A 72089-nucleotide genomic window follows, 5' to 3' on the forward strand; every position below is an offset into this window, starting at 1 on the left:
AGCACCAAAAGGCAACAAAGCAAGACAATATTTTAAAGCCAACGTCCAAACCATTTTTCAATTCTGCTTGATTTATCGGATGAGCTCGAAATGATAAAACCCAACTGGCAACTCTGTCCTTGTCAACCTAAAATATATGCAAACCAAAATCAATAAGTACTTCAAAAGGGGGTTTTAGTACCATCTAATTAAGTAGTTCAATGTATGATCAAATTGCCTTAAGAAAGAAGATTCTTTTACTTCCTAAACAACTACAAAAAATGATCAAGCCAAATATTATAAGAAAATTAAAAGAAATTATCTAATATTATTAGTACTTCTAAGAAGATATAAGAAGCTAATACGCTATTGCAAAAATTTTCTTAAACGAAAGATTAAAATTATTAGTACTTTGTAATCAATTCAAGTCTAGCTATTTTAACTTAAAATTCACATTTCTGCTAAATTCGTAACCTAAAATTCTGAAAATAACAAAAAAGGGGAAACCAAACAATTAAAAGGTTACGCGATCTAAGGCTTTGAGAAGGTGAAGGCCAGAGATAGTGAAGAATGCAAGAGTGAGGCGATTGATCTCCTGCGATTGGTAGTGATAGGGCATCAAATCGTACAACATTCCAAAGAACGCAACGTGCCGATCTCTTTCGAAGTAGGACAGCGGAGATGACGGCGACGGCGCTCCATCTTCGTCTTCTTCTACTCCGACATCGAAATCCAGTGGGTCCCTCGTCGCCATTCTGTTCCCGCTTTTGCGAATTTTCCTTCCAAAATTTCTGGGGTTTCCCCCCGGGAGTTCTGATTTGGGAACTCGATCCGTTTGCTTGAAGATAACTTTTTTTCTTTTGCTGAGATAATAAATTGAAGGGTCAAATTTTAGTTTTGCTCCCTTTATTGTACTCAATATTAATATATATTCCTTATACTTTAATTCCACAAAATTTTAGTCCAAACTGTGTTTAAGTATTCCGGTTAACGTGTGAATTTGTTTATGTACTTTTTAAGTTTCTTAACTTTGATTTTTAATTGGGTAAATCATTTTTTGTTACTAATATTAATCTTTTAACTTTATTATGTAACTTCCTATTTTGTTCTTTCTAGTAACTCAATTGTTAAATCTCGGGTAAATTATGTGTTTAGCACTTAAACTATCAATTTTGATCTAATTTTAAACTTAAGCTTTCAATTTTTTTTCAAAACCATACCTAAAATTTAGTTTTTATTTCATTTTAGTACCTTAGTTTTTATTTCATTTTAGTACCTCATTCAAAATGTAACATTAAGTTTTGAAAAATTGAAAGTTTAGGTACTAAAATGGGCCAAAACTCATAGTTTAAGTACTAAATGTGTTCGGCTCTTTAACGGCATGTGCTAAAATGAAACGAAAACTAAACATTAGGTATAATTTTAAAAAATTAAAAATTTAAATACTAAAACGGACCAAAATTAATAATTTAGTTATCAAATGTGTTATTTTCCCTTATATCTTTGATGTCTAATTTTTTTTGTTAATTTTATGAAAATCTAGTGTACTTTTTTTATTCAAACTTTCTTTGATTCATTAATGTTAACATTCACATATAAATAGAGATGAATTTATAAAATTTTAAGAGAATATAAATTTATAAAATTTGAAGAGTGAAAACATATTTCCAATCGAAAATATAAAAATGTATCTAAAATATATAATAATTTGAAACTTTTTAAAGGGGTGATAGCTCCTACCTACTTCCCCACGATCCATCCCTAGATACAGAGTATATTCTTTTAAATTTAAGTGGTAAAAAGATCGAGAAAGACCCGAGATACGATATATCTCAATTATATGTTGATCGAATCTAAAAAAAAGGTTAGTTTCAATCCACTATCTAACAATCAAATATATTTAGCTTCCTAACATACACACAAATATGACCCTATATTTGGTATGATCCTATTTATTCTATCAACGTGCATATTAAGGGGTTGTTTGTTTACTTCAGAATGATTAAGTGTTGAATGATTCAAATGCTGAATGATTCAGAGGCTCTGTATGAATTAGCTCTGAATGTGACATGATGTTTGATAATGGCTCTGAATCATCAGAATGTACTTTGATGCTGAATCATTCAGCACTGTTTTGCTGAATCAATCAGCACTGAATCATTCAGAGGTGCGAAACAAACGTGTTGAATGTTGAACGGTTCAGCATTCAACGCTGAATGGTTTCATTCAGAGCCAAACAAACAGACATCCCCTAAGTATTCAAAGCAGGAGTACGTAGAATATCGTTACTCGATATGCCTCGACGAACCATTGGAGGGCTGTAATTATCGTAGTGCAAGTAAGACAAAAACAACTTAAAATTTTATGCTAGACAAGAACTTATAAAACTAAAAAAATAAAAAAAATTATAAATAAAAAATATGAAAAATATACTTATATTATATAAAAATTTAAAATTTTTAAGAGTCACGTTTAGTTGAGAGTGAGTACATGTTCATCTTGAAATCTAAAAAATTTTCGATTGATTTTTTTTATTTTTCTGATAATGTCCGCTCTATTAAAATATTTTGTATTATTAGATTATGTAGGTCTATCCTAAAAATATTTTCGTTTATGATCTAAAATGGTTGATGCCCAACGTGCTCTTTGTAGAATGGATGGTTTATACGTTTATTATCTAAATATATGTTTTTATATCGAGTCGAGTGGGTCGAATCAAATTTTTACTCTAAAAATTTGGGTAGGGTCGAAGTTGGGTGGAGAGCAAGGGATAGTCGCCCCTGAAAATTTAAAATTATAATATATTTTAGATTTTTACTATGTATTTCCTATTAAAAATTTGTTTTCACCTCTGAAATTTTAGTTTACCCCTAACATAAAATCTTACACCCATCTATGGTGGAGAGTATATATTTTTCGAGTTAAACTGGATTGATTGAAAGATATATATTTTTTGAATCAAATTTAAATAAAAAAAATATATTTTTCGGATCAGATCGAGTTTACCACCTCGATGAGCCTTGACTTTCTGCATGGATGGATACAAGTTTCAGGTGTCCCTTACAATGTTGGAACTTTACTACTTTTAAAAGGATTTCAGACATATGGGGCGAGTCCAATAGGATTTGGGCACAACTCAGACTCGTCTATGGGCAAGAACAATTGAATATCCGATGAATATGGCCCATTCTCGACTCAATTTATGATTATAAAATAATACATATTCGAAAAACTCTCAAACAATGAACGTTCAAACATCCCTATAAACGATGCGTTCGAATTTAAGATTTCTAAGGAATACAATCATTTTTTTTAGCTACTAAGGTCGATTAGTTTGTGATTTGCTGAATATTATGATTTATGCTTTAAATTTTCGTTCTCTCGTTCACAGAAAAACCTTTGGCTCTTGATGGTGGCACCATGGACAATATGGCTAGCTCGTAATGATGAAGTCCTCGACAACAAAGTCATGACGATGGAGGCTTTGGTATGTCCATACCAAATTAAGATCGATGATGTGGGCCAAAACGAGGCAAGGGTATCTTCAAATCGAGGGAAATCTATGGTGGTCACATCCATCAAAATGCCAACCGTCGAAAGCTCCATCGAGAGATGACCACTTCAGTTGTGGTCCTCCCCTAGCTGGATGGTTCAAATTTAATGTTGACGGCACAACCAAGGACAGCGACGCCGGATGCGGTGGAGCTACATATGAAGAGCAAATCCATCCAATTACATGTTTATTCTGTGACACGTCTGTCGCAACCGTCTTTCGGTTGGGCCCCGGAATTGGGCTTCGACTTGAATGAATTGGGTTAGGAGTCGCCACCGATCATTTATTTAAAAATAAATAGGTAGATCGGATACCCTATTTCTTACATGATCTGCGTCTTACCAGAGATGTGTCGGATTCGGGGGTCGGTTACAGTCAAGGAAGGGCTAGCACCCTTGAACTGCCCTTTCGGTACTGTGTAATTTCCAGTTGTCTTTAATTAAGAAAATTGAAAGTTAAATTAAAAGGTAAAATATTGATCCAAATTGCTTACCACTGATTGTTTGAAGTTCTCTCAAAAAGCCAAGAAAATGGTTAGGTAATGAAAGTAATAAAATAGAAAAATAAGACGAACAAACGAAATAATATATAAAAAAAACAATGTATACAAAAAAGAATGAATGAAATATGACTAAATATAAAATAAAATATGCAAAGGAAAAAAACGAAAATACAAATAAAGAAAAAGAAGAAAATAAAAATATAAATGGATAAAAAAATACACATAATAAAATAAAATATAAAGCAATGAAAAAATAAAAAAAGAAAAAAAAATATGCGTAATATACATATAATAAAAATAACAATTATAATAGTAAAAATAGTAATGAAATAATAATGATGAAAATAATAAATAAAATATATATATATATATGTAGAATATAAAAAATACATAAAAGATATATAGAAATAAAGAGTAAAAATGAGTAATACATATACATATATAATAATAAAAAATATAATATAATAGCATAAATAAATAAATAATAATAATAGTAAAAAGTAAAAGGGGAAATAAATAAAATAAAAATGGAATAAATAATTAATGAATGAAACATGAAATATATATATGTTAAAGTATTAAAAAGGAAAAATATCAATAATAGGTAAAATGAATATATATATATATATATGTATATACATATGTAAATACAAAAAAAATAAAATGTTAATAGAAATATAATTATAAGATAAAATGAGTAAGATTGGTAAATAATAAAAAAAATACATATATAACGTATAAAATTATAAGATGTAGTAGCTAGATAAAAAAAAAGTTAATTAAAATAATATATATGTATTAACACTAAGTATATAGATAAATATATAGAAAATACGTATATATATATAATTACATGATATGGAATAAATAAAAAAGGTTAGTATAAGTATTAAATTGATTCAAAAACAAGTTAAATGGCTAAAGTGAAAGAAAATCAGAATTAGAGACCAATTCAAAAGCAAATTCGGGGTCAAAATAACTCTTTAAAAGCTGCGAGGGACCAAAAGGGTAGTTTACCCCATTTTCTTTAAAAACACGCCTGATGTGTTGTATAAACTTAATTTTTTTTTTTAAAGATGCTTCATTTCTTTGTTTCCTCGCTGAAACGTCCCCTTTCCCCTCTCTTCTTTCTCTGCCTTGTTCTTCAGAAATGAAGAACACAGGCGACATTTTCCAGAAGCCGACCGTTGGCCTCCTCGCGCCGCCTCGCCGCTGCCGTTGAACGGCGACGGCCGCCGTTCATCGGCGGCAAAACCCGTTTTTTTTTCTGTTTTCCAAAGCTTTTTAAATCTAGTTTTCAAAAATCGAAATATTTTTTATAAAAAACGAGCCTCGGGGGCTAGATCTACAAAAGAAGATCCCGACCAAGCCCCTCCGTTCATCGGCTAAAATGCTCTATTTGGGTTTCTTTTGAACCAAAGCTTAACGAAGACACAAGACAAGGAAGAAAAACACGCAAAAGGTATGAACTTTTTACCTTCCTTTTCGAAATATTTGCACGAAACCTTCAAAAAAATATGAATGCTTGGTTGTGTCTTGCTGGTAATTTTGTTTATAACTTTGCTTGTATTCAGTATGGAAAAAAAAATCCCCTTGTAATCTTTGGTATTCGTCGGCCCCCTGTTACAATGGATGTTTGCATCTATTTATAATAAAAAAAACCTATTTTTAGATTACACTTTTGAATCCTAATGGAACTCTAATGCTGGATTATTGCTTTGGTTGTTGATGACGGTTGTGACTCTTGCGCCGGATGACTCGGGGACCGTTGGAGAGGCGTGCAAGCTGTGGTGTCCTCGAGCGGCTGGAAACAAGGAATGCGTGGCTGCTGGTGAGGGGCGTGCTAGGGTTACGTGGGACTTGGATTTGGTCCACTGTTGGGCCCTGAAAAAAAATGTAAATATAATATAATTTATAATAAATATATATATTATATAATATAAGGATGAAATTTAGTGTATTCAGCTGCCCCTCTTTGCTCATTGTTGTGTAACGAAAATAGAGCAAAGATTAAAAGACATAAATTTCGTCCATATCGAATATCCTCTGTCGTAGAGTTGAAATTCGATGTTGAGTCTGGTTTTTAAAACACGAGATGGCTCCCTCGTCGTGAGGTTGAGTTAAAACTAGAAGATTCTGAGCCTGAATCCTTCGTCGTGAAATTGAAATCGAACTCGTGAAGTTGAAGTCGAACTCAGAGTTCTGGAGGTAGCTCATGGATCGTCTTCTAGCCAAAGATACTTCGTTGTGAAGCTGAAATTGGGAAATTGTTTATCGACAACCAGCGGTCCCTTCGTCATGAAGTTGAACCTGCGTTGTCTGGAGTCCAATATCTTTCGTTGTGAAGTTGAAATCGAATTCGAAGCTCCGGTATGGTTGTGCTACAGATGACCTATTCGTCACGAAGTTGGATCAATCTATTTGTGAAGTTGGTATTGTATATGGCTCTTTCGTCGTGAATTTGAGCCTGAGAATTGGAAATCCTTCGTCGTGAAGTTGAAATCCAAGTATTGTTCCGAGTCCAATATCCTCCGCTATGACGTTGGAACTGGTTCTGGAACTGGGAAATTGCTTGTTGACAACCAGCGGTCCCTTCGTCGTGAAGTTGAACTTACGTTGTCTGGAGTCCAATATCCTTCGTTGGGAAGTTGAAATTGGCTCTGAAATGGAGAAATGTTTGGTGACAACCAGCGGTCCCTTCGTCGTGAAGTTGAACTTGCGTTGTCTGGAGTCTAATATCCTTCGTTGTGAAGTTGAGATTGGCTCTGAAATTGAGAAATGTTCGTTGACAACCAGCGGTCCCTTCGTCGTGAAGTTGAACTTACGTTGTCTGGAGTCCAATATCCTTCGTTGTGAAGTTGAAATTGGCTCTGAAATTGAGAAATGTTCGTTGACAACCAGCGGTCCCTCCGTCGTGAAGTTGAACTTATGTTGTCTGGAGTCCAATATCCTTCGTTGTGAAGTTGAAATTGGCTCTGAAATGGAGAAATGTTTGGTGACAACCAGCGGTCCCTTCGTCGTGAAGTTGAACTTGCGTTGTCTGGAGTCCAATATCCTTCGTTGTGAAGTTGAGATTGGCTCTGAAATTGAGAAATGTTCATTGACAACCAGCGGTCCCTTCGTCGTGAAGTTGAACTTACGTTGTCTGGAGTCCAATATCCTTCGTTGTGAAGTTGAAATTGGCTCTGAAATTGAGAAATGTCCGTTGACAACCAGCGGTCCCTCCGTCGTGAAGTTGAACTTATGTTGTCTGGAGTCCAATATCCTTCGTTGTGAAGTTGAAATTGGCTCTGAAATTGAGAAATGTTCGTTGACAACCAGCGGTCCCTTCGTCGTGAAGTTGAACTTGCGTTGTCTGGAGTCCAATATCCTTCGTTGTGAAGTTGAAATTGGCTCTGGGTAAAACCTGCAAAGATATGCATATATGTGATGGTATGGATGTCATGCTCTTAGGTATGCCTAAAATGCATATGCAACATATGTTATTCTGAGCTCTGGAGAGTAATCTCGATCTCCGGTGGCCTGTCGTTGTTGACTCTTGAGCTTGAAGTTCCGATCTCTGATCTTGAATTCTTCAAATGTTTGATGATTTTTTTTGAATATGCTCCTCAACCATCTCAGGCATGTGCATGAGCCTTGATCGGCTTCTGGGTACCTGTACTTTTCAATGAATCTTTGTACAGTAATATGCGATTATCTTTCATAAAAATAAATAAACCATTAGGTTTAAATCTAATTCAAGATGCTCAAAAGGAATTGGAGGAAAGATGGTCTTTATTCATAAGGGAGGAGAAGAACAAGTAATACATGGCAAACATTCTAGAAAACGAATACACAATGATGTGTAAATGAATGTCTTAAATCTCGATAACGTGGACACTTCTGAGTTGAAAAGCCGTTTGGTGACTTTGAATGCAACCTTTGCCAAATGATCTTTGAAAATGCGACAACGTTTGGGAGGGTGCAACATTTCTCCGATTTGTTGAGTTCGTAGAAGATTCATGTGCCGGGATGTTTCCACTGTTGATATCCAAATCGCCCTTTCCGGGTTTTCAATTTGGACCCATCCTTAGTTGCAAGACGCCCTTTGCGGGTTTTCATCTTGAACTCACCTTATTTTCTCTTATTTTTTCTCTTTTTTCTTTTTCAATTTAGGGTGCCCTTTCGGGTTTTCACCCTAAACGCTCTTTTTTTTTTTCAACTTAGGACGCCCTCTCGGGTTTTCATCCTAAGCGAAGTATTTCTTGACGGCGTCCGAGTTAATGGGATGTGGCAGCTCAGGTCCGTCCATTTCAGCCAGGATAAGGGCTCCTCCAGAGAAAGCCTTCTTCACGACATAAGGTCCTTCCCAATTTGGCGTCCATTTTCCTCGGAAATCTTTCTGGACTGGCCAAATTCTTTTTAGCACTAGATCCCCTTCACGGAATATTCTCGGGCGCACCTTTTTGTCGTGTGCTCGGATCATTCGTTTCTGATAGATTTGACCATGATGAATGGCTTTCAGTCTTTTTTCATCTATCAGATTAAGCTGATCATATCTGGATTGTGCCCACTCTGCATCATCTAGTTTGACTTCTGACAAGACCCTGAGAGACGGAATCTCGACTTCAATGGGTAGCACTGCTTCCATTCCATAGGCTAGTGAAAATGGAGTTGCCCCAGTCGATGTACGTACCGAGGTTCGATAAGCGAACAAAGCAAAAGGCAACTTCTCATGCCAGTCTTTGTAGGTTTCAGTTGTTTTCTCCACTATCTTCTTAATATTTTTGTTTGCTGCTTCTACTGCTCCGTTCATCTTTGGTCTGTAAGCAGTGGAATTGTGATGTTTTATGTTGAACTGTTCGCAAGCAGCACTCATCATCTTGTTGTTCAAGTTTGTTGCGTTATCGGTGATAATCCTTTCAGGTAGACCATACCGACATATAATTTCTTTCTTCAGAAACTTGCAAATAGTGGATTGAGTGACACTGGCGTATGACGCAGCCTCTACCCATTTCGTGAAATAATCAATTGCTACGAGAATGAAACGGTGACCATTCGAAGCCTTCGGATGGATTTGCCCGATAACGTCCATGCCCCACACAGAAAAAGGCCATGGTGACGTCATTACATGAAGTGGATGGGGTGGAACATTTATCTTGTCTCCATAAATCTGACATTTATGACATCTCCTAGCATAGTTGATGCAATCACTTTCCAGTGTGGACCAAAAATATCCGCATCTCATTATTTGTCTTGACATCATATGCCCATTTGCATGTGCTCCACAAACCCCATCATGTACTTCTTCCACTATCATTTTTGCCTCTTCAGCATCGACGCACCTTAACAGAACTTGGTTATGGCTTTTCTTGTATAAAACCTCTCTGTCAAGGACATATCCAGCTGCCAACCTTCTAAGGGTTCTCTTCTCGATTTCAGTGGTTTTTTCTGGATAACTCCGATGCTTGATATACTGCAGAATGTCGTAGTACCAAGGCTTAGTGTCTTTCACTTCTTCAATTTGGTAACAATGAGCTGGGTACTCATACGACTGCATGTTAATTGGCATCATTTCAGATTCCCCGCCAGCCTTGAATGTGGCTGCCAAGGTAGCTAGAGCGTCAGCCATTTGATTTTCTTCTCTAGGCACGTAGTGGAAGGTGACTTCGTCGAATTCTTCGAGCAGATCCAACACTAGTTTTCGGTACTCTAACAGCTTTATATCCTTGGTTTCCCACTCTCCTCGGAGCTGATAGACTACTAAGGCTGAGTCTCCATACACCCGTAAAGTCTTTATATTTTGCCCCAGTGCAGCCTGAATTCCCAAGACACAGGCTTCATATTCTGCCATGTTATTGATACAATCAAAGTTCAGTCTGCTGGTAAATGGGTAGTGACTCCCTTCTGGGGAGACTAGAATTGCCCCGATGCCATGTCCTAGTGCATTTGATGCCCCATCGAAGTGCATTCTCCAGGAACCGTCCGTTAAAATGCTTGCTTCCTCTAAAGATATGGACATTAAGTCCTCGTCCGGGAAATCAAAGTCCAGCGGCTCATAGCTCTCATCAGTTCTGCTTGCCAAAAAATCGGATATGGCGCTGCCTTTTACCGCTTTTTGGCTCACGTATTCGATGTCAAATTCAGACAAAAGCATCTGCCATCGAGCTAACCTTCCGGATAGAGCAGGTACACCCATCATGTATTTTAGTGGGTCTAACTTGGAAATCAGCCAAGTGGTGTGATACAACATGTATTGTCGAAGTCTTTTTGTAGCCCATACCAGGGCACAACAAACCTTCTCAATAGGAGGATATCGGACCTCGCAATCGGTGAACTTCTTGCTTAAGTAGTAGATGGCTCTTTCCTTCTTCCCAGACTCGTCGTGTTGACCCAGAACACACCCCATGGAGTTCTCGAATATGGAGAGATACAAAAACAGAGGTTTTCCTGGGATAGGGGACATCAGGACAGGAGTGTGAGACAAATACTCTTTTACCTTCTCAAATGCAATCTGACAGTTTTTATCCCATGCTCCAGGGCTATTCTTTCGGAGGAGGCGAAAGATGGGGTCACATTTGTCGGTTAATTGAGATATGAACCGAGCTATGTAGTTTAGTCTGCCCAGAAAACCTCGAACTTCTTTTTGGGTTCGTGGTGGAGGTAGATTCTGGATGGCCTTAACCTTATCAGGATCGATCTGTATGCCTCTCCTGCTGACTATAAAACCTAATAGTTTTCCAGATGTTACCCCGAAGGTACACTTGCTAGGGTTTAGTCTCAGTTGGAACTTTCTCAATCTCTGGAAGAGCTTCCTCAGATTCTTGACATGTTCATTCTCGGTTTGTGCCTTGACAATCATGTCGTCGACATAAACCTCGATTTCTTTGTGCATCATGTCGTGGAACAGGGTCACCATAGCTCTCTGATATGTTGCCCCAGCATTCTTTAATCCGAAAGGCATCACTTTGTAACAGAAAGTTCCCCACATTGTGACGAAAGTGGTCTTCTCCATGTCTTCGGGATGCATCTTGATCTGATTGTACCCCGAAAATCCATCCATGAATGAAAAGTAGGCGTTTCCGGCTGTATTGTCCACCAGAGTGTCTATGTGTGGCAGGGGAAAGTTGTCCTTGGGACTGGCCTTATTAAGGTCCCGGTAATCGACACACATGCGTACTTTCCCGTCCTTTTTCGGCACAGGCACTATGTTGGCCACCCACTCAGGGTATTTGGCCACTTGGAGAAAACCGGCATCAAATTGCTTTTTGACTTCTTCCTTGATCTTAAGGAGCATTTCTGGTCGCATTCTTCTCAGTTTTTGCTGCACTGGTTTGAATTCTGGTTTGATTGGCAGTTTGTGAACTACCATATCTGTGTCTAGTCCCGGCATGTCTTGATACGACCAAGCAAACACATCTTCGTACTCCTGAAGTAAGGCTATCAGGTTTTTTCTTTCTTCAGTCGAAAGAGTTGTGCCGATTTTAACCTCCTTTCGATCTTCCTCAGTGCCCAAATTTAATATTTCGATCGCCTCCTCATGTGGCAGTATTTGCTTTTCTTCTTTTTCTACCATTCTCAACAATTCGGTAGGCAAGTTGTATTCTTCTTCATTATCGCATTCTTCAAATTCCCCAAGACAAATGGTTGATTCAAAATCCACCTCCGGATCAGGGTCATTAGTGCCCACATTATCGTTATCTGGGAACCTGAAAGGAGGAAGATGTGTATGTGTGAGAGGATACTATCCCACACGGAATGGTCAAGAACTAACTTTGAGAGTAACTGGAAATGAAATACTGAAGGAGATAGATAATGAATAAAAGAAAACTTTGTTTGCCATGGAAAAGAAAAATGCATCCTTTATTAAACTTAAACAAAACATTTATTCACCCTTACAAAAGATCACCTATTGCCCCGGGTATAGGCAAATAGGGATAGTTCGAATATTACTCTGAAAGATTCTTGTAAACCACAGGTAGTTCTTCCACCGACCAACTGCTAGGCACGAATCCATGTGGCAGAGGGCATATCCTGGATCTATCTTCGTTGTCAACATCTTCTGTGGTCACGGCATTAACGTTCAGATCTTTCAGAGCCGTTTGTAACTCGGACATGGTGGTCTCAAACACATAACCACCTGACTTGAATGTTCTGAAGAGCGGCGGGAATGTCATAGGTTTCCATTGGAGTTCGTTTCCAGTCAATCTGGCTAACCTTTTCTCCCGGTTCTTTTGAATTTCCTTTCTCCTTTCATGATAACCGGGCTGAAAACCGAGCCCAAATTGGTCTAATTTTGGGATAGGACGGACAGGGTTGATCATTCCTTGCAAATATTTCCCAAAACCTCTCCCGGTTCTTGCGCCTCGGCCTAGGGTTTGCTTGATCTCCATCCTTGTACATTTGGAGAGTCGAGGTCTTGGGATTCTTTTTCCTTCTGCCATGAATGTGGCATTCACAAACTCTAAGGAGCGGAACGAACATTCTACCGCTTCCTCGTCTACCTCGATGTATGGAGCCTCTGTGGTCACGCTTGCCACGATATCTTCCTCAGCGTTGATAATTACCAAGGCCCCCGTCAATGACAAATTTAACTTTCTGGTGCAACGTGGAGGGTACTGCACCTGCTTGATGAATCCACGGCCTACCCAAAAGACAGCTATAGGACGGCATGATATCCATCACAAGGAACTCAACATCATAGGTGGCTGGTCCGATGGTCAATGGTACCTCAATCTTTCCGATTACCTCTCTTTTGGTCCCATCAAATGCTCGGACCACATTCTGACAAGCTCTCATATGAGAGGTATCTATTGGTAGCCTCTTCAATGTAATCAAAGGCATCACGTTCAAGGTTGAACCATTATCGATTAAGACACTTGGTAAAGCGTGCCCCTTACAGTAGGTAGTAATGTGTAACGCCTTCGTTCGGCCTCTTCCTCCTGATGGAATCTCATCATCTGAAAACGAGATGAGATTATCAGCTTGAATATTGTTTACCAGTCGATCCATCTTGCTGACTGGTATGTCTTGTGGCACGAACGTTTGATTAAGGACATTCAACAACGCTTCTCGGTGTGCTTCCGAGCTTAAAAATAGTGCTAGCATTGAAGTACGTGTAGGTAAGTTGTGGAGCTGTTCTACAATGTTGTACTCGCTGTACTTCAAGATCTTGAGGAACTCTTTAGCTTCTTCCTCCTTTATAGGTTCATTGACAACTAGCACATCTTCTTTGAATGGCTCCAGTGGTCTTTGCCCCACTTTACTATTACCTCCTCCGGAAGTACTCACCTGACATTCGTACTTCCATGGCACTTGCCGATTGTCCTTATATTGAAAAGGCCGCGGTGCGGAGATTACCACCTTGGCTGGTGTTGTCACTGTCATGCTTGCCTTAAGGGTAATTATCAAAGGACTACCCCTACCAAATTTTCTATCTGATGATTCTCCGGTGGCACAAACATCTGCTTCCCAAGAATCTTGAATTTCTTCGTAAAATTCCAACTCCTTTCGATCCATCATGAGCTGGACTAACAATCTGAACTCTGGGCAATCTTGCACTTTATGCCCTTCTTTGTTGTGGTAACAACAATGGTTACCATCTTCATTTTCTATCGTATCTGAATATGGTGCAAGAAATCCTGCTTTTACCATTTGGCTCCATACCCAAGCCAAAGGAGATTCAATTTCCGAAACCCTTGATTTAATTCTCCTTCCCCCTTCAGTAGTAATGGCATTAATTCCTGTCTCCTGATGATTGGGCAAGGGATTCTGGGCGACGTTTGGTGCTCCGGAATTGAAAGTGATCCAATTCTTGTTTCTCATTCGTTGCACAAGTCTCTTGAATGCGAGACAACTTTCAATCGAATGCCCCTGCACACCGCCATGGTATTCACAGTGAGCGTTCTCGTCATACCATTTCGGGTAAGGAGGATTTATTGGATTCATAGGATAAGGCGACACTGCATGAGTGTCGAAGAGCTGTTGGTATAATTCTTTATACGTCATGGGAATGGGGTCAAACTGTTCCCTTTCCCTTTCTCTTCTTGGTTCTCTCTGGTTCTGTCTAGAAGTACCGGATGGTACAGCTGCTGTGGAATTTGAGCTTGAGATCGTTACCCCTTTGTTAACACTGTAGGTGTTTACATTGTTGATCTCTCGCTCTTTGTTCTTCATGGGAGGTTTTTTAGTGGAGTCTCCTCCCTCAATCTTTCCTTGTTTAATGGCCAACTCGATCATTTCACCGGCCATGACTAAATCTGAGAAACTTCCCGACGTGATTGCTACCAAGTGCCCGAAGTAAGGTGCCTTCAAGGTCTGTACAAATAGCTTTCTTGTTTCCTTTTCATCCAAGGGTGGATGAACTTGCACAGATAAATCCCTCCATCTCTGTGCGTACTGTCGGAAACTCTCATTGTGTTTCTTCTCTAGGCTTTGCAACATGACCCGGTCTGGTCTCATATCGTTGATATGCTTATACTGCTCCAAGAAAGACTTGGCTAAGTCTTTCCACGTCTTGATATGAGTTCGGCTAAGCTGGTTGTACCACCGAATAGCTGAACCGGACAGGCTCTCTTGAAAACAATGGATTAGGAGTTGGTCATTCCCGCCATATCCTGTCATCTTTCGACAGAACATAGTAATATGGGCTGAAGGGCAACTGTTCCCGTCGAACTTTTCAAACTCAGGAACTTTAAACTTTGGTGGAAGCACCAAGTCTGGAACTAGGCTCAGCTCCATTGCGTCCACTCCATAATAATCATGGTCTCCCTGGACCATCTTTATTTGATCTTCTAATATTTTTATCTTTTCTTCCATCTTTTTAGCTTTATCTTCCTCGTCAAAGTCTGGGACATTATAATCATCCGGATGATCATCAGGGATGATTGTAGAAGTTTGTATCTTCACAGCAGGTGCAACTTTCGCTTTGGTAGCGAATGAGTCCCCGGGTAGTGCTGCTTTCCCTTTAGTAGCAGATGCGTCCCCGGGTAATATTCCGGGTGAGAGAACCACTTGCGGGGTTGGTGGTATGGCCACCCCCTCGGAAGAGATGCCCCCTGATGCACTAGCTTGCTGTAGACCTGACAACTTGGCTACGATTTGGTCGACCAAGGACTCCTGATTTTTCTTGATGGACTCAAGAGTGCTTTCACTGTTCTGAGCCATCTTATCTTCTAGTTCCTTTTGAAGTCTTGCCATATGCTCTTCGATTTTCTCCATTCTGGCTTCCATTTGTCTCTTTTTTGCTCGAGTATTGTGCGGGTGATGTGTATCTGATGCTTGTGGTGGTAAGCTCGGTGTCTGAGACATGTTCTGTTAGTTAATACGAATGTAAAAACATGGAAAATATAAAATAAATAAACATGAGATAATGTATGATGTATGCAATTGGAGGCATTGATCCAGAAAAGTGTTCATTATTATAAATAATCCTTATTCAGACAAAAATGTTTTATCTTTTTTAGAGACATAAAAACAGATTAAAGGTACATTTGGACTAAATCCTCTAGACCCCGAACAGCTTCCAGTAGGTTGACAAGTCTTCTGCCTTCATCTGTCACTGGTTGAATGCCTTGTCGAACCACACCAGCTTCCCTTGCTAGGCCGTGAAGATGACGGGCTGCTTTTTGCACTTGATCCAGGAAATCTCGGATGGTTGCGTCTCGGGCCCTCACCCTTCGTTGTGCTTGTTCCCAACGGAAACGCCATTGTAGTCCTCCGTCGAAAGGCACTATCTGAAGCTCGTTTGCTTGCCTCTTGAACCCATCTATAATAGCTTCTAACTCAGCTATTGTCTTGTCATCTTTCTCATGTCTTTTTTCTAAGTCAGCTATCCGAACTCTCAAGTGCTGGTTCTGATATTGACTATCTGCCAAGCGTCTTTGGGCAGTCTTCATTTGTTCTTTCCAAGCTTTCTCATCAGGCCCCTCAAACTTCCTTTTCAGGCTATGAGCTTCGTCTTTCCAGTATTCTGAGGTTACCTTCAACTTGGAGTTATCCTTGACCTTATCTTGATACCCCTTTCTCAAGTCTTCGAGCTCAAAACGGACTCTTTTTTGTTCTTTTTCCAATTTTTCTGCCCGATCTTTCTGAGAGTCAGCATCAAGCTTCCACTGATAACGTTCAGCTTCAAGTTCCTTTATCCTTTGCTTCAACTCATTATTCACTGCTTCAAACTCGGTCTTGGCTATCTCGAGTTCAGAAGGGACATGCCTGAGATGTTCTTCCATGGTCCGGGTGTCATCACAGTCTGGCACAGGGATGTTGTCATTCTTTCTTAATCTTCGCCACTCCACATAATCCGGAGTGAGCATGCTTCTGGCAGCTACAACATCCATCCGGAATACTTTCCTCCACGAATCAGCTGCTTCTTTGATCATCTTTTTATAGCTGTCGCCGTGATACTCAAACTCTGACCTAGCCAACCCGCCTGTTGCTGGGACAAACTGACGTGCTCCATATTGTCTAAGTGCTAATAGCGGAGCATACCCAACTGCTCCCCAAAGTCCAAGTAAGGTCACAGTGTCGGAGTCACCACATCGAAAAAGAACATCACTGAGGAATAACCAAGGGGCTCTCCAGACAATATCTCGGTCTTGAAGATACGTAAAGACCTTCATCCATTTTTCTTTTGAAGCGCCTTCATGCCATTTTAAGGTAATAAATTCACCTAGGGGTGAATAGGTGGTGCTGAAACGGCGGTAGGCAACCCCGTCAGTCTTCCAGAAGTGGCTGTGAATCCAGACCTGAAGGAGCTGAATGCACCCGGTGAATCTTCCTCCGCCAGTTCTTCGGCAATGGTTGAGCGATCGAAAGGTCTCAGCCAAGATGGCTGGTGCTGGGTTAACTCGTTTAAAAAGTTGCTCAAATAGTTCTACCACGGCAGCGTCAATGCACCCCAAAGCCTTCGGAAATATGATCAAACCGTACAGACCCAGTGCAAACAGGTCTATAGTCTTCCACTCATCAGGGTGGTTTTTCATTAGTTGCTTTATGTGTATCCATTCAATTCCTTCTCCACTGCCTCTACGCTGAGTCCGATCGATTACCCATTTCTCATCTACTCCTGCAATTTTGGCCAGTGCATTCTTGAAGGGCTGGCTTTTGATGTGTTTAATGTAGGCTCGCTCAAGCTTGATGCTTTCGCAGTGTAGTAGAGTAGTATACTCTTCGATAGTAGGCACCATGTCTTCCTGGTTAAAGGTGAAACAACTATATCCCGGATTCCATAATTGAATTAATGCTCGGAGTAAGGGCTCATCAGTCTTGACATGGAGCAAGAGGGCGATATCACCATATCGTTGGCTGAACTTCTGCTTTCTGTCATTCTTCCAACTGTCCCAAATGTTTCGCAGCTCCTGGACATTATTCTGTTTCAGGCTGACAGCGGCATAACTAACCAGTTCTGACACATAGTTTCCCTGAAGACTGTCTCCCTTCTCTTTCTGAGCCTTCTCGGACCATAGTCGTGCCTCAGCGTTTTCAATCTCTTGTATTACAACACCTTTGTCCATTAACTCGAATTATTTTGTGTATAACAAACGTTTTTTAGGGATCAATAGCCTCTTGTAATGATGCAAATGCTAGAAAACAAACACAAAGGCAAAAGCGTTAGTAAAATAGAAATAGATAAAAATAAATGGTAAATGAAAAAAACATAAAAAATAAAAAGGTTAGGAAAGAAATGTCCTAGGTTTTGGAATGTGGTTTTGGGGTAGGCTCTATTTATTCAAAGCCTCCCGGTTTGGGTTCTAAAAACGGTACTCGAGTTCTCCTTGCTGGCGCCCCCTTGGACCGACCAGACCCTTAGTCCGAAACCCATCACAGGCTTGTGTGGACTAAGTTAAACTCGAGAGGACACATTCCCTTATGCCCATACGGAGAATAAATTCACACGAAGGCATAAGGTATATGAATCCCGAAGGCTACTTGCTAGGCCCATACGGTGAATAAATTCACACGAAGGCGTCGCTTTCACCCCCACTTAAAACGGGTTCGGAGCTCGGGTTTAGAGCCTTAGATGAAAATGTTTGGAAAGCTGAAATCATTAGAAAACGGTCAGTCCAACTATTTACTCGAAAAATATAATCGAAAATAAGTAATAAGGATCGAAATATTACCTTAAAATTTAAACTTACCCTTTTCGTTAAAAAGACAACTGGAAATTACCTTAGCCTGACTCACTTACCTGTCTCCCCAGCGGAGTCGCCAAGCTGTCGCAACCGTCTTTCGGTTGGGCCCCGGAATTGGGCTTCGACTTGAATGAATTGGGTTAGGAGTCGCCACCGATCATTTATTTAAAAATAAATAGGTAGATCGGATACCCTATTTCTTACATGATCTGCGTCTTACCAGAGATGTGTCGGATTCGGGGGTCGGTTACAGTCAAGGAAGGGCTAGCACCCTTGAACTGCCCTTTCGGTACTGTGTAATTTCCAGTTGTCTTTAATTAAGAAAATTGAAAGTTAAATTAAAAGGTAAAATATTGATCCAAATTGCTTACCACTGATTGTTTGAAGTTCTCTCAAAAAGCCAAGAAAAGGGTTAGGTAATGAAAGTAATAAAATAGAAAAATAAGACGAACAAACGAAATAATATATAAAAAAAACAATGTATACAAAAAAGAATGAATGAAATATGACTAAATATAAAATAAAATATGCAAAGGAAAAAAACGAAAATACAAATAAAGAAAAAGAAGAAAATATAAAATATAAATGGATAAAAAAATACACATAATAAAATAAAATATAAAGCAATGAAAAAATAAAAAAAGAAAAAAAAATATGCGTAATATACATATAATAAAAATAACAATTATAATAGTAAAAATAGTAATGAAATAATAATGATGAAAATAATAAATAAAATATATATATATATGTAGAATATAAAAAATACATAAAAGATATATAGAAATAAAGAGTAAAAATGAGTAATACATATACATATATAATAATAAAAAATATAATATAATAGCATAAATAAATAAATAATAATAATAGTAAAAAGTAAAAGGGGAAATAAATAAAATAAAAATGGAATAAATAATTAATGAATGAAACAAGAAATATATATATGTTAAAGTATTAAAAAGGAAAAATATCAATAATAGGTAAAATGAATATATATATATATATGTATATACATATGTAAATACAAAAAAAATAAAATGTTAATAGAAATATAATTATAAGATAAAATGAGTAAGATTGGTAAATAATAAAAAAAATACATATATAACGTATAAAATTATAAGATGTAGTAGCTAGATAAAAAAAAGTTAATTAAAATAATATATATGTATTAACACTAAGTATATAGATAAAATATATAGAAAATACGTATATATATATATAATTACATGATATGGAATAAATAAAAAAGGTTAGTATAAGTATTAAATTGATTCAAAAACAAGTTAAGTGGCTAAAGTGAAAGAAAATCAGAATTAGAGACCAATTCAAAAGCAAATTCGGGGTCAAAATAACTCTTTAAAAGCTGCGAGGGACCAAAAGGGTAGTTTACCCCATTTTCTTTAAAAACACGCCTGATGTGTTGTATAAACTTAATTTTTTTTTAAAAGATGCTTCATTTCTTTGTTTCCTCGCTGAAACGTCCCCTTTCCCCTCTCTTCTTTCTCTGCCTTGTTCTTCAGAAATGAAGAACACAGGCGACATTTTCCAGAAGCCGACCGTTGGCCTCCTCGCGCCGCCTCGCCGCTGCCGTTGAACGGCGACGGCCGCCGTTCATCGGCGGCAAAACCCGTTTTTTTTTTCTGTTTTCCAAAGCTTTTTAAATCTAGTTTTCAAAAATCGAAATATTTTTTATAAAAAACGAGCCTCGGGGGCTAGATCTACAAAAGAAGATCCCGACCAAGCCCCTCCGTTCATCGGCTAAAATGCTCTATTTGGGTTTCTTTTGAACCAAAGCTTAACGAAGACACAAGACAAGGAAGAAAAACACGCAAAAGGTATGAACTTTTTACCTTCCTTTTCGAAATATTTGCACGAAACCTTCAAAAAAATATGAATGCTTGGTTGTGTCTTGCTGGTAATTTTGTTTATAACTTTGCTTGTATTCAGTATGGAAAAAAAAATCCCCTTGTAATCTTTGGTATTCGTCGGCCCCCTGTTACAATGGATGTTTGCATCTATTTATAATAAAAAAAAAACCTATTTTTAGATTACACTTTTGAATCCTAATGGAACTCTAATGCTGGATTATTGCTTTGGTTGTTGATGACGGTTGTGACTCTTGCGCCGGATGACTCGGGGACCGTTGGAGAGGCGTGCAAGCTGTGGTGTCCTCGAGCGGCTGGAAACAAGGAATGCGTGGCTGCTGGTGAGGGGCGTGCTAGGGTTACGTGGGACTTGGATTTGGTCCACTGTTGGGCCCTGAAAAAAAATGTAAATATAATATAATTTATAATAAATATATATATTATATAATATAAGGATGAAATTTAGTGTATTCAACGTCGTAGGGTCCTTAAATTCAAGGGTCCATGCATGAGCGTCATTCAGGTTCGTTCATGTACACAATGTTAGATCGAAGGGGACCGGTGGGGACAATCAACCTATGAGATTTTAAAAATACCATGTATTTTAGATTTTTTATGTATTTTCTATTGAAAATTTTGTTTTCATCATTTTGAGATTTTATATATCCATCCTCTAGAATAATTTTTTTTTTCAGTCCCTACATGCATGTATGCAACCTTTCTGTCCTAATGACATTATCGTTCAAGGAGAAAATAAACTTTTCATTTGGCTCTCGGGAAAGTGACAGATAAAGTTGCAAACAAAGATTTTGATAGTATCTTTAATAAGTTTATTGTGACAAATTTTGATAAAAAGATCTCGAGATCCCTCGTAATTTCAAATTTGACAAAATTTTTATTATGAAATATTTTAGAAGCCTCGTTTTAAAAAGTAATACTGAGCCTACTTATCTTTCGAGATTTCGAGATAGGCCTGGTGACGAGAATGACGTTGTAAGAGCAACATGGTTGGACACATATTTATAAAAAAAGTATATAAAAATTTGAAATTTTTAAAAGACGATAATTTCATCGATGCCAGATTCATCACTGGAGGGTAATATTTACAATAAAAATGTAAGTGGTAAATTATGTGTTTAGTACCTAAACTATCAATTTTGGTCCGTTTTATTATCTAAACTTTTATTTTTATTCAAAATCATACCTAAACTTTAATTTTTGTTTCATTTTAGTACCCTGTTCAAAACTTAACATTAAGTTTTGATTATTTTTTTGGAAAGTTTAGGTACTAAAACATACAAATACTGATAGTTTAGGTACTAAACGCTTTAAATTTTTTTATAGTGAGTAGTAAAATGAAACATAAATTAAATATTGGATATGATAGTTTAGGTATTAAATACGTAGTTTACCCAAATATAAGTATGGCTTGTTATATAATATAATATAAGTGGGTTGAGAGGGATAATCAAATCTAATCATCAACTTCCATTAATTTGCAAAGGTCACTTCTTGCATTGTATATAATTAATATAATTTATATGTCAAATTAAATGGGATGAGTTTTCGTTATCAGTCATTTTCAATTTTGCATGCAATTATACGCGCATTCTTATGAGAAACTCTTTCTGGTTTTCTCCATGAAAGTGGCTGTACTTATTTATGTCAAATTATATATTTTTTTAATTATTGATTTATAAAGTTATAGAAAAATTAAGGATATTTGATACGAGTAAAAGAATAATAATTGACTTATAACATTATAAAATAATTAAAATAATAAATAAAAACATGGGTTTATAAGGATATTTTTGGATATTAGCTGTGTAGGTAACCCTATTGTAAATATGTATTTTTTACCCATTGATTTTTATTTATTGATTGACTTATCTGGATGAGATACAATAAAGGTTCATTACGAATGTAATTTTAATTCAGTTTACTCAACTCACAACGTCGGGATTCAAAACCTCTAACTTTGCTTAAGGGATTTAACCAGAGATGGACCGATGGGTGTTGGAGGGTGCGAGCTCACTCTTAGAATTTTAAAATTTTCTTATATTTTAGATTTTTTTTTTGTATTTTTATATTGATTATCTAATTTCTCAGTTCCTAAAATTTTATAACTTTGCATCCCTAAAATTTTAATATAACTTCTTTATTTTACACAGATTAACATAAATTTTTGCTACGTCCCCATATTTAATGTCTCTCCCGCTAGACAAATTGGTTGTTGATTATTGATTATTGATTATAACAAATTTAAATATTGCATGACCTCAAAACTCATCAAAACAACATTTTTTGGGTACCACATGCCTATATAATTAAAATAATGATTAAATTTTGGTGTTACAGATTATTTGAACATCATTCAGTTAAAATTATTAAATTCTCTTTTCTTTGAATTATAATTAAATATTATTTTATATTTTTATCTTTCCAAATTTTTTATATAATCTTTAAATAAAATAATTAAAAATCAAATCAATATTTAATAAATTTAAATATTTTTTCAATTTTACCTATATTTATTGTTGAATGAATTTTACAAAATACTATAATTTTTTGTGTCAAAATCTAGCATTAAGTAAGCTGGAATTGATGTAGGTGTTTTCAATTTCATCCACCATAACTTCATTTTTAAGTAATTTTATTTTTTATTCTATCCAAATAGGACTCTAACCTTGAATGAATATCATTTCAAAGAACTAAAATTTAGGATAAATTACATGTTTAATACTTAAATGATCAATTTTGATCATTTTAGTACTTAAACTTTCATTTGTTTTCAAAATCATAGCTAAAGTTTAGTTTTTATTACATTTTAGTACCCTCGTTCAAAATTTAACGTTAAATTTTGAGAAAATTTGAAAGTTTAGGTACTAAAATAAACCAAAACTGATAGTTTAGGTACTAAATACATTAAATTTTTAACAATGGGTAATAAAATGAAACAAAAACTGAACGTTGGTTTTGTAAAAATTAAAAGTTTAAGTATTAATGTGGACCAAAACTAATAGTTTAGGTACTATATGCATAGTTTGTCCTAAATTTTATTCAAGTATTATTTACTAAAAATAAATACTCACAAATAAATAAAAATTTCTACAAAAAGGAAAGAAAGAAAAACCTTGAATGCATTCATGAAGAGGGTCTTTAATTTTGTGCCACCCTTTTGAGGGCCAAATATATGCATGATTGGTAATTGTAGGAACTGTACATAATTTCAAGTGAAAAAAAAAAAGCATTTGTAGGGACCCCTATTCCATGCAACTGTTACCAAACTTTTCTTTTTCCCTTTTGCATTAGAAAAAAGAAAAGTAAATTCCAAACATGTAAACACATTTGAAAATGAGACATATAATCATGTAAAAGATCACTCATTTACTAATTATGAACCCATACAATCACATATAACAACTAAATTTTGAAGTTTTTTCCCCTCAGTTTGTTTTAAAAGAAATGCTCATATTTACATTGAAATGGATATATCTAGATGGAACTTTCTTAGATCTATATCTCTATTGTTACATATTAACTCAAATTCTAATTGGTAAATAAATTAGATTTATTATAATTATAGTGGATGCAATTTTTTTACTATTAAGTTTATTCAGGTAAGAGTTCTTATAGAGTAAGTATTTTTAGTGATCAAATTTGTATTTCCTGTAAACTTAAGGTATGTCTTACCCTTCAAAATTATGAGAGAAATTATTTTAAAGAGGTGTAATCCACATTTAACTTTTAGGGAGCGTTTGGATGGGGGAATGTGAGATTCCCATGAGAATGGAATCCACATTCCCCGTTTGGTTAGCCTGGGAATCTCATTCCCGATAATGTAAGATTACCAATAGTAGATTTTTTAGGGTATATTACCAGGAATGTCATTATCTCCCTTTCCTTAGGTATTGTTGGATTACCGAGGTTTTGGACTAAAATGCCCTTAATTTTTTTTTTCCAAAATATCCTTCTTCTATCATTGAATAATAAAAATTCTACGAAGGTTAAATTACAAATTTATCCTTAAACTATTTTAGATTTACAAAAAAAAACTATAATTAAAATTTTCTATGAAATTCAGGGGTTAAAATAAAATTTTACCCTTTCATTAAACCTTTTTATATTTTCAATTTTGTAAAAAAATTATATAAACTTTATGAATTTAAATTTTTTAAAGAAAATATATAAATATTTTCCAACTTGTTAAAAAACAAATATATAATAAGGACAATTTGGTTAAATATATATTCCAATAATCTTTTATTCCTTTAACCAAACACGCTAATCTTACATTCATGCTAAGCCAACCAAACACAAAATACAACATTCAGAGTAATCCTATTCCCTGGTAATCTTACATTCCCACTGATAATCTTACATTCTGTGAATCAAACACACCCTTAAATTTATGTTCTAGATATCATTTTTGTAGGGGTATTAGAAGAGTGTCTTGGGATACACCAAATTTTGGGATACAAGAAAGTTCTAAATATTCATATTTTTTTATAATCTCTACATTTATATTGGATTATATGTAATGCCTCAAATAATGGGTTAAGAGGTTTGGGTCAACCCAAGATGGCTTAAAAAACCCAATTGCCTTGTAGGAGAGCTTAGTTTATTTAGAGTTTGGCTTGGGCTTGGTTTGGGGCTCAATTGATATTAAAAAGAATATTTTAACCTTAGGAAGGAAGTTAAATGACTAAAAGAGCAATTTGACCAATTTTTAAAATAAAGTTGAAAACCTATTAATTTGGGTGATCTCACGTATGTTTTCTTCTTTTTTTCACCATATTCTCTTTTGTTTTATTTCTTTTCCTTCATCATTTCCTCTCCAAAAGCTAGACAAAGGTTGAAACTTTGTACTTCTTTAAGCCTAGTTCAAGAATTCCAAGGTAAGAAATGAAATCTCCATCCAAGAGCTTTAATTCAAGCCCCTAAGTCTAAGTTTTGACTATAGTTTCATAAAATACGTTTTGGAGGGGTTTAAGAATCCAAGTGTTTTCCATCTCGTTTTATTGGATTTAGGTTTTAGGAAGTGTCCTTAACTTCAATCCAATCCCCTAAATGAGTCAGTAACTCATTTACCTTGTCTTTATTTAGTGAAAGAGGTGGGAGAAAGCTCCAAGGCAAGAGGAAATGAAAAATTGACCCTTGGTAGATTTGGGAGAGTTTCCAGCAGCTAGGAAGCTAAGATAACACATTCGCAACTTTTCCATACCAATTGTGAGTCATTATAATGTACCTAGATAGAGGGTATTGTGTTGAAATGCATAAATGAGCTTTCATGGTAGATTCACATAATTAGTGTTCTTAGCATGTTTAAAGACTTATTATGATCCATTCTTATTTTTAAGAACACTTAGGAAACTTAGTAGGTACTTGGAGTGGTCTAATCGTGCCCAAACATGTCATTTCTAGGTTCGAGTATCGGTACTGGAGGAACAATACAAATATTGTTCGTCATCTGGCTTAAAAACAAAAGGCTTTAGGAAGAGAAGTATCGATATTCCTCCAAAGAGTATTGATATTGCTGGTCGGGTTTGTAACACCCCAAATTTAATTAATTTAGGGACCAAATTACAAGTTTTTGGAACTTATAGTCTGATTTAGAACTTTTGGAAAGTTTAGGGACTTAACCATGAATTATCCTTTTTTTGTCAAAAATATCCGAAATTGGTGGTTGGGAGGATTTGAACCCCAATCCCCAGAATGGTCACACGATGCCTTAGCCATTTAGGCTAAAATATTGTTAATGAATTTTTTTATTAAATATATATATATTATTGGTTAAGTCCGGGTGATAATACCCAAATCCCCATTTTATAAAATCCCAAATCTCTAACCTCCTAACTGCACCCCCATCAGCTTTCCTCAATTCGCCCCGTTCCGGTTGTCAACAATATGTGCCGTCACCACCAGCGTGACCTCCGGCCTCCCGTGACCAAAACCCCTCTATCCCCTTGCCGTGGGTTATCGTCGTTCATCGAGAATTAGTGTTCGAGTGTTCTTTGCAAATCCACCGATCACCGTCGATTTTTTTAATTTCTGGTTGAACCCGACGTCGTCCCACCTCATCTCCCCCAGTAATACAATCCCCGTCGTCGTTCGAACCAAATCCCTACCATTTTCGTCCCTCGTCATTATCGCGTCACTGTAGTGAGAAGAGTGAACTTCAAAGAGGTTTTGACTGTTTGTAGGTGGGTTTTTTATGCTCTTCGTCACAAAATAGCACTTGCACGAGACTCCCAGACCAGCTATTTATCGATCTGGAAATTTTTGTCACCGTCTGACGACCGGAGTCGCCATACAAACCGCTCCTTGGGTGTAGCCATCGTCTGCCAGCCTGGGGAATGTGCTGACCGGCTGAACCGGTTGGATCGGTCTGGATCGAGCCGAGCCGAGTTGAGTCGCGTGGATCAAGCTGAAACGAGCAGTTTGGACCGAGTCATCGAGCTGCCGAGCTGAGTCGAGCCATTGACCACACCTTGATTGTTGACCAGGCGTTAACCAAACGTTGACTGTTGAGTGACCGTTGACTGGTAGTTGACCTTCATTGACTTTTTTTTGGAACACCTATTTTGATTTTTTTAAGTCCTGAGTTCTTTTTTGAGATATGTTTCCCCAAATTCGAACCTAGTAAATTATTTTTCATTGATTAACCTCTCGATTCGATCCATTTTTCGTAATTAAGTTATGTTTTTTATGCAATTTCTGTTGATATGTACTCGAGATATTATTGGACGTTGAATCCAAGTTCAAGAATGGTAGAATAGAGTTTAAATGTTCGACCAATGTAGCTAAAAAATCGAGGTAATACTTTACTATCCTATGTATGCATTACGGTATATGTGGGTATTGCTAAATGCATAGATGATTATGTTTGGTCTATTCTATATAATTATTTATTTCTAAACTCGATCTGATTGCGTTAAAAAGTGAGTAACTAAATAAAACTCTGATGACTTATATAAGAAAATAGAAGATTTATAATGAACAATTCCAAGTTTTGTGATTAACTAGTGAAATGTTTAACCTCATAACCCTTAAAATTTGATCTTGATAAAATTTGAAACACCGAAAATACCTAGATGAGAAATTACAAAATTACTCTTGAGAGGTAAAAATAGCCCGGATTGACCCTGATTTAGAAAGTACTCTTATTGTCAAAATTATTTGAAATGATTGAAATAAATGAAAGGTTTGAATTAAATGGAAAGGTTGTATGAAAGGAAATGACTGAAATACCCTTGAAGTGTAAAATGACCAAAATACCATTAATGTGTGAAATAACATAAAATACCTCCAAGCCTTGGAATGACTGAATACCCTTAAACTATGGAATGAATAAATCTATCTCGAATAAAATAATGATCTAAATATCCTCATGACTTGGATTAAGCAAATGCCTTTGGATAACTTATGAAGATGTCGGTGAAGCTTTAAAAGTTGTATTGCCCCTGAGGTTTTTAGAGTACGACCTAGGTAGGTCGATCATCCCTAATACTATTACAATATGGGAATTAAATAAATGCTGCTTAAATACATGGATGTCTCCTCATGATTCATTCTAAAGATGGTTTTGAAGGTGATCAATTCAATTCTGCAGTGTAGTCAGCTTTAAGAAACGAATATTTGTGAAGTTTCTTTACCTACATAATAGATAAATGTTGCATTTGCTAGGAATTGTACATTGCAAATTGGAAACCTATTATGATGCTTGAAATCCGAAAATTCTGTAAATCATTGCATACCCTTATTAAATTGATTTATCAAATTTCTCAGGAATTAAATGACTAAAATGCCCTTATAAGCCTTATTGATGGAATCACTTTAAGAATGTCTGAATCTTAAATAAATTTTGATACAATAATTTTGGCATACCTTGATGATATATCTGAATACTATATGATCTTGATAAATCACTTCTTGAATGACTGATGAATCTACTAGCTATCAAACCCCATTTTTTATAAGGATCTCGTTTATGAAATTCAATCAGTTTGCAGAAGTTTTGTGTTTCCCCGCTTGATAATTACTCAGTACCTCCGGAAAATAATTGGATCCTCTAGTGTATTCCTTATGTGCCATATAATTGTTTTACATGTTTTAAAATATGATTTTTCAAAATTTTGGATTTACTGATGTATTGATTTACTATTTATGAACTGTGTCTACATGATATGTGTTCTCTGGTTACATGTTTTCATTGGAAATATAATCATTCATGATTTATGGATCATGGAATATATTGTTTACTATATGAACCGATTATTGGATACTTTCTAGGTAGGATTATGGAGTATGTAGGTTCAACTCCGATCAAACTGGTATTTCCTCATGCAGGTTCAGCACCGATTAAGTTGGTAATTCCTTATGGACCTAAGGCGACCCTTGGGTGGGCTCCTAGGCCCAATGAGCCTAGTGGTAAAACCTTATGGACCCTAAGGTACTCCTTTAGGGTGGCTCATTTGCGATGTGCATTAGGTAAGTCCTTATGGGTATGAGGGCATACCCTTTAGGTGGGCACCTACGCTTCGATTAGGGTAAGACTTTATAGACCCAATGTTCTCCCTTAGGTTGGCACATACGCCCAATGGGCTTAGAGTAAGTCCTTATGGATGCAGTTTTGGGAACTGCATATCAGTGTTCGGTTGGCGGGTATTACTGTGGTTTTAAAATATGTTTTAAACTACTAATGTTTTTAAAGGATCTGTACACATTTCTCTATTTTGTTGGAACACACTAGACTCCCCAATTCAATCTTCTGAATCTTTCTCTCTCTAAGTACTCCCTTTAGACCATAAATTCCTTTTTGTAACTGAAGATTCAGCTAATGGAATCTGAATTCATTGTTAGAATCTGATGATGTTTGTCCCGCTAAGGAAGTTATGCTTCACCATATACCCGATGACCTATTGCATTCATCTGGTAGTTCTGTATTACTGAGCTTTCCAAAACTCACTCTGTTACTTACCATTTCAGGTTAAAGAGTTTGATCTTGTACTTTTACCGACTTTAATAAAGGAGTTCCACCGGCATTGCTTGCGGAGTACGGTGTATGTAATTAGGGGGCATATAGGTTGTATTTTATTTTTATATTCGAGTTTTAAACTTGTTTTACCTAGAAACAATATCAATTAGGATGAAATAAAACTGGCCTTAATTGATGCTCGGGAAAACAGCCAGGACACCCGAGTTACTCTAGCAAATGAAGATAACATCGAAGTATAGATTGTCTAAATATCCTTAGGTAGTGTGCGAGGCACTTTGAGACTAGCTAGGGCGTAAGACCCAAACACCCGCGAAGGGTTGGTTAGTTGGGTGTAGTGTCCAATGTAGAGATTTCAGACCTCACCCTAGGTAGACTAGAGGGGTGTGGGTCCCGAGATATGCAACCCTCATACCATACCATGATGTATACTCTAGAGTAGAGTAATGTATACGAGTATACTCACTGTCATTACTGCACTCGATAGCATGAGCCTTTGATGGACACTTTTAGTGTGGTTTAGTTAGTGTGGCATTGGGTTAGTTAGCTCAACATTCAAAATTTGTTTTCATACGCAAGTCCTTCCGAGAGCACTCGAGGAAATTTCACCATCAAGCCAACAAAGTGGATGATCAAATTGATGGTTGCATGATCAATGTAATGTAACCTATACTCCCATGAAAGTTTCAACGAAAATTTCGACCTCATGTTTCATGTGGGGGACCCTTGAAAGACATGGGTTGTGGCACCAGCTTTATTAAAAAAAGGTATAAATATATTGATAAAATAAAGTTATATTATTCCAATGTCGGTCCCAAAGACAAGAACCTTACAAGAAGGTGCTGTGGGACCAATATTTATCTTACGTGGCATGGTAGACACGTTTAAATTAACCCGACTATGGGCACTTGACGAAGACTTATCTCCTCATCCCACTTACGGCGGCATCGTCGTTTAAATTACGTTGGTAGATATATATTTTTTAATATAAGTAAATATAAGTAGTATTTGTTTAAAGATTATTTTTTTAATGATTGAAATTTCACATGAAAGAAATTCAAGTATTTATATGTACGAGATATTTATTTAATGCAATGGGCAATTTCTTTTCAACCAAAAACTTAAACTATTTCAAGATTTTAATTAAATCAATTTAAAGGTGATTAAGGACGTCCCAGTCAAGTTAATTTTTCCTTTAAGTATATTTTAATGAGTAATCGATCGCAGAATAATAAAAAATAAATATATCAAACAATAAAATTTAAATTAATTCATTTTAAATTTAATTTTTTGTATGAACTTAATTTTTTCTTTTGAACATAAAGAGATATTTGATGGTCTTTTTGTTTAATTCTGTCCTATAAAGATTGACTTTGGTCTACCTTGTAGGTTGTAGCAACCCTTTTGAAAGATCAAATATGTTTCTATTTAGTTTAATTAAAGAATTGGTAATCCTTTTTAGGGTAAACCACGTATTTATTACTCAAACTATCTTTTGATCCTTTTTAGTATCTAAAATTTTAATTTTTTTAAAATCATACCTAAGTTTTAGTTTTTGTTTCATTTTAGTACACCACTGTTAAAAAACGTAACGTGTTTGGTACCTAAACTATCAGTTTTAGCCCATTTTATTACCTAAACTTTTAAAAAAATTCAAAAGTTAACGTTAAATTTTGAACGGGGTATTAAAATGAAACAAAAACTAAACTTTATATATGGTTTTAAAAAAATGAAAGTTTAAATACTAAATCGGACAAAAATGGGTAGTTTAGGTACTAAAACAGGCCAAAGCTAATAGTTTATGTACTGAACACGTAATTTACCCTATTTTTAAATTAAAGGGTTCAACAAACTAGCCATTTCTACTATGGTTCTTTTTCACATTATTCCCCTAATTACTTTCTGACTTAAATTTAAAATGAATTTTGTATTGACTTAAGAGGGAATCAAAGTCATGAAAGTATATATATAATATACATAACTAACGGTTGATTAAAGAAAAAAGTGACAAGAATATGTTGAATGTATCTCTATAAGATTTACTTTAACCTTAAATTATATTTATTTCCTTTCACACTTTTCATTTCTTATGTATCCTCTAGAATAAACAAGGTTGATAGTGAAAGTTGATATCAGTGACAGATCCAGAAATATTTTTAGAGTATACATATATATGTGAATAACTTAAATTTTTATACATGGTGGACACAATAAAATTTTAGGGTGTGAAAAATCAGTAAAATAAATAATTAATCAAATGAAACCCGGGTTTTAGGATGGGAACGACCCACCCTAAGCTGGCTTTACATCCACCACTGCCTGCATACGTTGTATTCGAACCCGATACCTCAAGGGATAACAACAAATTTCTTAATCATTGAGGTTGTTTAAGTTATGCTATATTTTTGTTTATCTCTATACAAGCGAGAGTTATCTAATTTTTCAAGATCGAATCGAATATTTTTTTCACCCTAAATTTAATTTTGACTTGATCTAAGCATATTGTCTAAAAAATTTGAATCTACCCAACTCGAATATATATTTTTTTCAAAAATGTAATTGATTCTATAAAATTATATGAAAACCCATTGTATCAAGATCCCATCCCCACCTATATGGCTACAATACTATACATGAAGAGACAACAAAGGACGAGAGATAAATAGAATTAAAAATGGTTTACATGCAATAAGTAAATAAATAAAATCCATTAGGGGACAAACCCAAGTAACAAGGGTACATTCGACTGTGACACATCCACCCATAGGACTCCCCCACCAAGACCAACTTTATTTCCCCCCATTATTATGTTCTTAATAAATTAATTATTATTTTATTCTCATCTAGGGTTTCCTCTTTCTCAAGACATGCATGGCCACTAATATCTTTCTGGGGCAACGTAATAATTTAATATTAACCTTAGTTATAATGTATAATTACAATGTATAATTATATATATCATTACTCGATAAGGAGACATAATTCTAAGGATGAATATGGGTTGAATTAGGTTGGATTTTTACCAACTTGGTTGATCTAAAAAAATATATTTTTTATTCGAAATTTGGTTTGAATCGAGTTTAAGATGATTCTATTTGATTCAAAATTTAACCTATATTTGAGATAAAATCTGAATTGGACACGATCATACACAAATATATTTATAATTTTTTTATCGAAATTTGGTTTGAATCGAGTTTAAGATGATTCTATTTGATTCAAAATTTAACTTATTTTTGAGATAAATTTTGAATTGGACACCATCAGACACAAATATATTTATAATTTTTTAATTTTATTCAACAAATGAAAATAATAATATAGAGAGGGTATTATTGTAATCGTCTTTAAATATGTAAAGTGCCTTACATTGTTTTTTAGATCATGTATTTTTCACCCTAAACTCGTACTCGACCTAAACTTATTCGCTAAAAATCTGACTTGAACTCAATTTTTTTAAAAACAATCCGACTCAATAAGATCGGGTCGGATCAAAACCATCAAATTCACGTCCCGTGCCCATCTTTACATAATTTGGTCACTTCATATAATTTTTTTTTACTTTATACCTTTGTAGGATTATTTAATGAATGAAAATAGATCGATAAGAATAAAATTAGAAAATAAAATATATTCACTGAAAAAATAATAAAATAATCTCAGTCATCTCTTTTCTTTCGCTCGTAGAAAGATTCTAAAAATATAAAACTGAATATTATATCTTAGCTGATATAAATAGGATACTAATCCATAAAAAATATATTATAAACACCATCTATACATCAAATATTAATATTTATTAGTATCCATTAAACCCTACCAAAAATTAATCCAAAAGAGAGAGAGAGTGGAATGAGAGAGAATCAAATATAAATAAAGAAACATGGCCTTATGCTTTCCTTTAATTTTTATCTTTATCTTTTTCTCTCTGGCTTGGTTTTTGATGTGATTCTCTACCATATGACCAAGAACCCTTTACAAAAAGATTGAAAGCTTAAGCCCAATAAACGCCATGGTTTTCTCTTCTGTTCCAGTTTATCTAGATCCCCCCAACTGGCAGCAGGTAACATTTTCTTTTCTTTTACAAACCCAGATTTTCTTTTCTTTTCTCGGCTAGCTTCTTCTCCAATAAAGATATATATGTAATATTCTTACCCTTTTTTGATCTTCACTTGAATATACCGTTTTGATCTTTATGTATTGATCATTTCTTTAAAATTATTGTGATTTCTTTTTTGCAGCCTCAAACCCATCAGCAAGCTGGAGTTATCAGTAGTGAGAGTTATCAAAATTCTCAGCTTCCACCACCACCAGCACCACCGGAAGCGGCGGGGGTTGGTGGTGGTGGAAGCGGTATTAAGCCTGGTTCGATGGCAGAACGAGCCAGGCTAGCTAAAATACCGCAGCCGGAGTCGGCTCTGAAGTGCCCTCGCTGTGAATCGACGAACACTAAGTTTTGTTACTTCAACAATTACAGCCTTTCTCAGCCTCGTCACTTTTGTAAGACGTGTAGACGATACTGGACTCGCGGCGGCGCTTTAAGGAACGTTCCGGTCGGAGGCGGTTATCGTCGAAACAAAAGAAGCAAAGGGAGTAATAGATCAAAGTCTCCGTCGGTGGTAGTATCCGAACGTCAAACCGGTATGACCTCGTCTTCGGGTACACTTGTTTCCAATGGTTGCACTGATATTTTAGGCCACATGAACCTAGCAGCGCCGCAATTGCCACTATTGCCGCCTTTACATCACCTCGTGGACTACGATTCCGGTGACTTCGGGTTGAATTTCGGCGCGATTCAGCCCGAAGTGACACCGACAGGCGGCGGTGGAACTAGTGGTACTAACATGGATTTTCAAGGCTCATTTGGATTAGTGGAACAGTGGAGATCACTACAACAGGTTCAACAATTCCCATTCTTGACTACCTTGGAGCAGCATCAAAATGGATTATATCCATTTGAAAGCGAAGGCGTTGAACCGCCGTCGTTCGGTCACCATCCGCTCCGGTCGAAGCCATATGAGAATGCTGTTGCTCAGCTTGCAGCTGTTAAAATGGAAGACGCTCAAGGATTGAATTTATCAAGGAATCTCTTGGGAATTTCAGGCAATGATCATCAATATTGGGGTGGCAACTCATGGACTGATCTTTCTGGTCATTTCTCTTCTCCCACATACATACATACATACATACATGTATAATCTTCCCTCAAAACCCAATTAAATGCTTTTTTTTTCTGTTAAATTATTTACAGGTTTCATCAAGGAGAAATCAAGTCATAGATAAGAAGTTTCCAATCAAGAAACAACTCTAACTTTTGCTGGTGTTGTTCGTTTTAATCTTGTTGTGTTTTCCATATATTATTGTGCTCTAAGAAATTAAGTAGATTTTTAATTATTACTATGTAATATATATTCATGGAGACAGAGAAAGAGAGAGAGAGAGTTTGGGTATCTGACTTGAAGAAATTAAGGTAGATTCTTCTCATAATTGATGATTAAAACAACAATGCTTTTTTCCCGTTTTCGTGAAATCATATCATACATTATATTTTTTTTAATTTTACATCTTTTTACAATCATTATATGAATAAAAATAGACTATTTCGATTAACACAAAAAATAAAAAAGATTCTCTAAAAGAAAATACAATACAATAATCTCATTGTCTAGATATAGGTGGATTCTATAATATATATATATATATATATATATATATATATTATTTTAAACTATATTATGATCAGTGTTGTCTTCAGCAGCAAAGAAGATAAGTCAGTGGAGTTAAGTACCACTTTCTAGCATAGCTGAAAGAAAGCTTCAACCCCTTTTATGCAATGAGACAGTAACTTCTATCGGAAAAAATAGAAAAAATTTACTATTTTCCATTTTGGGTCACTTGTTTTCGATCTTATCGTGTTCATCGCGATTGCGGGCAAACCCTTAAAATATATAGAGTGAAGGGGAGCTTCGGTCTTTGAAGATAAAGTGATGGAATTCATTTACTGCTGCTGTAGTGGATCACTGATCAGCAGAATCTCAGTCTCTGCTTTAATCAAGTTCGACGGCAAATTTCAAATTCCTAAAATGTTGCTATGTCTCACTTTTTTTTAGGGTTTTTAACCTCAGGTTAGTTATTTTTCACCCTCCCAAGAACCCTAAAGTAATATTAAATAACTATTTTGTCTTCAATGCATTTAGTTCTTTGTCATTTCCATATTACCATTTTTCACCCTATGTACTTTTAAAAAAAAAAAGCAATATGATTATAGTATTTTTGTTTTTCTTCCAATGTGGCCTTCAAATTCTGAAAATAAGTCTAATGTGACTTTTTGACCAACGATTTTCATCGTTGAGCGTTACATTGCCGACGTGACAGTCCACAGGTAACTCAAACATGAAGATGGACTGACACGTTAGTATCGTGGATTACCATATCAACATTGTAAACTTCCACATCAACATTGTAATGGTCAATCATTTGAAAAATGTTAGTCAACGGGTAATGTTAGGTCTGTTTTATGAGTTAAAAGAACACATTAAGAGAAAAAATTAATACGACGACCATATTGATTTTTTTCTTCAAAAATTACAAGAATACTTTTTTTCCAAAAAAAAGAATTATAAATAATTTTTAAAACAATTTATAATTATAAATATAAAATGTAGGGTAAAGTGAAAGTTACAAAAATAAAAGATAAATGCCAAAATTGCACTCAAAACCATGCAGAGATACAATTTTGTCAGCATTTTTTTTAACGTAAGACCAAAACCTAAAAGGACAGATGAAGTCAAAAGTACACGAAGAAATTAAAAAAACATAAATCAATTCTAATAAAATTATACTTAAATTTAGTTTTTGGTTCACTTTTCAATACAACAACGAACCCTATTTCCATATGTAATGAGGTATAAAGAGGTAGGGTAGTAGGTTGTCCCCAACGCTTGGTTGAGAGCTGCTTCCGTGGAAGACCTCCGGCAGTCATAAAAGTTAAAAATAAAGATAAAATGCAATGCATGTATAAATAAATAAATAAATACATAGTTGACCGTTTTTTTTTATTTTTATAAGCAGTCTTCTTATGCGCGTCTGTAATAGGAAGTAATCCCTGCATAAAAATATCTTCAATACGATTACTTTAAAAAATGATACTCATTTTAAATTAATCTTTAAATTTTTGAATATTCTCATTTCATTCTCAAACTATGATACTCATTTTAAATTAGTCCTTATTCTAATTTCACCCTCAAAATATATATGATCCTTATTCTAAATTATTCCCTAAAGATTTAAACCTTCCGATTTCATTCCCAAATTCATTCAAATATGTAATTAATTATAACCATAATTTAACTTAAACTTTATTTTCTCAAACATATAATATCACAACTTGACCTACGATTTTATTAACATGGAATGTGATTAGTGTATAAATATAATTTGGGATGAAATTGAAATGTTGAAAATGTTTGGGGACCAATTTAAAATTAAGGATATAGTTTGGGGATGAAACTAAAACTTTTAAAAGTTTAAGGACTGATTTAGAATGTAGTTATAGTTTAAGGATGATATTGGAACATTTAAAAATTTAAGGACCAATTTAAAATGAGAGCCATAGTTTAAAAATGTATGATGCAATTAATTCTTTTATTATTATAACTTGGTATATGTATTATTATGAAGTTTTTAATTAAAAGCATGTAATATTAACAAAGTGACGGTTACTTAAAAAGTTTGCTTAAATTACTCATTTAATATTTAAACTATCAGTTTTTATCTGTTTTAGTACATAAATTTTTAAATTTTTTTAAAACCATATTTTATATTTAGTTTTTGTTTCGTTTTAGTACCTTGCAGCTAAAAAGTTAACAGGTGATTTGCATATGACACCTTTTTTATGAGTAAATTGCATCATTCATCATCAACTATCTTTTCAATCCTATTTTGTCACTAAAGTTTTTTTTAAATTGAATTATTTAACTTTCAAATTACTCCTAATTTAATCACCCAAACTTTCAAATTTAATTTTTTTAATTTTTAATTGTATATTAATATAATAATAAAAAAAATATAATGTCACAAAAAATATTAGTAAAATAAATTATTTTTTTCTTAACCTTTGGTAAGTAGAAGGCAATATCTGTTTAAAGATAACTTTGAACCTTTTGACATTGAACGCTCAAACCCCTAGCATCTATGATGCTTGAACCCATGTTCTTAAGGAATAACAACATTTCATTTACAGTTAAGGCCGCTTGATAGTAAACTTGAAAATTTTAACTTTAATACTAAAATAGGAGTGAGAAGATAGTTGAGTGATGAATGTTGTAATTTATCCATAAAAATGCAGTATCATTAAGATTTAACAGAGATATACTAAAATGAAGCAAAAACTAAACGTTAGGTATGATTTTGAAAATTGAAAGTTTAGATACCAAAACGGACCAAAACTGATAATTTAAGTACTAAATACATAATTACTCTAAAAGTTTCTTAAAACACTCTAGACTTATTTCACCTACATATATTCTACTTGCAATTGTCACGCTCTCAGAACCTAAGAACTTTAACTGCTTCCAACCTCTTTGTCGGACACTTGTATCAAAGTCCCGAGCCCAACATCGCGGCCCGTGACACAATCAATCAAATATGTAAATATTTGGAAGCTTGCACAATTTGACACACCAACTTTTGTTTGCAAAATTTGCTTTGGTTGAAGTCTAGATAAGATAATAATTACAGAAGAAAATATTACTAAAATAGTTAAAATCCAATATTTATTTTTTTTTATATATTTTTCAGGTTCATTTTATGATTTATGTTTAAATTATCCCTCTCAATAATATTACTTATTGGTCGGTAGAATGTCGTATGGACTTCAACCTTTTTACTTGAATTCAATAATGAATTCTTAGAAAATATTTTTAAATTAAAATACGTATTATAATTAAATTAAATTATTATTAAATAAATAATTCTGGTTAAATAACTTATGGAATCATTTATGAAAATTATTGGCATGTGATGTCATACATAAAGGTAATTAAAAGGTATGTTGGCCTTTGTAGCTTTAGACATCACAAGATGATAAGGGAATTTTTAAAAATATGAAATTACTATAGCTTTGATAGCATGTTTGAAAATAGTTCAAATTTCATATGTCTTTATTTGATTTAATTTTATAGATAACACGAACCAAGTGACCTTCGTGGTAAAGAAATTGTTGTTATTTCTTGAGGGTCTGCGTTCGAACACCATAGATGTCAGAGGCGTGAGCGTTTAATGTTAAAATGTTGAGAGTTTATCTTTGAACATTACTGTCTTGTACTTACCCCAAATTAATAAAAATCGAGACTATCTTATGTTAGCTTTTACCTTTTGGAATGCAATTGATTTTGTAAGAAATTGTTGTTATTTCTTGAGGGTCTGCGTTCGAATACCATAGATGTCAGAGGCGTGAGCGTTTAATGTTAAAATGTTGAGAGTTTATCTTTGAACATTACTGTCTTGTACTTACCCCAAATTAATAAAAATCGAGACTATCTTATGTTAGCTTTTACCTTTTGGAATGCAATTGATTTTGTCATTCGTGTAGTATAGCCATTTCCCCTTATTATTTTTCAATCAACTGAGCTTTAAAACTTTTTGGAAATAAATGAAATAAATAATAAAAGGTTAACCAACCCTATTGGATGATTGGTATTTAGTGACATCGGTTAAGGTGATATAAATTAGGGCTGAGTAACGAAACCGAGAAAATCGAAAAACCGACACGAACTGAGTAAAACGGTTTGGTTCGGTTCGGTTTGGTATTATACGGTTCAGTTTTCGGTTCGGTTTAAAGTCTCAATTATTTTGATTCGGTTCGGTTCGGTTCGGTTCGGGTTTTCCATATGGAACCCATTTGTTCCATATTGAACCGAATATACAATTTTTTCAAAAAAATTTATAGCTTCAAGTGATTTTTTATTGAAAAACCGGAAAATCGAACCGAACCGAAAAACCTGAACCGTTTAAAAAACCGAACCGAACCGAAAAAATCGGTTTCGATTTTTTCGGTTTTTTAACCATTCGGTTTTGGTTTAAATTTTGAAAAACCGTTTATTTCGGTTCGGTTTAATTTTTGGTAAAAAATCGAACCGAATACACCCCTAATATAAATAACAAAATTAAAGAATATTTAACATATTTTTTTTTATAAAATTGGTAAAAATAAGGTGTTAATGAAAAATAATCAATTTTGAATTTTGATCACAATTAAATTGAATTAATTTCAGGTTTAGATTATTTTAAATTTAATTCAGACATATTCAAATTGTTGATTTGTGACGACAAAATAAGGTTAGATCAAATTTAAATTATAGTTAATTTGATTAAATATTAACATAGTGGAATGCGTAGAGATATTAGAGGGACATGCAAAGGGATCGAAAACAACCTTAGCATAAAATAGAGTTAATTGCATCACATGTCCTCAAATTATGTCCATAATTTTAAATTAGTCCTTAATTTTTTAAACATTCTAATTTCATCCTCAAACTATGACTCTCATTCTAAATTAATCCTTCAACTTTTAAACATTCTAATTTCATCCCCAAACTAGAAATCTTATTCTAAATTGGTCTCTGAACTTTCAGATCTTCCAATTTCATCCTCAGTTTCATCCAAACATGTAACCCATTTAGAGGTGCACAAAAATCCGAATATCCGATTTTACGCAAAAAATATTCGAAATCGGATTTGGGAAAAACCGGTTTTTTTAAACCGTATCGGATATTTTAAAACCGGATAGTATAACCGGTTTGGGAAAAAAATTGGACGACCGAATTTTTTACCGGATTAAAAACCGGTTTGAAAAAAACCGGATGAAAAACTAGTTTTTTATCCGGAAAAAAAATCCGGTATGGGGTTTAAAAATCCAATCTGGGGTTTAAAAAATTGGATGATCAGATTTTTTACCGGATTAAAAACCGGTTACATCATCCGGCCCTCCAAACCGGTTATGATCCGAACCGGTTTTTTGGCTTAGTGAAAAAACCGGATCGGTTTTTATCCGATCGGGATCGGATTTAAATCCGGCTATGTGCATCTCTAAACCCATTTCAAGCATAGTTTAACCTAATTTTTTTTCAAACATATAATAATATAACTTGACCTAATGATTTTATTAACAAGAGATGTGATTAATATATACATATAATTTACGGGGAAATTGAAATATTCAAAAAGATTGGGGACCGATTTAGAATGAATATCATAGTTTGGGGATGAAAATGAAATGTTTAAAAGTTTGAGGACTAATTGAAAATTATAGTCATAGTGTAAGGATGCGATTGAAATGTTTAAAAGTTTAGGGACCAATTTAAAATAAGAGTCATAGATTGTGGACATATAATGTAATTAACGCTAAAATAAAATTAAATATTCTAGTGATATAAAACATGATGGCCCTGCGTAATCATTTTCTTTTCTTTATAAATTGAGTCATGTCTTTCACTTTAATCTTAAAGTTGATTAGATCAGCCTTTAAATTTGTGCAAATGATCACTTGATTCAGATTTGAATTCTAATTCGAATAAAATTCGATTAAAGCATTAAAAAAATTAAAAAGGTCTCCTTCAACTCGGTTAAAGAATTTATATGCGTTGCCGCCGGTTTGCTTTTGATAGGGACTTGGCCGGTAATTAACTTATGCAGTAGCTTAACTTCTAATCTGAATAATTATAATATTTTGGGTAAATTATATATTTATTATCTAAACTATCAGTTTTTGAGCACGATATTTTTCGAGCAAAGGGAGGAGTGTTTATATTCTTGGAAGTCAAATTAACAACTAATCTAGCTTTGGGTAATAAGAAAAAATGCCACCGTCACAACCACCGCCGCCGCCACCACCACCAACGATTTCTCGAATAATTATTCTTCTTCTGAAGATTTTAATGTTTGCTTTCCTTCTAGCATCACTCGCTGTTCTCGTCAGTGATACAGCAACAGTATCACTCACCCTCTTCTCAGAGTCGAAAATTCAGTTTGATGATATTTACACGTATAGGTAAGTCCTTAATCATATATATATATATATATAAGTGTTTTTATGTGAAAAAAAACTATATATTATATTGACACTAAGAAAGTTTCTGCATATTGCAGATACGTGCTTGCTTCGATTGTCATGGGACTTGTGTACTCACTCTTGCAAACTGCTTTCTCTTCATACCATATTGCCATGGGGAGTCCATTGATTGCCGGAGATACTGCCTTTGTTTTTGATTTCTTTGGTGACAAGGTACGATTTCACAATTCATGTTATTTAATCGCGTAGGAGTGTCTCTAGAAAGGGATGGATCGAGAGAGGTGTTGAGGGACAATCACATCTCCTAAAATTTTATAATTTTACACCGCCTAGATTCCTAATATAATTTGGCTTAATATCAAAAACATTAGTAGGACTAGTATTTATGAGATGTTAATATATATAACTCAAATTTTATTTGAAAATTTTCTGAGTCGAATTATTCGAGTTTCTGTTTAAATTTAATTGTAAATATTTATAACATTATGATACTATTTGATTCAACTTTAAACAATTTTCTATACCATTTACAATATATATATATATATATATCTTCTTATTTTCATACGTGATATGCATATATCATACAGAGTTGAGGGATTCGACGCAAACTTGAAAATCAATCCACTAATTATTTGAGTTATTTGAGTTTTACTCACCCCTAATTTTCATCCACATAAAGGCTTTTTTATCCCAAAAAATAGGGACCAAAGTGGCTAGTTTGTCAAAAGTAAGAGGCATTTTTTGTCATTATACTATATAGCCTCTAAAAGGTTCCTACACAGACATAAAATTTTGCGTGCCTCCGTTTTTGTCTCGAGATTTCTTTTAATACATAGAGGTTTGCATGTTTTGGGTATGCATGCATGCAGGTTATATCGTATATATTAGCGACGGGTTCGGCAGCTGGGTTTGGTGCAACCAAAGATCTAAAGGCTGTAGCTGATGCGTTGCAGGTGGACGACTTTGATGAATTTTTTGATAAAGCATATGCATCGGCAAGCTTGCTCCTCCTTGCGTTTGTATGTGCTGCCATATTATCTGTTTTCTCATCTTATGCCCTCCCCAAAATGGCTGCTTCAACCAGCTGACACATTTCATGTATACTTCAATTCCCCAAAATGGACCACTTAATCATTCTATTTTCTTTATAAATTCAGTCATGTCTTTCACTTTAGTCTTAAAGTTGATTAGATCAGCCTTTAAATTTTTGCAAATGATCACTTGAAACATAATTATTTTGTCCTTGTAATTAACCCTAATAAATTGATTTTGACTTGGAGTTGATGGGTAAGATTCAATGGCATCTATATATTTTTTTGAGTAATTCAGTTGAATCTATAATTATGCCTAAAACATGATGTCCCGAAGTCGGCAACAATTGGAGGGCTTCAATGCAATCATGATGTCCCTAAACCATGAACGACCAGTTTTTGACCCTTGGTGAAAGACCATCTTTTGTCTGCATTTTATGAATAAAATTCCACCCCCAACGTGTTCCACGAATCATATGCTTTTTCTCATCCGAGTTTACTGCTTAAACATAATTGTCAATGGTGGGGGCTCCATAATTTTGACCCTGCTGTGTGTATCATGAGGAAACGTCCACCTCTTTTTTCTCCTTGTTTACATGGCCAATATCACTTTCATGTACGCCAATGATTTAGAATGTGAAAGCAGCGCAATGAAATTGTAGCCACTTGACTTTTATAGTCGGAAAACTCGAACCAATTGACGGTAGATGGAATAGGATAACATCATAGTTCCAAAACTATTCCTCTATAATGCACTTTCTACTTGTGGATGAACCAGGGCCGTGGCTGGGGCGGCGCAAACTGCGCGACCGCGCAGGGCCCCCAAAAAATGGGGCCAAAAATATATATATATAGTGGTATTTTATCAACAAACGTCACTATAGATGGACTTATTGCGACGTTTTTTCAAAAAAGGAGAGTAGTTTATGATGTTAAAATTAGCATCATGACGAACGCCACCCTAGGTGTGTCACTAAATGTCTAGGGTGTCACTAAATGTTAAATGTAACGATATATATATTTTCGTCAAATATTGTTAAACACATAGTGACGTTAATGCAAAACATCATCTTATAAGTTGTATTTAGTGACAATTAATTATGTCATTAATTAATATAAGATTTCATCACTAATTATTCATATTGTCACTAATAATATAAAAATTTAATATTGTCAATGACGAAATAAGATTGTCATAATTTCTTTATAAAAAATAAAAAATCGTCAAATTACAATAAAAAGACAAAATGTTTTAGAATTTATAATAAAAGTTTAAACTTTTTAGAATTTACAATAAAGGAATTTTTTTATAAACTATAATAAAGGACAAAATTTGTTGTAAATTACAATAAAGTACAAAACTATTTATAAATTACAATAAAGGATAAAACATTTTATAAATCATAATAAAAGGAGACAATTTTTATCAAATACAATAAATTTAGCATAAAAGGTAACTGAGGGTTGATGCATGGAGCGCTCTGCTTAAGAGGGAATTGAATGTTGATGCATGGAGGGTTGATGTCCTAACGGCTCCTGGAATGATTTTTGGAGCTAACTTCGAGTGACTTTGACCTTTCCTTGGAATGATGTCTTGTTTAGATCAACCTTTCATAGGCTGCACGCTTAATCTTTCATGGGTTTCATGCTCAAGGGTCGCTATTTTCCATGGATGTTGATTGAGATCTTTCCCTATCATCTTCCTGACTAGAAAGCAAACTTCCTCGATCAATATGTAACATAACTCGTCTCACTCGATTTATAGATATATCATCTCATGAAATTGAAAATTCATGATTACAAGATTAACAGTTTAAAATGAAATAGGGAAACAATGAAATTTAACGAATTTGAAATAAAATAAACATTGGTTTGTAATATATAGTGAATAACGTTCTTCTTATGTTGGCCTCTCATACATCTGCAAGCACAATAAGAGGATCACTTGAACTTGTAGAAGTAGTATTGGCATTTGGCCTCATTGCCTTTTGTAGTCCAACACGCAGCTCTTCATTCCCACCTCTATAAAATGATTATAAGATTTGGTTTAATATTAAACCCTCGTATTTCAAGTCAATTCCATGTCCATGTTTAAGTGAAATAAACAACAAACCAAATGTTCTAGGGGTACTTTCGTGGCGCCTTGGTGGCATTTGACAAGGCTGGAGGATATTCACCGGGGTGGATCAGGTCGAAGGATGTTCTAGGGGTTCGCGATGTGTTGCTGAATAGTGGTTGGTTGAGCGGGGGAAGGTGATGGCTCTAGTGATCGGGAGATGAGAGATGGACAATGATAAAGTTGGATGACCAGAGGATGAGCAATGGTTGGTCGATAAGGAAAAGGAGAGTAGTGAAAGAAGATGGCTTTAGGAGGACGAGTTGTGGTTGGCCGATGAAAAAAAAATAATGGCTTCTACTCAAGAATGGAGAAGTTCTAGTGCTGTTGATCAGGGTTTTAAAAAACGGTTCGCGACCGCGATTTCGGCTGCGATATAGCGGTTTCGCCGCTGTCCGAGTTACCCGCGACGGCCGCAATAGCGTCCGCGACGGCCGCAATAGCGTCCGCGACAGCCATAATAGCGCCCGCGACGGCCACAATCACGATAAATCCAAAATAACCAAAAATACGACCGCGACCACGATTTAAAACTCTGCTGTTGATAAAGCAAACGACGACTAGGATTTTCTCTTTGAAAACCTATCAAGTTGCCGTAACATATATATATAATATAAGTATTTAGGCTTGTTAAATAATATTTATTTAAAATAGGTAATGGTGAATTAAAGTTCAAAAGGTTCTATTGACTTGATGGCTTCGCTGAAGTTTTGGTAACTGATTTAAATTTTTTGAGACATAAGTCAAAAGGGTGAAATTTGAAGTTTAGTACTTGATTAGTCTAGAGTTTAAATTAATGGCACACAAGTTCCAAATATTATGAATTGACCACAAGAACTTTACGATTTCCTACTTTAATCTGAATTTCAGAATTAATATATTAAAACTAAAATTTAAACCCACAAATTCTTTGGCATATATGATTCTCTTATTAGTACTCAATTTTAACATGGTCAATTAAAAATTATTTTTAATGACAAAAGGGTCCGATTTTGGGCGCTGTGGGGGTGTTAATCCTTCTCCACGAGTAATCGACTCCCAGACCCGTTAAATTAGATTTTTGGTATACGCATACCAAGTTTTGTCTAAAAAAAGATTTTTCTTAAAATTGTTTTAAAAGACGTTTTTAGGTATTCAACCTACCTAAATCAAAGGTCGATGTCGACTCCCATCTAAATTAATTCAAAATAGTCAATTTTTCAAAATAAAGTCATAATTTTTTTAAAACTTAATTGTTTTTTCAAAAAAAGAAGAAGGTTATGACAGTATGGATACATTGTCCTATGTTTGGAGTCAAGCATCGAGCAGTGATCAAGCAAATAAGCTTATACTAATGTATGTAATACTTAGATTTTAATAAGAGGCAATGTGAGAAACTTTTGGAAATCAATATATGTTGTACTTTGATGAACTTAGTAAATGACCTATAATGAACCTTTTGGAGTACTTGAATTCATAAATGAAGAAGGGATTGTTGATTCTTGAAGTAGAATCACTTATGTTATGTGCCTAAAGAGATCACATGTTGTTCTAAGCCTTAATTGAGTGGTTTGATCATTTAGAAAAATGATACTAAGGTTATATAACATGCTAGGCCTTTGGGATCCTGAAAATGACCAATAATATACAAAATGACTTGGTGAGTTGTGTTAAAATTGTCATTTTATCCAACTGTTGATCTTAGATGCTAAATGCATGATCGATGTGTTAATTGATGTTATGAAGCATATAACATATATGTTCCCCCTAGCCGCTCTCTCCCTCCTCTTTCTTCCCTTCCCTTTTTCTTTCTTCCCAATTTGTGTCAATTTCTTTAGATCAAATCAACTTCTTCTTGTTTGATTTTGTTTAGCTGAAAGCGACACTTATTTTGATACTGGTTGCCGACCGTCGATTCTCTTTTCTCTTTGTTTTTTTTTTTATTTTTTAATAAGAATAATTTTGTCGTTTTGATATGTTTATCTCTATCTTTATGACACATTTATCTCTGTCTTTGTGACACGTTTATCTCTACTTTTTTATAGTTTTCGATTTCTTTGTCGTTGTTTTCATTTATCTTTTTCTCAGGGTTAGATTTGGCATTGTTATCACTGATCAAGATGTTGCTTATTTGTTATCATGCATTATCCCGACTTTGGACCCTCGGATTGATTTGGATACGCGTTTTACGCTTGTAGATAGTTTTCTCACGTCGCTTGACTTTGATTTACGATTTGTCGGTGATATTTCAATAGTTTCATCCCATTTTGTGGTTTGTTTGCCGATGCAGTAAAATTTGTTCGTATTTTTATTTTGTACCAGCATTGGTTAGGTTTTATAACCTTTTCCTTTTATGATCCTCGTGTGATCTAAATGGTTAGTTTTTGTGTCCATGGTTATAGTAAAATGTCAGAATTATAATTTAGTTTACGTCTACAATTATTCTTGTAAATTTTCATTGAAATTATGGATATTTTCTATTTTTAATAAAACTAACGGATTGCTATCAATAATAATAGTTATTATTATTACCAAAATAATAATAATAATAAATATTTTTATTATTTGTTCTTAATAATACTTAGGAACTAAACTGATCCTTTTTCGGAATTATTTATAACAAAGCAAAATCTTCCTTCTTTAGACATAACCGATCTTTTCTCTTCCAATTCTTCAAATATATTTGCAATTTCCATAGCCTGCGTAAATAAAATAAAATAAATAAGCAATTAAATAAAGAAGAAATAAACAATAATTTAATTGATTTTGTTTTGAACTTAATATTTGTGCTTTTATTTATAGGAATTTCGCCTTTTACCTTTTAAATTTAAAAATTCAAGTCCAATTATTAATATTTTTAAAATTTTTATATTAAATTTAGATAGATTACAACACTAATTTTTGGTTACATGAATTATAAAGTTAATATTTTTATTTAAAAATTTTATATTAGAGAATTCAACAGAAGAATTTTAATGATGTTAACAATTAGGCTCGAATTTTAAAATTTAAAAAGAATGAGAATTAAATTTATAAAAATACAAGTAAGATGATTAAATTTCAAATGTTTAAAGAGTAAAGGAGTTAATAGTAAATTATTATATGAACAATTTTAAATTATTCATAATTTTTGCGAGATTTATAAAAATAGATTATTAAAATTGAATTCATAAACCCTAAAAGATTATTTAAAAAATCAAATTATGGTTTTGATTAGATCTGTAAATGAGATGAGACAGATCGCGAGCAACTCGAGATCGACTCGGTCAAAGCTCGATCAACACTCGAATCGAATGAACTCGACTAGAGCTCGAACTCGACTAGAATTCTTAATGAGCTAAAACGAGTTACTTAATACCTGACTCGAAAAGCTCGCGAGCTATTCGAAAAAAAGTTATATTATAATTTTAGATTTTTTAAAATTACATTATTAAAAATATATTAAAAAAACATTAGTGATAATTATAAATTTTTTAAAAAAATATTTTGAAATATAATATAAGATTTTTATAGGTTCAAATTCGAGTTTGAGCTTGAATCAAGCTCCTGAGATTTTTTTGAGTTCGAGCCTTTTCGAGTTCGAGTCGAGTTTCAATATTATATTTCAAGTTCGAACTGAGCTTGATAATTTTTAACTCGCGAGTTTTCGAGTCTAGTCGAACCAAATTTTAAACTTTTCGAGTTCGAGTCGAGCTCAGGAATACCGTTTACAGCCCTAGTTTTTATTCTTCAACTATGTTTTATTTTGGACTAACTAATGACACTATAAGATTGGAGAACAGATTTAAACGTTGTACATGAACTAAAAGCTTACTTGGATTGTCGCTGATTACTCTACCAATGCCATTAAAATCACAAAATGTAGGGTTGCCTTCATGATAGCGGTAGTAAGAATTCATGGCAAATGCGGCACGAGACCTAACGGTGGGGGGATCACCGCAGACCGCACCCGGCTGAATCGGACCGCAATCAATGCCACTGCCGCATGCAAAATCCATGGCTTTCTGCAATTCAGCATCGGAAGCTTGCTCGGTCGGCACGCAGAACGCGGTCAGGGGCGTGACCACCGCAGTTCCGTTATCGAGTACAACTCCATGCGCTTCGACGATGGAAGCGGAGGAGAAGAGATGGAAGACGACGGTGGCGAGGAGGAGGAAAGCAACTCTGCTCAATGACTTCATGATTATATATTCTTCTTCTTTCTTATTGCTATTTTGTTTTGATCACTGATATCGATATGGGTTGTAATTGGTGTATGTATACATAGGGAACTATGAGAATTAATAGCATGCGATAACGGATCATAGAATGAGTCATACTAAAAATATTGAAAATTTACTTTGAAGACCCTTATTTTCTAGGGTAAACTATTAAAAAAAGTAGTTGGGTGACCAAATCGTGAAAATAGTTAGGCGATTAAATACATAGCTTACCCTATTTTAGAAAAACCATAAATTTAGAAATTCACGGTGAAAACATTAAATATGGTTGAATCATCTTCTCTATATATACATTAACTATAACTCCTCCTCCTCCTCACCACCGCCTTCTTCCGCCTTTTCTCTCCCACTGCCGCCATCGGAGTTAACTATGGTATGGTTGCAGATAACCTCCCTTCGCCCGTGGATGTTGCCAACTTCATCAAAACGAAAACTATTTTCGACAGCGTAAAAATCTTCGACACCAACCCTGCCGTTCTTTGAGCCTTCGCCAAACACCAATATCACGATGACGGTCACAATCCCGAACGGAGAGATCCCTAATCTGAACAACGTAGGGGCGGCGACGGCATGGGTGAACACCAATATTAGACCTTTCCATCTACAAATGAAAGATCAAATTTATATCTGTAGGCAATGAAGTGGTGCTTCTTAATGATCCTGCTCATATAAGTGGTCTTGTGCCAGCAATGAGGGCTCTTACCAATGCATTGCGTGGCGCTGGGCCTGAGTTTCAAGATATTAAGGTACCATGCATGCTTCACGTTATTTTGTTGATAAAATAATAAAAATAAGGGTAAACTACTCAAATGATCACTTAATTATGTGATTGGTGTCGATATGATCTCATACTTTCAATTTTGGCAATATGATCACATAACTATATAAGTGATTTCAGTGTAGTCACTTGTCATTAAAAATAGAAGACATAGTTGATGTGGTTGTTATTGACTAATGGTGAGTCAGAGGTCTACATCAATTATACCGTTTGTTTTTAACAGTAAGTGGCTACATTGAAATCACTTAAATAGTTATGTGGTAATATTGCTAAAATGGAAAATATAAAGCTCATATCGACATCAATCCCATAGTTAAGTGATCATTTGAATAGTTTACCCTCAGAGTAATTCTTAGTTGTTAATTGTAACAAACTTGGAAACTTCATTGATTTATATAATTATCGATAAAAATTATCAATATAGGTCTTAGATTCGAGGATATTATGTGTTTGAACACAAGGCTCTTAACCTTGTGGTTGTGGGATCGAGTCCCACTGAGGGCAATTCATAACGGAGGTCTTCCACGGAAGCTACTCTTAACCTAGCGTTGGGGCAGCCTACTACCCTACCTCCCTCTTATCCCATTACATATGTGAATAAGGTCAACTAATTTTTATGTGTTTAAACACGTTTAAAATTTAGGCTCCTAACCACAAGTGGAGGGTCTAAATGGTGGAATTTTAATTTTAGTCGCTTCAAGTCCTGAAGTTATAAAGTTAAATGTTAAAATTTCATTTTGGCTCCCTAAAAGGCTAAAAATGATAGAATTTCATTTTGGTCTCATTAAAAACTTATAAAAGTATAAAATAAAATGGTGGTAAAATTACTTTTTTTCTTTTAAAAAATTTATAAGTTTATTATAGACCCCTAAATAATTTTAGGAAAAATACACTAGAGGTCTATAAATTACTCAAATGATCATATTGGTCATTGAATGTTTAAAATTTATACAATGGTCATTAAATTGATTGAACTTCTACAAAATGATCGTTGCAATGTTATGATAACTATAAATGTTCGATAAATTTAATGATCGTTTCATAATAGTTCGATAAAATTTAATGATCATTTTCTAATAGTTTGAATGAATATTTCTATGATCATTATAACAATTCAATAAATTTAATAATTATTTGTTAAACAATTGTATATAAATGTGCAAAAACACAATATTCATCTTGTTCTTCTTTTACCAATAATCAGTTGGTCTAATGAGATGAGACGCTAGATCTCTTAAGTAAAATTAGAGATTTGGGGAAAAAATCTTGTCCTTCTTATAACCAGGGTTTTGATTTGCATTGTTTTATTGATCAGGTTACAACAGCACATGCCCTAAATATGTTCCAAGGTTGACCCGGTTCAGGGTCGACTATGCAAAGTCCTTTGAACTGTTGCTCCTATACCTTCGAGAAACCAAATCACCTCTCATGATCAACCCTTACCCGTACTTCGAACTAAACGTGATGGAAAACAACGTAGATTATGCCTTCAATTCGTTTCTGGACAATACGTTTTCAGCATTGGCCGTAGGTTACGGGGATGTTGACATCGTCATCGGTGAGACCGGTTGGCCTTCAGTGAGCGATCCAGGGAACTTCGCTGCTATAATCGATAATGCCGCTTCGTACAATGGGCATTTGATTCAGAAAATCGTTTTCGGCTTCGGGACGCCGTTGATGTCGAACAGGACGTTCGATGCTTACATTTTTGCATTGTTTAATGAGAAGTAAACCAGGTCCTGCTGCTAAGAGAAACTGGATTTTTTCAACCAGATTACGCACCTGTTTAAGTTGCTGGAGCTTTGCGCGATGGCCCGACCCCTAATCTTAACAATCCCAACTTCACGGTCGAACGCCGTCACAGGGTCCCTCGCGGTGGCAGCCGACCTTCGAGGGTCCCCCGAGTTAACAATCCTCAGGTATGATTTTAAATTTATACATCAAAACAATGAAAACAAGGAAAATTGTGATAGTAATTTAACCGGAATGATGAATGATGTTAATCATTTGGACAATCTAATGACAATAAAAAATTAGAGGAACCAAAATCAGAATTCTACCTTTATGCTCTGAAAGATTTCATTAATTGTTAACTTCATCATATGTCCCCAAACTATATTTCTCAGCTTAAATTGGTCCTTAAACTTTTGATTATTAAGATTTAATCCCTAAATTATGACTCATTCAAAATTAGTCCTTAAACTTTTTAATATTCTAATTTAATCCCTAAATTATAACTCACTTTTAAAATTAGTCCCTAGACTTTTGAATATTCCAATTTCATCCTCAAACTCATCTAAATATATTAGAGGGTCCCTCGAGTTAACAATCCTTAGGTATGATTATAAATTTATACATCAGAACAATGAAAACAAGGAAAATTGTGATAGTAATTTAACTGGAATGGTGAATGATGTTAATCATTTGGACAATCTAATGATAATATAAAAGTAGAGGAACCAAAATCAAAATTTTACCTTTATGCTCTGAAAGATTTCATTAATTGTTAACTGCATCATATGTCCCCAAACTATATTTCTCAACTTAAATTGGTCCTTAAACTTTTGATTATTAAGATTTAATCCCTAAATTATGATTCTCTTTCCAAATTAGTCCTTAAACTTTTGAATATTCTAATTTCATCACTAAACTATAACTCTCTTTCCAAATTAGTCCCTAGACTTTTGAATATTCCAATTTCATCCTCAAACTCATCTAAATATATAATTAGTGTCAGGCAAATATATATTTGAGGGTCCCTCAAGTTAACAATCCTCAGGTATGATTATAGATTTATACATCAGAACAATGAAAACAAGGAAAATTGTGATAGTAATTTAACTGGAATGATGAATGATGTTAATCATTTGGACAATCTAATGATAATATAAAAGTAGAGAAACCAAAATCAGAAGTTTACCTTTATGCTCTGAAAGATTTCATTAATTGTTAACTGCATCATATGTCTCCAAACTATAATTCTCAGTTTAAATTGGTCCTTAAACTTTTAATTATTATAATTTAATCCCTAATTTATGACTCATTCAAAATTAGTCCTTAAACTTTTGAATATTCTAATTTCATCACTAAACTATGATTCTCTTTCCAAATTAGTCCCTATACTTTTAAATATTCTAATTTCATCCCCAAACTCATCCAAATATATAATTAGTTTCAGGCAAATATATATTTGAGGGTCCCTCGAGTTAACAATCCTCAGGTATGATTATAGATTTATACATCAGAACAATGAAAACAAGGAAAATTGTGATAGTAATTTAACTGGAATGATGAATGATGTTAATCATTTGGACAATCTAATGATAATATAAAAGTAGAGGAACCAAAATCAGAAGTTTACCTTTATGCTCTGAAAGATTTCATTAATTTTTAACTGTATCATATGTCCCCAAACTATAATTCTTAGTTTAAATTGGTCCTTAAACTTTTGATTATTATAATTTAATCCCTAATTTATGACTCATTCAAAATTAGTCCTTAAACTTTTGAATATTCTAATTGCATCACTAAACTATGATTCTCTTTCTAAATTAGTCTATATACTTTTGAATATTCTAATTTCATCCCCAAACTCATCCTCTAAATATATTTGAGGGTCCCTCGAGTTAACAATCCTAGATGGTTATTCTGAATTATTTTTTATATTTAATAATATATAAAAATGTCATGTCATAGGATATTAATAATACTAAAATAATTTATAGTGACCAAAACATGACAAATTCAAAAGTTTAATGAGTAAATTAGAAAAAATAAAAGTACAGTAAATGAAATAGGAGAGAGAGTAAAGTTTAATAATGAAATAGTGTAATTTACCCAAAAAAAAATTATCCTACTCCTTCGGAAAAATACTGCAACCGATATGGATATCCCAACAATCCATTCAGCTCATAAGACTTCATAACTTCTAAACTCTTCCTTGAAGAAGCATATTATGACTCTAATGAAGAAGCTTTCACATATGTTCCCCAACGAGATCGAAAGACAACTCTCAACTCAAGGTTTACAATAAGCCAATTGAAATAAAAGGCAAGTAACATTAGGGTTTTAAATAACGGCCGAATAGCGGTATCGCGACTGTTATATCGCGGTCGCAACAGTGTCCGAAACCGCTATCGCGGAAAATAAAGGTATGAAGCGGGATCACACCAATAGCGGTGGATCACGACCGTAATTTAACGGATCGCGACCAATCGCAGCAATAGCGGACCGCTATTCCGCTATTATTCCGTTATTTTAATTTTTTTTTAAAGATTTTTTATTAAAAAAATCAACTCCTTCGGAAAAAAATTCACGATCGCGATATCCGCAATGATCGCAATAACATCTGTTATATCTGCAACCGCGATAAATACGACGCGACCAAAAAGATGATCACGAACGCTGTTTAAAACCCTAAGCAACATGTCTTCTCACAACTTGCTGAATTAGTATCCATATAGATAATCCAAAATTCATCGAAAAACGAACCTTCAAGATCTGCAACACGATGATGCTCCTCCACAACACGAACACGCGCCTCGGCAAAAATGATATCGCTCCTCCACAGAGACAGCGCGTGAGTTACCTTCAGCTAATTCAATGGCTAACGTCTGATATTTAACACGCAGAGCACTCACTGCAAGAAAAACCACAAAAGATAAAATACAAATATTAAAAAAATCATTGAACAATAATGAAAAGAAAATAAACAGAGTTGGCGACCGAAAGAACGACGGTGGTGTGATGTTTGATGCCGTGGTGGTCCTTTGGCGGCGCTAGGTTAAAAATTTTGATCTGTTTTGAATGCAAACTAGAACGCGATGTAGGGTTTTTTGTAAGGGTTTTATTAAATAAAGGCTTAAATGCACCTGAGTTCCCCTACCGAGTTGCCCAAAACACAAGGTTATATTACATATTTAGTCACTCAATTATTCTTATAGTTCCATTTTGATCACTTAACTATTTGGTTTTTCAAAATCATCACAAAACTTAAATTTTTGTTCCATTTTGGGTCACCTAATTTGATTTCATTTATTTTTTAAATTTATATTATATTAGAATTCATTTGTTCCTTTAATTTATTCAAATTAAGCTGTATGAGTAGCTAGAAATTACAAAATTATGTTACTTTATTGTTAACCTATGTACTAAAATGTATTCAAAGATTAGTAAATAAGAATGACTAAAATATAGAAAAATGAAAGTAGAATGACTAATATAAGATTAGTTTATTATTGATGTTCAACCGGGATAACATTTCTTGCCATCCCCAAGCCATTTACCTTCCACTAGAACAGTGCAAACAGGGACAAACACAAGAAATTTATACTAAGAGGTGCGAACTTAAAATGTGATGCAGGGGGATCTGAGACAGATGATGCTGAGCTGTCAGATTGCACGTTGATGGCGCTGAGATACCATGAGTTGGCAGATCAGCGCAAAGGCGGGAATTGATTGTGACATGTTCCTTATTGGGGTCGTTTTGAGTATGTTTCAGTCTTTTGGCCATAACTTTGGCTACAGGTGTCAGAATCGCGCATAAGACCCCAATCCGGAAAGCTCTTTTCGACGCGCACGCTCTCCACATTGAGCTACGCTCCATGTGGCCTTTTTTTCAACCTCAAATTCTGCCGTTTTCCCCTCCGAATCACTAGATTTAGTTATTTTTTACTATTTATGGTAATATTTCGATTGTTAATTAGGAAGTCAATTTAAATCCGATTTAGACCGGATTTTTGGGAGATTGCTTATTTTATTTCGAATTTCAATTTAGAGTGATTTTCGGGATTTTGCTATTTTTGGCAAAATTCGAATAAATACGATTTTTGCTATTTTTGGCAAAATTCGAATAAAGACGATTTTTTTAGCTATAACAGTCCGGCTTGTGGACTGCTTTTGACAATTATTGATTTTATAATATTTTATTAAACCCTAGAGACTTTTTTTCTCTGGTTTTTGGGCGAATTTTCTCTTGTGAATCGTCTGTCGGAGCTAGCCTACAGGATAATCACTATTCTGTCTGGCGTCAGTTGGTATCAGAGCTTCAACATCTTCTTGGGAAATTTCACCAGTTTCAATGGCTGGAGGTCGTGGTCGTGGTCGTCGTGAGCAGGTTCCGAATGAGGAAGCCCAACGCCGTGATCGCAGCGTTCAGGATGTGATGATTGCGGATTTGCAGAGGCAAGTCGCAGAATTAACCCAGCGCCTAGCGGCGCAGGATTTAGAGGATCGTGAGGCCTCTGATCACGATACAAATTCCACTTTCGAAAACCCATATCACAATCGCGCAGGATTCCGGGGCGTAGGATTCCGGGAGCACCGTGGTCGGGAGGAGCGTCATGGAGACCTCGGTTTTCGGGTCGATCTCCCTGAGTTTTCTGGTACATTACAGGCCGAGGGATTCGTGGATTGGATTAATGAAGTGGAGCGTATTTTTGAATATAAGGAAGTCCCCGATCGTGTGAAAGTGAAACTGATCGCCATCAACTCAAGGGCAGAGCATCTGCGTGGTGGGAACAGTTACGACGTTCACGAGAAAGACAGGGCAAAGCCAAGATCACTGATTGGGAGAAGATGAAAAAGAAGATGAAGGGCCACTTCCTTCCCTTCGGCTACACGCAAACCTTATTTCAGCGACTTCATGCGTTGAGGCAGGGCGCGCGATCAGTCGATGATTACACGGAGGAGTTTTACCAATTGGTCGCCCGGAACGATTTATCTGAGACGGAGGAGCAGATGGTGGCGCGATATTTGGGGGGTTTACGCCAGCCCTTGCAAGATGTCCTCAGCCTTCATTCATTGTGGAGTGTTTCGGAAGCATACCAGCGTGCACTTGCTGTTGAAAAACAGCAAAACAGGAGACCAGTGATCAGGAGCGATCACAACAGTCGACCAGTTCGCCCTCAAGAGTCCCGTCCTGCTCAGCAGCCACCGCAGGGTAATTCTAACCCTACTATTAGATGTTTTCGTTGTGGTGAACAAGGGCATAGGGCGACTGATTGCAGGAAGCCTGCTAGTCAAAAGGGCAAAAATTTGTTGATTGAGGAAAACGTGGAAGACGAGAATGAGGAGATTGGCGAACCCGTGTATGACGATGATGAGACTGATGATGTGCTATATGGAGATGGTCATGAGACTCTGGTCGTTCGCAAGAGTCTACTTACCCCCAAGGGCGATTCAGGGGACGATTGGTTGAGAACCAATATTTTCCACACGACTTGCACAGTTGCAGATAAAGTCTGCAAAATGATCATTGACAGCGGCAGTTGTGAGAATGTAGTGTCCGAGGAGGTTGTCCAGAAATTGCAGTTGAAGACGGACCGTCATCCTAAGCCATACAAGTTGTCATGGCTAAATAAAGACAGTGAGGTAACAGTTGATAGGCGATGCCTGGTGTCTTTTTCAATTGGTAGAAAATATTTTGATAATGCCTGGTGTGATGTTGTGTCTATGGATGCGTGTCATATATGTTGGGTCGACCTTGGCAGTATGATCGCAGTGTCATTCATGATGGACGGAAGAATACATATTCCCTTAGCATCAAGGGAAAAAAGATCGTGTTGGCACCCCGGCGGGAAGGACTTACTCCTACCCCAGTAACCCATAATACTAATCTGCTTTCTATGTCCAGGTTTTTAGATGAGATTGAGCATGGCGACGTGGTCTATGCCTTGCTACCTTGCGAGAACAATGCAGTAGACGTGGATACAGATTTACCAGTAGAGGTGCAGCGGTTGCTAGCAGAATTCTCTAACTTGATGCCAGAGGATCTTCCTCCTGGACTACCACCTATGAGGGATATTCAGCATCAAATTGACCTTGTTCCTGGGTCAAGTTTGCCAAATCGACCAGCATATCGCCTCAGTCCCAAGGAGGCCGAAGAGTTGCAGCGACAGGTGGAAGAGTTGTTGGAGAGGGGCTATATCCGAGAGAGTATGAGCCCATGTGCAGTCCCTGCTCTGTTAGTGCCAAAGAAAGATGGTTCTTGGCGTATGTGTGTTGACAGCCGAGCGATCAACAGAATTACAGTGAAGTACCGGTTTCCAATTCCCCGTCTAGATGATATGTTGGATCAGCTATCTGGTTCTAAGATCTTCTCAAAAATTGACCTTAAGAGCGGCTACCACCAAATCAGAATAAGGCCTGGAGATGAGTGGAAGACGGCGTTTAAACGCCACAAGGGTTGTATGAGTGGATGGTCATGCCTTTTGGGTTATCCAATGCGCCCAGTACATTCATGAGATTTATGCATCAGGTCTTGCGGCCTTTTATGGGGAAATTTGTTGTAGTTTACTTCGATGATATCCTCGTTTATAGTCCGACATGGACTTCACACTTCGATCACCTCCGTGCTGTTTTTGAGATGCTGAAAACGGAGTGCTTGTTTGTCAATCAAAAGAAGTGTTCTTTCTTCACTACTTCTGTGACTTTTCTTGGTTTTGTTGTGTCTACTGATGGTGTTCATGCAGATCAGTCAAAAATAGATGCAGTCTTGGAGTGGCCCAGACCAAGAACATTACATGACATCCGAAGTTTCCATGGCTTGGCGTCTTTTTACCGTCGATTCATTAGAAATTTCAGTACTCTGATCGCCCCTATCACAGAGTGCCTCAAGGGGCGTGATTTCCAGTGGTCTGAGGAGGCAGAGGCCAGTTTTCAACTGGTCAAGCAGAAGATGACCGAGGCTCCAGTTTTGGCACTTCCAGATTTTGACAAAGTGTTCGAGGTAAATTGTGATGCATCTGGCGTTGGCATTGGTGGTGTTCTGAGTCAGGCAGGTCGTCCGGTTGCTTTTTTCAGTGAGAAGCTATCGGGATCAAAGAAAAATTATTCCACTTATGATCTGGAGTTCTATGCCATAGTTCAGTCCCTGAAGCATTGGCGTCACTACCTAGTACAGAAGGAGTTTATTCTGTTTACCGATCATGAGGCCTTGAAGTACATCAATGGCCAACACAAGCTGAGTAGACGTCATGCCAAGTGGGTAGCATACTTGCAAGAATTCACTTTTACGCTGAGGCACCAAGCAGGGAGTTTGAACCGCGTCGCAGATGCCCTGAGCCGTCGTACCTTACTTCTCACCACCATGAGTACTAAAGTTGCAGGATTTGAGACGTTCACAGATATGTATGCAGCTGATCCTTCCTTTGGAAGGATATTTCAGGAGGTAACTAAGGGTCACCGTCATGATTTTGTTTTGCATAATGGGTATCTGTTTCGTGGATTACAATTGTGCATTCCAGATTGTTCATTGAGGCAGCAAATTATAAGTGAACTCCATAATGAGGGACACTTTGGCCGAGATAAGACATTGGCCCTTATCTCTTCTGAATTTATTGGCCCAAGTTGACTAGTGATGTGGCCCATTATGTGGACCGTTGTTATGTGTGCCAGCGATCTAAGGGAGTTCTCACCAATGCGGGATTGTACACTCCCTTACCTGTTCCTGAAGCTCCTTGGTTCGATGTCAGCATGGATTTTGTACTAGGCTTACCCCGCACCCAAAGGGCCTCTGATTCTATCTTTGTTGTGGTTGACAGGTTTTCCAAGATGGCTCATTTTGTAGCTTGCAGAAAGACTATGGATGCTGACCGGATTGCCCATCTCTATTTCAAGGAGATTGTGCGTTTACATGGTGTTCCTCGATCCATCACTTCAGATCGTGATACTAAGTTCATCAGTCATTTCTGGAAGAGCCTGTGGGGGAAACTGGGAACGCAGTTGAATTTCAGTAGCGCCTACCACCCCCAGACGGATGGCCAGACTGAGGTGGTGAACCGAAGTTTGGGAAACCTTTTAAGGTGTTTGGCAGGAACGAAGCCGAAGCAGTGGGATTTGGCATTGCCTCAGGCAGAATTTGCCTACAACAGATCAAAAAACAGAACCACAGGTTTAAGCCCATTTGAGATTGTCTATGGTCAGAACCCATCCGGGGTGTTGGACTTAGCCCCTATTCCACGTATAGGACGTTTCAGTCCTAAAGCAGATGAGATGGCAAAGTATCTTCGGGGTATCCATGAGCAGGTGAAACAGACCATTCATGAGAGCAATACCAAGTACAAGACTCGGTCGACAATCATCGTCGTCAGGTACTTTTTGATGTTGGTGATTTTGTTTGGGCTGTATTAACTCGTGATCGTTTTCTGTTGGTGAGTATAATAAGCTTAAGGATCGGAAGATTGGACCTTGTGAGGTCGTGCAGAAGATCAATGATAATGCTTACAGGTTGCGACTTCCCAGTCACTTGAAGACTTCTGATGTCTTTAATGTGAAGCACCTGAGTCATTGTTTTGTGGATCCTGATGACACTACTCTGAACTCGAGGACGAGTTCTTTCCAACCCGGGGCGACTGATGCAGGGGGGATCTGAGACAGATGATGCTGAGCTGTCAGATTGCACGTTGATGGCGCTGAGATACCATGAGTTGGCAGATCAGCGCAAAGGCGGGAATTGATTGTGACATGTTCCTTATTGGGGTCGTTTTGAGTATGTTTCAGTCTTTTGGCCATAACTTTGGCTACAGGTGTCAGAATCGCGCATAAGACCCAATCCGAAAGCTCTTTCGACGCGCACGCTCTCCACATTGAGCTACGCTCCATGTGGCCTTTTTTTCAACCTCAAATTCTGCCGTTTTCCCCTCCGAATCACTAGATTTAGTTATTTTTTACTATTTATGGTATATTTCGATTGTTAATTAGGAAGTCAATTTAAATCCGATTTAGACCGGATTTTTGGAGATTGCTTATTTTATTTCGAATTTCAATTTAGAGTGATTTCGGGATTTTGCTATTTTTGGCAAAATTCGAATAAATACGATTTTTGCTATTTTTGGCAAAATTCGAATAAAGACGATTTTTTAGCTATAACAGTCCGGCTTGTGGACTGCTTTTGACAATTATTGATTTTATAATATTTTATTAAACCCTAGAGACTTTTTTTCTCTGGTTTTTGGCGAATTTTCTCTTGTGAATCGTCTGTCGGAGCTAGCCTACAGGATAATCACTATTCTGTCTGGCGTCAAAATGTTATATTAAAAATTGTAGGGGATACGAAGTTATAAAATTTTACGGGGTATGAAATTAAATAATCAATAGAAAACGTAATGAAAAAGTATAAAATATAAGGGAATTTAAATTTCTAGGGATGCGACTGCACCCCACACCCCTTCGATCCATCCTTGAGTGCAACCACTAATAAATCGTTTTCTAAGGGATTTGATTGGGCTATGTTAGCTTGTTAATTCCCATAATATAAATCGTCCATACCCCACTATCATCAATAGGCTCCATTCCTCCTCATGAACATTCCTGTCCCAACTGTTTACATCCTTCAATAAGCTCTCATGCCCCCTAAATCTGACCCACTTGCCATGACATAGACCCAAGAAGCTGGTCTTGACTTATCCGTTTGGCTTTCTTGGAAGTTGCTTTCTAACTGCTTATTTATTCGGTCCTAATATTTGAAACTACCAGGTCCGGCCCTGAGGGTAGCGAGGGGGGCGACCGCCTAGGGCCCAGGGTAGGAGGGGTCCATTCTTATGGTATAACATACATGTGTTTCACACACTTATGATTTATCATTTTAACGAGTTTATGATTTACCATGCTTGTTTCTGATATTTCAACGGGATTCAACGGAGGGGCCCAGGTTAGGAGGCCAAGTTATTTTCCAATTTTCATTAATTTTCCAATCTGTTTTTGAATACGGTATGCTTCTGTCCGCTCCCACTATACACTAGGGCCGTATATTTTTACCATGCTTGCACCCATTTTTTTAGGACCCTTATATTTATTATATCTAGGGCCCTTAAAATGTTAGGACCGGCCACGTCCTAATAGTTTAGCCTCACCTACAATTCTTCCTTCATTATTGTCATTTAATGCAATGCCCTTTTGAAGATATTCCCCATTAAAAAATCATTAAACTCTTCATCTTCCACATAGCACGTGTTACCTTCCCTGATCACCGGAGAATTGCTCCTGGTAGACGCCCCCGATGTTTCTCCGGCACTAGAGAATGTTTCCGACCTTAATTCTCTCTTACAAACATTCGCCCCATTATCTTGGAAGCCCAGTTCCACATTTTAACCAGGAAATTCTCACTCCCCAGCTCTGATTCAATAACATCGTCGATACTGTCCCTCCCTCTGCCTGGTGGAAACTGACATTGTGACCTTTGCTTTGAGACGCATTTTCTCCCATTGCTAATAGGGTTCCCATGCCACAGTTAGCCTTTTCAAAGTTATATCATTTCAGCATTGAAGCGACAGACTTGAAACCTAGATCCAAGTGATCTTTTCTGGTAGATGGTAAGCTTCAGTCCACGGTTCTATCTCATCGAACACTTCCTATAGATAAGACCAGTTTGTTCTTTCAAAAGTTTAAACAATTCCTGGTCCTTGATCTCAATTAAAACACCTATTGTCCATATAGAAAATTACTATTCTTGAATGTCGTGGAATTACGCTCGGAAACAATTTCCTCACGACCTTCGACTTTGATATATGATTACTAGTGGTCTTTCTATATTTTGATTATTATTGTGGTTTGTTTGTCGATGCAATCATAGATTTATATTTATCTTTTGTTCATTATTTTCAATGAGTTTTAATCTTTTCTTTGTATGATCCTTATATGATCTAAGTGATTAGTTTCTTGTGTTAATGATTATAAAGATATATCCTAATATGTTGATTATAATGTTAGATATTAATTATTTTTCAATAAACAAGCGTTTTATTTGCATAAAAAACACGTGTTTAATATTTTCAGAATGCATCTTTTAGTTGGAGGTAGGGATGGGCATGGACCCGAAACCGACGGGTTCCTACCTGATCTAACTCGATCGGGTCAGTTTTTTTTTAAAAAATCGGGTTCCGATCAGGTCAGGTCGGGTTTTTTTTAAAGGTGATGTTCGGGTCGGGTCGGATTCGAGTTAGGTTGAAAAATACCCAACCTGGGGAAAAATATAATTTTACCTGTATATTTAGGAATAATTATAATAATCCTCTCTCTATATTTTTTTCCAATTAAATCATTATTTTTATTATTTCGAGTCAGGTCAGATCGGGATCGATTTTATCACAAAAATCAGGTCGGGTTTAGGTCGGTGAAGGTATATATTTTTCGGGTAAGGTCGGGTCGGTGAAGGATGTAGAATTTTCGGGTCGGGTCGGGTCGGGTTGGCCCAAACCGACCCATGTCCATCCCTAATAGAGTTCCCTAAGATGAAAGTTAAGCCACGAAAGAGCGAGAGTTTGCTCAGGTCACGGTTTGTAAAGGTAGGAAATTGATGGCGAGAATAATCGAAAGAGATGGTTAAAACATTGAATAAAAAGAAAAGAAAAATTCACACATAAATCCATAAACTTCAACAATTTTGAAATAGTCACTCATCCTCAAAAAGCATTAATAAATAACCAGATATAGAATTATTAACTTTTTTCTTCAAATTATTATTAATTATTAATGACATATTAAGTATTTATTGAACTATAACCAATTTGATATATATACAAGTTTTGAGGATTAAAACTATTAGGGTAAATTACATATTTTGTAATTGAACTTTACTCTCTCTCCTATTTCACTCATTGTACTTTAATTTTTTTTAATTTCCTCATTGAACTAATACATTGGTATTTTTGTCACTCAGCCGTTTCCTCACTTAAGACATTATGACTTGGCTTTTTGTTGTAACGGATGAGTGACAAAAAAATCTAAAGTTTGTGATAAATTGAAAATAATTAAAAGTAAATCAAGTGAAATATGAGAGAGAGTAAAGTTTAATGAACAAATTTGTAATTTTCCCCATTAAAAATCAAATAAAAAAGCCACATCTAACGGGTATTAAGGTCAGTGAGAAAATTGAAAAGGTTTAAGTACAATGAGTGAAATAAGAGAGATAATAAAGTTCAGTTGGTAGAGCACAAGGCTCTTGACCTTGTGGTCGTGGGATCGAGTCCCATGGTGGGCAATTCATAATTCGGAGGTCTCTCACGGAAGCTGCTCTCAACCTAGTGTTTGGGGCAGCCTACTATCCTACCCCCTTACCTCATTACATATGAGAATAGAGTTTAATTTTATTTCATTTTTTTTCGTTAGTCAACTATCAAATACAATTTAGAAAAAAAAATTAATTCTTTATTTTGTATATTTGTGGATGAAGCTATTAATTCTGGGAGTAGCCCATGTGTCAAAACATTGATCATAAACTAGGGTACATGATTTATTCATCTGTCTATATTTATCCATTATAAACCCAAAGCAAATAAACACAATACAATTTGTAATCACAATAGTTATATCACCATGAAGGCATTGAGCAGCGTCTCTTTCCTTCTCATCACTACCACCGTCTTCCTCTCATCTCCTCCACCGCCATCGTCGAAGCCACCAGCATAGTACTCAACTTATAAAAAAGAAGTGTTTGTGTGCCCGTCGATGATGCTTCCGATGCCGATTTACAACTAGCCTTGGATTGGGCATGGTCACCAACCGATTGATTGCGGTCCGATTCAGCCGGGTGCCGTTTGCGGTGACCCGCCCACCGTCAGGTCTCGTGCAGCATTCGCCATGAATTCTTATTACCGGTCTCAAGGAGGCCTTCCTATAGTTGTGATTTTAGTGGCACGGACGGTCACCTGCAAGGATCCAAGTAAGCTGAAAACTATTTGGTCAAATTTTGCTTTAGTCCCTCTACTGTGTTTAAATTGATATCGAGTCTCTAAACTTTAATTTAGCATAACTTGTTCTCCAATTTTATAATACAGCTCTGTTGGTAGAGCACAAGGTTCTTAACTTTGGGGTCGTGAGATCGAGTCCCACGGAGGGCATTTCATAATTTGGAGGTCTCCTACGGAAGTTGCTCTCAACCTGGCGTTGGGGGCAGCCTACTATCCTACCTCCCCTTATCTCATTATATATAAGAATAAGGGTCAGCTAATATTTTTTAAGGGTTGCCCTCGCCTCTGCAGTACCCGATCTGAATTAATCGATCAATAGATCGGATACCAGTGATTAATTTTAAAAAAAAATTAACAATATTAATAATTAGATTTAAAATTTTAATTTAAAAAACAATTAGACTAAATTCCTAGAAATGAATTGGAATACTGAGTTCCAAATTAAAATAAAAGACATTCTTGTTTACTTTTGCTTTATTTAATTGCGTATTTATTTTTTTCACGCAGGCTATGGCAATTGCAAATATCTCTGAAGGATTGGTTGGGAAACATCAGTTATGACAAAAAAACTTTATTGCAAATATTAAATATTAATTTACTTTTAGATTGTTTATTAATTATGTTGGCGAAATCATTTCTTGGTGGTTCAAAACGGGGAATGCTCGTCACATAGTTAAAGTCGTTATCGATCATTTTGGTTGAATATGACACGTCCAACTTCATTTACTGGGACTGCTGGGTCCTCCTTATCTAAGGCACTAGTCTCTTTGTAATGGCCTTTTGGTCTCTTACCATTCAAGGAAAAAAAAGTCTAACTCCAAAGTAATAATACACAAACATATAAACCTTTTATGGTAATTTAAAAAAATCTCGAGTTCTCGAAAACTCGTCAAAAGATGAAGTCTTCATTGGCTATTTTAAGCTATGTACGACTTAATATCTTTAACCAACATCATAATCTTTCTATTCAAAACTTTCGAAACTGAAAAGTATTTGGCTTGTGTCATTTCGGTTGCCCTTTGGAGTATTGGTTGAGTAGAAACGATCGTATGTTTAATGAAAGAGCAATTCTCGTATGTTTAAAGTAGTTTAATTATGCCATCGCTGCCTTGTCTCGAGTCGGATGAGGGCAGTTGTCTTTGAAATTTAAAATCACCATATATTTTAGATTTTTTTCTCTATGTATTTTATATTGAAATCTATTTTTACTCCCTATAATTTTAAAAGTTCAAGTACCCCTTGAAATTTTAAAAGTCAAGTTCGTACCTTAACATAAAATCATATGTCTATCCCTTATCACGAGAGTAATGTCATCATTATTCTATAATATCCTAAACCGAATCTAGATAAAAATTAAATCAAAATATTAAAAGGTCGATCAAACTTAACTAGAGATTAATTATAATTAAAATTGTAACATTAGCAAATATATACAACTAATAATGGAATGATCAAATGCTTAACGAAATGAGCATGTTAATATCGTTTGGACATGTTTAATGGTTAATAATACATATCATCATGAAATGATCATCTATAGAAGATTCTTAGATGCACATATCATTCACTAAAACACAATTAGATTTATTCGTATATATTTTCGTTCAAGTCTTTTCGGTTGAGTTTTTTTTAACCTTTTTTATATATGGTTCTTGTCTGACTAAAGTAGTCGGTTTCAATTTTAAGAAAATGCTCAAATAACCCACGTCCAGGTGAAGGCCAAATCAAACAACATGAAAATCAGAACATAAAAGGCCTTTATGAATCCAATACTACCCAAAATTCATGATTCTCCACTGCAACAGGGTGATTTCGGACCCGAAGTCATTGAAACTAATTCAAAATCTCGATAATCGTCAACTCCCATTGATTTATGAGAATACAAGCTTTCAATCAACATCCATAGACCTCCCAACTAGTTATATAGACTCCCATTCGAAGAAAAGAACCCCATAAGATTACAGTCGCAATGTTCCTGATATTTGCAACTGCCATACCATATACCTTGCCTCCCAACATCTGCAATTCCTTGAAACCCCTTGATCCCTCCTACTCCTGAAGATTTATTCTTTGAAACCCCGCAACACCATGCACAGCGCTGGTCATAACATTTAAGGGCCCTAGACAAAATAAAATATAAGGGCCCTAAAAAATGGGTGCAAGCATGGTATAAAATATAACGGCCCCTAGTGTATATGGAGCGGACAGAAGCATGCCGTATTCAGAAACGATTGGAAAATCAATGAAAATTGGAAAATAACTTGGGCCTCCTAACCTGGGCCCCCTCCGTTAAATCCCGTTGAAATGTCAGAACAAGCATGGTAAATCATAAGCTTGTTAAAATGGTAAATCAGAAGTGTGTGAAACATATACCATAAGAAGGACCCCTCCAAACCTGGGCCCTAGGCGGTCGCCACCCTCGCCTACCCTCAGGGCCGGGTCTGACCATGCAGAACCATACCGTTTTTATTTACCCAGAACATGTCTAGATTGAAATTCAGGCAAGAATCCTATATTATCTTCTGCTAAGACCAGAGCCTTGCCTTCTCCCCTGCCCCATCTAAATCTGATTTTGGATTATTATTAGTCATATCAACTCTTTCGGCCCAAGACATCTTGTTATTTGGACTTATATCAATCTGATCCCCTGAAAAGTCCATGAACGACTCAGTCTCTATAATGTTTATCTGCGCTAAATCAACTTTGTTATATACCACTGGCCCAGTATTGACATCGTTAGACCTTCCTTCACGTTGTTGCTTATCATTATGAGAATTAGCTGCCGCGACCTTACCCCTTCCATCCTCAAGCCCCTGTCACTGCCAACCACCTCCTTTCCCACATCATTGTCCCCAAGTCCTCCATGTAATCTCATCTCAGTACTGTTTATGCTATAAAACGTAGCCATGGTTCCAACCAGCACCTCATCGACTTCCATACATCTTCATCTTCAACGTGTCCTAGTATTTTCTCTCTCTCTGACACGGCTGGATTTTTGCACCCCAGCATTCTACAGGAGAAGACGACCCAGTTCTCTTCGGTCTCCATGCCACGGATGTTGCTTGAGTTTTCCCAACCCAGGTTTGTTAATCGGTTTTGCAATCATCACTGAAATTTTGTTCCCATATATCTTTAGTCCATGTAGTCTCTCAATCATTCTCATCGTCTCATTTCTCCTAGTTGTTCTCACAAACGCAAATCTGGTTCCCCCTGCTCCGTCTGTTTGCAATGAACACGTTCAAGACTTCTCCACGTCATTCAAAAATTTTCCATAATCCCTTCCAATGTAATGCCGACGGTAGATTATCCACAGAGTCACCCCTTCCATCATGCCCCGTGAACTTGTAACATCAAAGACTAACCAGGAAGAGATTGCTAAGGCAACAATTGACACAATATGTCTTAAGGTATGCTTGTATACTAATTAATCATGCATCATACTAACATCACACACAAAAAAATCATCATGCATATGTTGAAAAAGCCAAGTTGGCCACATGGCCAAAACTTTCGGTGGCATAATTAATGCACCGAAATTTTTGGTTGAATTTGGACAATGGTTAAATCTCTTTTTTAATCATTATAATTTAGGGTATTTATAAATTAGTCCTTAAGCTTCAACTATAAATACCCTAGCTCATTTAGCTTCAAAACCATCCTAAAGCATTTTAGCTTTCATCCAATACTAGAGAGAATTTAGAGAGTTTCTTGAGAGTTGTTTCCTCCTTTTTATCAGAGAGAATTATCATTGTTTTCTCTTTGGTAGATTGAGAGAGGTTGTAATTCCTATTTCTCATAGTGAAATTCTTCTACCGTTACCAGTGGTTTTTACCCTATATTATTTAGGGATTTTCACGTAAATTTTGTATCTCTTTTTCTCTATTTTTTATTTTCAAATTATCAGTTGCGATTTTGCTCTATCCGATAGCCGTCTTCCGCAACAGCATAGGTATCAAGTCTCAACAAAACAATGTTAAATAGTCCACAACAATTACTTGAATCGTAGTTTATATATATGATGTCATACAATAAATCAAAATTCATATATCGATTTTAACCAAAAATATATATAACTATCACAGTCTATAATTATTATAAGAATTACAAAGTCCTTCTGACTCTTTCTATGGTCCGTGCATTGCATCCAATTAAATATGAGATTAGTCCACATGTAAAAACATTGACCATAAACTATAATCCACGAATTTTTTTCATCTCCATATACCACTTATAAACTCAAATAAAATCAAACATCAAATACAATTTGCAATCGTAATAATTATTATGAAGTCATTGAGCAGCGTTTCTTTCCTTCTCCTCACCATCATCGTCTTCCACCTCTTATCTCCGCTACTGTCACCGAAGCCAATGGCAACGACCCTGACCCCAACGATACCAATGACAACGCGGACGAAGCCAATGTCAATGACCCTGACCCCAATAAAAAGATGTTTTGCGTGCCCACCAATCAAGCTTCCGATGCTGAGTTACTGAAAGCCTTGGATTGGGCATGCGGCCAAGGCATTGATTGTGGTCCGATTCAGCCAGGTGCCGTTTGCGGTAATCCACCCACCATCAGGTCCCGTGCAGCATTTGCCATGAATTCTTACTATAGGTCTAAAGGAGGCCTTCCAGGCACTTGTGATTTTAGTGGCACTGCTACTCTCGTCACCGAGGATCCAAGTAAGCCGAGTTTTGTTTGGTCAAATTTTGCTCTTAGTCCCCATACTATGTTTAAATTTGATAGTTAATCTCTAAATTTAATTTGTCATATTATGTTCTCCAAACAAAAATTATGTTTTTGACGCAGGCTACGGCGATTGCAAATATGTTTGAAGAATTGGATGAGAGGAAGACCAGTCATGATTTATAGCTAAAGATTTTGCTTTGCTATAAATAATTTCAAAAGTGGAGCAATTTAGTTCATATAAGTTATTTGCAACTATTAATTATTGAAAATTTTATTAAAATAATTGATGTTACAGTTAATACTCTAGTCTTGTTTTATGATTATTATTCTATGAACAGATATTACCTTATACTCATTGTAAATTTAGTTCATATAAGTTATTTGCAACTATTAATTATTGAAAATTTTATTAAAATAATTGATGTTACAGTTAGTACTCTAGTCTTGTTTATGATTATTATTCTATGAACATATTACCTATACTCATTGTAAACTTCAATTTCCAACCACGACATCCATACTTCATCGATTCGAGAGATGTGGACACCAACATGGAAATTTTTCATAGTATAATAGGTAATTTATATTCTCACCATATGCCTCGAATCTTCCCCCACAAACCAGCCAATCTCCTCGGTGATTTCATTCCAGCAATGCAATGATACACCAAAAAATCTAACCACCCTACTCTTTCCTTCTGGCAAATGTCTCTGTCCAGGAGTTATATCCTCAAAATATCCTTAAGGTACGACCATTGAAGGACTTCAAGCATGATCAATAAATTTCCATCCTCAATGGTAAGCAGCTACCCCACATGATCTCTGAACTTTAATCTCTCTCAGGCCCCAGTTTTGTAATCTGTTAACAGTACTTCCAACACTGCAGATAGACGCCATGACACTCACCAAGCATTTCCTCATTTTTTTTCTCGAATCATCTTCATCAACATGACCCACAACTTCCTTTCTTATTACAACCACCCGACCATAATCACACCTGGTGTCTTCTCCTCCAAAATTGGTTCCACCTGTTGGGAAATAAACAAGTAACGAGCAATTTCCCTATAACCATATTAGTGAGAATGCGAAATAAAAGCGGAAAAAATACCCGAAATTGATAACGGAGTTCAGCCAATTTTGCCTACGTCTCCGGACTGCTGCAGATCGTTTACTAAAGAGAAAATTTACAGGTGTTTACAAAACACACTTGAGAGAGAACTAGAAGATTTTAGGATGATTTGAAACTAAATGAGCTAGGGTATTTATAGTTGAAGCTTAGGACTAATCTTTGAAAATACCCTAAAGTTCAAAGATTCAATTTTGTAATTATCCCTATTACTAAATAATAAATATTTAGCAACCCATGTTTTTAATTCTAAGCCACCATTTATTCAAAGCAGTCGGTGGCTTTGAATTTCAACAATCTCCCACTTGAAGACTGATTTAATATATCTTCACACCTCGATCAATGTAGTAGCATTCCTGGTCTTATTACTCTAGCATGCCAACTGAAGCTGAACATAACTTCAGTTTGTCCTAGTCACCGTCTTTGTCAACATGTCTGCCGGATTTTGAGCTCCACTAATCTTTTCAAGTTTCAAAATCTCATCTTCCAGAAGACCGGATAAAATGATATCTCAATTGTATGTGCTTCGTTCTGGAATGAAAAGACAGATTCTTTGCTAGATGGATAACACTTTGATTGTCACAATACAAGACATTGTTTTCTTGTTTCTTGCCTAACTCTTCCAAGAAACTTTGGAGCCAAACCATCTCCTTGCTGGCTTCTGTAACAGCGACATATTCTGCTTCAGTTGAGGAGAGAGCAACTATCTTCTGTAGTTGAGAAACCTAACTCACTGCAGTTCCTCCTAGAGTATAGACATACCCTGTAGTGCTTCTTCTGATATCGACATTTCCGGCTAAGTCAGCATCTACATAGTCTGTCAGTGTCGTATCTCCACCTTTGAAACAAAGTGCTTTGTTTGTGGTACCCCGCAGATATCTGAGGATCCATTTGACTGCTTCCCAATGTACCTCACCCGGATTATTCATGTACCTGCTAACAGCTCCCACTGCTTGAGCAATATCTGGTCTGTACAAACCATGGCATACATCAGACTTCCAATTACTGAGGCATATGGTACCTTCACCATGCGTGCACGTTCTTCCTCCGTCTTTGGTGACTGTTCTTTGGAAAATCTAAATGAACACCTAAAGTGTACTTACTGGTTTAGCATCTTGCATATTGAACCTGGAGAGTACTTTGTTGATGTACTCAGCCTGTGATAATATCAAGTCCCCGACTTGTGTCTCTCTTGATCCTCATCCCAAGAATCTGCTTTGCAGCGCCCAGATCTTTCATAGCAAACTGCTTCGACAATTTTTGCTTCAAGTTTATAATCTCTTGCATGTCTGAGCCTGCAACGAGCATGTCATCAACGTACAACAATAAAATATGAAGCTATTTTCGAACCTCTTGAGTAGCAACAATGATCTGCTTGGCATTGGTAAAACCATTGCTACTCATGAAGCTACGAACTTCTTGTACCACTGTCTAGGAGCTTGTTTTAAACCATACAAGCTCTTCTTCAACCTGCATACCATGTTTTTCTTGCATGCCCTATGAAGCCTTCTGGCAGCCTCATATAGATTTCTTCCTCCAAATCACCATGAAGGAAAGTTGTCTTTACATCTAACTACTCAAGATGTAAATTCTACAGCTATAATTTTCAACACCAGTCTGATTATAGATAGTTTCACGATTGGAGGGAAAATTTCATTGTAGTTAATACCTTCTTTTTGCTGAAAGCTTTGACAACCAATCTTGCTTTGTAGTGTTTGCTCACATCGTGCTCTTCTTTGATCCTGTAAATCCACTTGTTATGGGGCGCATTCTTGCCTAGTGGTAATTCAGCTAATTCCCACGTCTGATTGACATAAGCGAGTCCATCTCATCTTTCATTGAAGACTCCGACTTGACTGAATCCTCCATCTGTATTGTTTCATCATAGCACTCTGGTTCACCATTGTCAGTCAGCAACAAGTAGTGCAAAGAAGGCGAATAACGTTGGGTTGGTTTAGGAATTCTGGATGAACGTCTCAGTTCTGGTGTCTGGTTCTTCTTGAACTGCTTCAGGACTGATTTGAACATCATTTCTAGAAATCTCCTCGAACTCAGCAATTCCTTTGTTTCAACTTCGGTATTGGAGCTACTAATTATATGGTTGCTCTGTGTTTGTACATCACATTCTCATTGAAAATAACATCTCTGCTTATGATGATCTTCCGATTTTCATAGTCCCAAAATCGATAACTGAACTCATCACCACCATAACCAACAAGACACATTTGTGACTTGGCATCAAGTTTATTTCTTTCAGCATAATCTATGTGTACATAGAAATACAACCAAAACTCTTAAGTGTGAAAGGTTTATTTCTTTCTTGCTCCAAACTTCTTCTGGTATTCTGTCATCCAAAGGAATTGAGACCCACGGTTAATC

The 72089-nt window shown here is 35.7% G+C and overlaps 4 protein-coding genes across 4 annotated transcripts in view; 2 read left to right on the forward strand and 2 right to left on the reverse strand.

The window, feature by feature from the left end:
* LOC120156131 (geranylgeranyl transferase type-1 subunit beta-like) overlaps nucleotides 1–807 on the reverse strand; it is a 3541-nt gene extending 2734 nt beyond the window's left edge. The window contains exons 1-2 of the mRNA XM_039167546.1: nucleotides 506–807; nucleotides 52–127 (exon numbers count right to left, since the gene is read on the reverse strand). Of these exons, the coding sequence (XP_039023477.1) occupies nucleotides 52–127; nucleotides 506–733 (304 nt within the window). The 5' untranslated portion in view covers nucleotides 734–807. The remainder of the gene's footprint in view (nucleotides 1–51; nucleotides 128–505) is intronic.
* Nucleotides 808–32951: 32144 nt separating this feature from the next.
* LOC120156106 (dof zinc finger protein DOF3.6-like) lies at nucleotides 32952–34328 on the forward strand. Its single transcript, XM_039167523.1, has 3 exons — nucleotides 32952–33074; nucleotides 33253–34162; nucleotides 34263–34328. Exons 1-3 carry the CDS (start codon nucleotides 33024–33026, stop codon nucleotides 34292–34294), a joined length of 993 nt encoding a protein of 330 aa, XP_039023454.1. The 5' UTR covers nucleotides 32952–33023; the 3' UTR covers nucleotides 34295–34328.
* Nucleotides 34329–46841: 12513 nt separating this feature from the next.
* LOC120156195 (major pollen allergen Ole e 10-like) lies at nucleotides 46842–48421 on the reverse strand. Its single transcript, XM_039167594.1, has 2 exons — nucleotides 48025–48421; nucleotides 46842–46909 (listed from the first exon to the last, which is right to left on the reverse strand). The coding sequence occupies exons 1-2, from the start codon at nucleotides 48389–48391 to the stop codon at nucleotides 46884–46886; spliced, it is 393 nt and encodes a 130-aa protein (XP_039023525.1). The 5' UTR covers nucleotides 48392–48421; the 3' UTR covers nucleotides 46842–46883.
* Nucleotides 48422–67224: 18803 nt separating this feature from the next.
* Nucleotides 67225–68768, forward strand: LOC120156057 (major pollen allergen Ole e 10-like). The gene is made up of 3 exons (XM_039167468.1): nucleotides 67225–67302; nucleotides 68197–68592; nucleotides 68706–68768. Exons 1-3 carry the CDS (start codon nucleotides 67225–67227, stop codon nucleotides 68766–68768), a joined length of 537 nt encoding a protein of 178 aa, XP_039023399.1.
* Nucleotides 68769–72089: the final 3321 nt, after the last annotated feature.

This window comes from Hibiscus syriacus, unplaced genomic scaffold (assembly GCF_006381635.1).
Source record: "Hibiscus syriacus cultivar Baekdansim isolate YM2019G1 unplaced genomic scaffold, ASM638163v2 tig00111213_pilon, whole genome shotgun sequence".
Lineage (NCBI taxonomy): Eukaryota > Viridiplantae > Streptophyta > Magnoliopsida > Malvales > Malvaceae > Hibiscus > Hibiscus syriacus.

Excerpts from the sequence above, each read along its gene's own strand:
- LOC120156195 (XM_039167594.1), bottom strand. The coding sequence starts at position 48,391 with ATGAAGTCATTGAGCAGAGTTGCTTTCCTCCTCCTCGCCACCGTCGTC. Across the intron at positions 46,910-48,024 it reads AGTAATCAGCGACAATCCAA|GCTATGGAAATTGCAAATAT; the intron begins GTAAGCTTTTAG and ends TTATTTACGCAG.
- LOC120156106 (XM_039167523.1), top strand. The coding sequence starts at position 33,024 with ATGGTTTTCTCTTCTGTTCCAGTTTATCTAGATCCCCCCAACTGGCAG. Across the intron at positions 33,075-33,252 it reads ATCCCCCCAACTGGCAGCAG|CCTCAAACCCATCAGCAAGC; the intron begins GTAACATTTTCT and ends TCTTTTTTGCAG. Across the intron at positions 34,163-34,262 it reads CTCATGGACTGATCTTTCTG|GTTTCATCAAGGAGAAATCA; the intron begins GTCATTTCTCTT and ends AATTATTTACAG.
- LOC120156057 (XM_039167468.1), top strand. The coding sequence starts at position 67,225 with ATGCCCCGTGAACTTGTAACATCAAAGACTAACCAGGAAGAGATTGCT. Across the intron at positions 67,303-68,196 it reads TTGACACAATATGTCTTAAG|CGTTTCTTTCCTTCTCCTCA; the intron begins GTATGCTTGTAT and ends GTCATTGAGCAG. Across the intron at positions 68,593-68,705 it reads ATCCAAGTAAGCCGAGTTTT|GCTACGGCGATTGCAAATAT; the intron begins GTTTGGTCAAAT and ends TTTTTGACGCAG.